Below are 72,089 nucleotides of genomic sequence, written 5' to 3'. Positions count from 1 at the left end.
ATCAAGGACACTCTCTCTAACCTTCCCCTACCAGAGCAAGATATGAATCAGCTAGATAAGGTTAGTCAGTTCTGGGACCCTTCTTCCACACAAGGATACAGACGATGGATGGAGGCCAAACAAATTCTGATGCATGGCTCTGAGCAAACTCAACTCTCTCTCTCCTCAGAATTACAAAAGCAACAAATCCTCTCCTCAGAAGGAACGAACATTCTCAGATGGGGATATGAAGAGAAAGGCACTTTCACCACAAGGGAAGCGTATAAGGTAATTATCAAGGAAAGGATAATCAAAGATACCTTATGGGATAAAATCTGGAATTCCTCTAACTGGCCGAAGGTGTCTACATTTCTGTGGCTCCTATGTCACAATAAAATTCTCACATGGGATAACCTCAGAAAAAGGAGCTTCTCTGGCCCATCTATATGTCTTAACTGCAAGCAAGCAGAGGAATCATCTTTACATCTAATGCAAACTTGTCAAATAGGACGGAAGTTGTGGGAAAAGGTTACCTTCTGATGCCAAAAGGAAGGCAGAGTGCATGGGAGTATTAAAGCTACTATTTATAATTGGAGTCAAGAGCCATATCAAAGCAAACTCTTAAACACACTTTGGCAACTTATTCCTCATCTACTGATGTGGAACATTTGGAAGGAACGAAATCGAAGAGTTTTCAAGGATCAATCAATGTCTATTGAGCAGATCTGGACTAGGTTACACCAGAACATTAAAGAAACTCTGTCCATTAAGGCCTGGTCCCAAGAAGATTTTCCATCACTACCACAGGAACAATCTGTCTGGGCCAACTGGAAAATGCATTTAAATCAAAATCCTACTCTTAAAGACAATCCTACTAAGAGTAACGAAATCCCAACAATATGGACTCCGCCACCCAGCAACATGTTTCAACTCAACTTTGACGGAGGTTCAAAGGGTAATCCAGGAAAAGTAGGTTATGGGGGAGTCTTCAGGGATCATCATGGCATTCCTTTACTAATATTTCTTGGCTCAAAAGGCTGGGACTCTAACAACTCAGCGGAACTGGAAGGATTATGGCGAGGTCTCACCCTTGCTCAGGACAAAGGTTTTTTTCCACTTATCATCGAAGGGGACTCGCAAATCATCATAAACATGGTCAAAAAACTCATGCAGGGTTCCCCCATACATAAAGTCATTAGCAGTTGGAGAATGGCTCAAAGACTCGAGCTAATAGACAAATGGCTTTCTCAACACCAAGCAATTTCTTTCAAACACACTAAGCGGGAAGGAAATAAGCTGGCTGATTTTCTTGCTAATATAGGAGTGGAAATTGGGGTAGATTTCTTTGTAGGTTCAATCTCCAGCATAGCCTCAGAGGATCAACTCTCAGATTTCCATAACATCGTGAAGAACGATATGAATCAGGAGGATGATACACACCCGGATGCGGGTGTCACTTCTGAGCATTTATGAGGATTTACTCCTCGCAGGCAGTTGTCCCTGCACCTGGCTCGCAGACGCGGATCCCACAATCCCACAACATGCAATATGAATTCGCCAGGGTACAGAATAATGGTCACGCATTTGGTATTGAATGCGCGCTCGGCTCGAGAGACTATGCGCGACGATTTATCCATGGCCTGGTCTCTGGTTTATGCAATTGCCCTCGGCTCTTTCTACCTCCACCTGCTATTCTTCCCGCACCCCTGCTTCATTCAGGCTGCTTGGAAGCTCATCTGGATTCTAAGTCTGGCCTGGTCCGCTTGCGCTCGGCCCTTCCCGTTCGGCTCTGCCAATTTCCCTTCCCTTGTCTCTCTGTTAATTCAGAAATGGTTCGTCGTCGTGGAGTCTCTCGCTGTGGAGGCACCACTGGTAATCGAGGTCGGGCCTCTCATTCTGCTCCCCAGAACATTGTCCCTCTCGCTTCTGCCTCCCCGTCCTCTCCGCCTTCTGGTCATGCTAGGCCTCTCCCGCACAACTCCTTTCAAACAACCCGCTTCAAATTCCATAGCAGGCTCAATAAGCCCGTGCTGTCAGCCAGCATCACTGTAATCCTTGCTGAGGAGGAGGATAAGCCCAACAGCTCGGCCCACACCACCATGTCTCAGTCTCAGGATGATAGTGTCCTTCAGGGGGAGATGGCTGGGGTCGTGTTCAACGACGACAACATGCAGGAAGAAGGCAATGTACCTGAAGCTCCTCAGCCTCCGGCAGACTCTAATCAGCGCGAGGTGCTTGCATGTGAGCCGGTACATCCTCCAGGCAACATTTTGAATTTGGTAATTCCTCCAGATGGTGGTGTCATGGGAGATGCAGATAATGCGGTCGTCACGTGGATTGCCTCTTCTAGCCAGGTGGACAAGGATGCTCTCGACTCTCCTAAACATGTTTAATGATTCTGGTTCAATGCCTACTGTTGACATTCTCGCCTCTGATCTGTTTCTTTTTATGTTATGCGTCTCTAGATATTGTCAACTCTATTCTTGTTTTAATTCTTGTTTTTGTATCGGTGCGAGCCAATATAGTCTTATGAGCAGTAACAAATCATGGCTCAACAAGCCTTGTTTTTTCTTTAATTTTGTATATGGCGGTTATGACAGAATGCTTATCAGCAAAGCCATAGTCGGCGATAGTACTGTAGTGTTAGACACAGAACTGGTTCACTTTCTTGTCTATCAAGGATTTAAAAATCATGTTTCAAGGTCTCTCAATCCTGGAAGGGTGGATAGAAGGATCTATATGTATCAGAATCTCTGGTTGAGGGCTGGCTTCTGCCCCCTCTGAGGTCTTGACCTCTTTGTACATATTCTTTCTCTTTTTTAATAGAAATAGTCTTTAAGCAGAAAAACAAACATAGAAATGACTCATAAATTCATGTAAGATCATGGAAGTCAAAATATTTATTTCAAGTTACCATGCAAACTTAATTTACATAAAATGTCTTAGACATTTATTCCAAATCATCCATAGGATTTGGCACACCATCAGAATCTACATCTTTAGATGAATGACTGGATTCAAATGAAGATGACCCATATTCTTCTCTTTCAAAAGTCTTCTAGATCTATGAATAGGTTCAACAGACTCCCATTTCAACGTTGTTCCTTATAGTAGCAACTTCTTCAAAATATCTATGGTATTGAAGGGAAGAGTTCCTCTCTTTGTTAAATTGAAGTCACAGACAAGTATGACAACATCCTCCAATTTTAATAGGTCTATGTGGCAACGATTTATCTTTGTACCCTTTCTTTTTCTCTTTCTGCGAATTTTTTTATCAACTACCATCTCTGGCTTGTACACGGCATTGAATGGGTGGGTATTTTTGGCATACCAATGTACCTTAACAGTTGTAATATCTTCATTTTCTTTAATGACTTTTATAACCTTCTCAAACCAAAATGGATAGCCAAGTGGATCTCCATCTGCTAATACTGCTATCATGAAACCCTCCTTAACATCCTGCATGGAACCCCTATAAAAGTCTTCCATGGCTTCACGTTGTGCACACGATCTTCTGGAACCAATATATATTTCTCTTTCCTCTTCCTATTGAGAATTAATAATGCCTTGAGATTGTTGCTGTTAAAAAATGTGTCTTTCCTCCTATTCATTTGGCATATTTTGAGGCCAAATAAATGGAGTCTTCAAAAGTGTATATTCATTTCCTGATATTGAGATAATATCACTTTGATCATTGAAAAAAGACTCCCACCAAACTGAATCAACAACATCAAAGTAGTCATATGTATCTCTAATACATTTTTTTTATTTCTTCGAGACATTTAGAATAAATTATCTCTCTCTTATGCCTTTGTGCATTATTGAGTTCAACAATTGATTGTAATAATATTATCTTTGATGAAAATATTGGATGACCTGGAATGAACTTCAAAAATGCTAAACCTGATGACGACCCCCATTCTGCAACAATTGAATACTTCTTGCCCCATATAAGTGTTTTTCCATCAATTTTTTTGATACGAAATTGATGCTGGAAGCTAATTTCATTAAGTTGTTCAATGCATTTCTCCTCACCGTGCGATCCTAAAATAAATCTTCACATGTCAATAGTTTCCTCCAGCACATGAAAAACAGGATCTAGAATATATGCTTTCTTAATACATTCAATTAACGATGGAAGGCTCCCAAAATTCTTCCTCCTTAATGTTACTGAAAATGACTAAAGATTTGATCAATATGCTCATGAGTATGCCCAACAAGAAGGAAACCAACCTTTACCTTTTTAAAAATTCCCAATTGAACAAGCATGTTTAGATATCCAAAAAGAACTTGATTTTTATTTTCATGGCTTGTGTTGTCCAATTGTAGATACAAAACTTCAGGAAGAATACCAGACTAATGAGAAAGCACATCATGGATTGTAGTTATGGTAAGATTTGCATCATTATGAATATTTGGAGCTGTGAAGTAAACCCTTGGCAACATCTTCCCATTAAAGACCATACATCCAACCAAGTGAAACTGAATAAAATTTTCTTCCTGTAAATTTTTTGGTGTGCGGACAAAATGTTGCAAAAGTGTTTTCTTTTCATCCATACCATCAATTATCAAACCCAAATATTTATTTGGATTAATATCATAACACTTTTTCTATGTTTATGCAATTTTTGTCTTTCACTTGTTTGCTGATTGCGATGCTCTTGAAGTGCTTTGACAATGGAATTTGCACATAAAATAAAAGAAATCTATTAATAAATATATTTTCATAGTTAATAACTATCCAATTTTTAAAAATAATGTTATGAATGCATACCTCTTCCGCCCTTGAAATCTATCTCTTTTTTATTTAAGAGAAGCACATGTATTGCAAATCCTCATCCTTGTCTTCTTAGGAATAAGAAAATTGTTGAATTCGTTCCTCCATATCCTTGCAAAATATGAATATGTAATAAAATTACCATCTCCTTTAGCACCTTCTGCATATTTTCTGTATAAGTTGTAGATTTCTTGTCTTGAGAAATTATCTGGAATATGTATTGTGTCTTTATTTGGCATACACTCTCCATGCTTTGAAAAGAATTCTTTCATCCCTGACATTGTAGTAATTGCTGATGGTCCAACCTCTCTTTTATAACGTACTTCTGAATAATATGTAGGGTCTTTTTCGAGTCTTTCTTGGATTCTTGACAACTGAATGCAACATTTTGAAAGCCTTTCTATAGATCAATAAATTCCCAATTGCCAGTGTAGATTGCATGCAACCCACTAAAAATTAATTTTGCATGCTTTTATTCATTGACAAATATTTCCTCCTTTGCTCCAAAGAAAACATGAAATCCATATGTTTCAAGCAATCTTTTCGACAACATTCACTTGAAATCAGATCACCGACAAAACTTCTACTTGTGAGATATTCTGTCTTATCCCTTGTATAACTGGAATATTTTGGATTGATATGAAAAGGCCTACTCCTACTCCTAGATACAATATTTTCTTGCAACGTCTCCCTCATTTCATTATTATTTGTAGAAGCATTTTCATCATTAGTAGGAGGAATATTATATTGGAAAAGATAGTTAGAAAATTCATCACCATCATTGCTTGGAAAATATTCATTACCATCCTCACATGAAGGAAATTCTTCACTACCAACATCTGCACTTTTGAAATCTTGACTCAGACGAAATTCTTCACCATCTTCATCCTTGCTTTTGAAAACCTCCCTTGGAGGACTCAATTCATCATCACCATGACTACCTTTGAAACACTCACTTAGAGAAAATGCATTATTGACATTTGTGCATTTAAAATTATCATTTGCAAGAAACTCCTCCTCCTCCCCTTCATCATCGGTGCTCGCATAATCCTTAGGATTATGACTAAGTGGAAAATATGACTCTCTATTCATAGTCAAATTATCATTTGCACGAAATTCTTCATCCTCCCCTTCATCAGTGGTGGTTTCATAATCCTTGGGATTAGGAACAAGTGGAAACTTTGAATTTCTATTTAATGAAAATTCTTCATCCTCCCCTGTGTTAGTGGTTCTCTCATAATCCTTAGGATTAGGACTAAGTGGAAACTTTGAATCTCTATTTACTAAAAACTGTTCAACCTCACCCTCCCCTTCATCAGTGGTGCTCTCATAATCCTTAGGATTAGGAATATGTGGAAACTTTGACTCTGAAAATTCTTCATCCCCCCCCTTCATTAGTGGCGCTCTCATAATCCTTAGGATTAGGAATATGTGGAAACTTTGAATCTGCAAATTCTTCATCCCCCCCTTCATCAGTGTTGCTCTCATAATACTTAGGATTAGGAATATGTGGAAACTTTGACTCTGCAAATTCTTCATCCCCCCCTTCATCAGTGGTTCTCTCATAATCGTTAGGATTAATACTATGTGGAAACTTTGACTCTGCAAATTCTTCATCCCCCCCTTTATCAGTGTTGCTCTCATAATCCTTAGGATTAGGACTATGAAGAAACTTTGAATTTGTAAATTCTTCATCCCCACCTTCATCAATGCTACTCTCATAATCCTTAGGATTAGGAGGAAGTGGAAAATTTGACTTTGAAAATTCTTTATCCCCCCCTTCATCAGTGTTGCTCTCATAATCCTTATGATTAGGAGGAAGTGGAAACTTTGACTCGAGAAATTATTCATCACCCCCTTCATCAATGTTTCTCTCATAATCCTTAGGATTAGGACTATGTGGAAACTTTGATTCTGGAAATTCTTCATCCCCCCCTTCATCAGTGGTATTCTCATAATCCTTGGGATTAGAAGGAAGTGGAAAAATTGACTCTTTATTCACAGGAATTTTTTTCGCTTACCTTCATCAATGTTGTTCTCATCATCCTTAGGATTAATACCCAGTGGAATATTTGTCTCTCTATTCATAGTGAAAGAATTCCTATTACATTCATCAAAATGAATAGAGTTGTTGCATGACGAAGATGTCAATGCTGAAGAAAGAAAAACTTCACTATCAAAAGAATCCATGACCTTCAACCAGAAGATGTCGAATGATTCAAATGCACTCTCTCCCAATGACAATATGTAACTTAGAGATTGAGAATTTCCCTCTAAAGTTTTCCCCCCAAATTTTTTTGCCGAAATTTTCCCTCCAAAGTTTGTCCCCAAAAACTTTCGCTAAAAACTTTCCCTCCAAAATTTTCATCTATAATTTACCTGAAAACATATTACTAAAATTTTGGTTTTGGAAAAGTTCACCCTAGTTTCTATTCAAAATATTGATAGAAACTCAAAATAAATTTTCTATTTAAATTATTTAACATTGACTATGTAAGTAAATTATTTTTTATAATTAATATTTTTTTAATCTCATAATGAATGAAAACTAACCTAGAGCTATAATATTAACTATAGTGTTTTTTTTTTTTTTAAGTTTAATCCCACATTCAAGGAACGATAAATCATTCCCACAATCATCGCTATAAAATAAAATTCATCGTCTCTATTCATTACATCACATCAAGTCTTCTAGGTCTTGTTAAAAAGTTTGGAGTGATTTTACGGAGGAGCTGCGAAGGAGCTGAATTGTCATAGATAGCACGTTCAATGGGAGTTTTACATTCAACGGGAGTTTTATGCATTTGAAAGGTTAGTTTTGTTTCTATCTTGACTATTTACAGATGAATTTGGGGAAATTTTGTGTTTTTATGGGAAAACCCACATAAAAAACTCTTTTTCTTTATATTTTTATACACACAAAAAGGAAAAAAAACACAAATTTGTAGAATTTTTAGGAGAAAAATTAAGTTTTTTTTTAGGCTTTTGAAATGAAAAATGGGTGTTGATTTTTTCCTTGTTTTGAATATCGTCATGTATGAGAGGTTGCACTTTTTTAGAAGAGGATAGCTTTGAAAACGCGCGGAACTAGGGTTTGTAGTAGGAATTTAGAGTTGGGCACCATGGAAGGGCGAGAAGGGGGGAGCTCCACTCCCTCCTACAGTCATGTTGTATCAAAACGCTTCAAGAAGCCCATGGAAGCGGAAATCGGGGGCACAAACGGAGGAAAGCAGGAACATAGCAGAGCACAGAGGTAGGAAAAAATGCAGGAGGAAGTCAGAAGAGAGAAGCGTACAGGAGTAGATAGTCAGAAGACTGACCCCAGTAGTAGGACAGGACCATGTAAACCTAAGGCATCCATCACACCATGAGTGGTGTTAAGTGATCGAGCGCTACAAGCACATAGGGAGCACATGACGACTTATGTAGTGATATGTAAATTCATTGGGTTTTTGCCAACGGAGAAGGCACTACATGCATGGATAAAGAACCATTGGAAACCTAAGGGAGAAATAGATCTACACCTTGGATCCAAGGGTTTCTTCACAGTTGTGTTTACGAACCTAGTGGATAAAGACACGGTGTTTGAAGGAGGACCTTACTTCTATGCGGCTACAGGCCTCTATATGAGGCCATGGGTAATGAACTTTGTTCCGAAGTGAGAAACATTTACATTGGTGCCGGTATGGGTAAGACTATATTCCCTACCTCTAGGTTACTAGCTGCCAGAATCATTAAAAGCCATAGGTAATAAACTAGGCCATTTTTTAAAAATATCATAAGCCACTCTGCAAGGAAAATATACCTCCTTTGCCAGAATATGCATGGAAATGGACCTTTTTGGGGATTTTCTGGATGAAATAGTTCTAGAAGTTTATGATGAAGACTGGGTACAGGCGGTGGACTATGAGCATGTACCCTTCAGATGTCGCAAATGCCATGAACACGGACACCTCTTTAGAGACTACCCTTTAAGTAAAATGGAGACTAGTATCAAAGCAACCTCAGGTAAAGAGATTGAAAGCTTTACCAAGGTGGGGGGTAGAGGAAAAGGAGGGTAAAAAAACAAAAAAAAAAAGCTATGAGGAAAAGCAACCTAGTCATAATAGGTTCAAGATATTAGAAGAAGAAGAGGGGGATGAAAGAACGAATTAAGTAATGAAGGACAATCCTGTTGAGAAGGAAAAGGATGAGAGCATGGAGGATAGACCTGATAAAAACCAGGAAAGGGGGGATCAGCCAAGCACTATGGAACTTGATAGGGACCAAGAGATGACCCCAAGCGAAGTGAGTATGGAGGATAATGAACTACAAGACATACTGGAAAGGGAGCATCTTGATCTAGAAAAGTTCCTGGAGGAAGGAACAACCAAAGGAGTGGATTCGCTACCTCAAGATGAATTTAACAGAGTACAACAACTCTTCCTTTGGAGAACACAGGAAAAGGATGCAAGGATCAAAAGAAACTATGATAGTCAGGATAATGGAGGGGTTAAAAATATGAAGGCAATAGGGGAACAAGCTCCCAAGAACCCAGGAAGGAAAAGACGAAGAAAAAAACAGAATGAGTTGCTGATTGAATGTGGAAAACTCATGATCAACTCAGCTAAGATGAAAGTCCTAACTAGTTACTCCTTTACAAATCTTTCTTAATGAATCTTACAACATGGAATATTATGGGTATAGGAAGCAAAAGGAAACAAAGAGATCTTAGCAATAGAATGAAAGTAGAAAAACTAGATATGATATTTATCTAGGAAACAAAATGTTCAATAGAAAAAATAAGAGAAATACACAACAAGTGGCTAATTAATTATGAATATCTAGAAGTTAAAGCAGATAAAATAGCAGGAGGAATTCTCACACTTTGGAACCCTCAGAAGTTAGGAATCCTAGATGTTGAAGCATCCATGAAATATCTTTCACTGGTCATAAAACCTTTAGGGGACAAGGAAGTTTATTTTCAATCACAAATGTTTATGGTCCAAAAAAGCCTGAAGACAAACTCGGGCTTCTTACCTCACAGGAGGAATTAAGAAACATGCATTCAGGTATCCGCTGGATTCTGGGAGGGGACTTTAACATGATCAGGTACCTATTGGAAAAAAAGGTGGAACCATATCACTAGGCAGATATTCCATAGAATTTTAGGATTTCATAAACAACATGAGGCTAGTAGACACAGAGACAAGTAATGGTATATTCACCTAGAATAATAAAAGAGGAGGAGAGTCTCAAGTGGCCTTAAAACTGGACATATTTATTATCTCGGAGGACCTCATCCTTACAGGCCTTGACTTGTCAGCTACGATACTCCCTTTTGGTGGCTCGGATCACTGGCCTATTCAACTTGAAGCGTCCTTCATAGGAACTCCAAGAAATAGACCTTTCAGGTTTGAAAACATTTGGCTTACCCATCTTGAATTTATCATCAATATTGAAAAATGGTGGACAGAGGATATGCAAGTTCAGGGCACTAAAATGTTCCTCCTACATAAAAGATTGAAACACATCAAACTCAGGCTTAAAGATTGGAATAAGAATGAGTTTGGCAACATTTTTGAAGCCAAAAAAGTAGTTGAACAGAAGCTACACGAAATTAACCAGATCCTCATCATAGATGGCTTCAATGAGGAGAGAAAGGAACAAGCTGACCTACATCAATAAGAATGGGAAGGATTATGAAAGCAAGAGGAGATATTCTGGAAACAGAAATCAAGGGTGCAATGGTTAAAACAAGGAGAAAGGAATACACGGTTTTTTCACAAATCTAATATGGATCACAAGTCTCATAACAAGATTTCAAAAATCAAATATTCTCAAGGAAATCAACTCAATACCCACAAAGAAATAGAAGCTGCTCTGGTTCAACATTTCCAAGGCATAGCTAAGGAACCTCTCTTAGACAGATCACAATTCATCAATGAATTTACAAAGCACATTCCTAGGCTTGTGAAAAGAGAAGACAATTATAATTTAAACAAACCAGTGAATGAAGAGGAGGTCAACAGAGTCATCAAAGAGATGCAGAAAGGAAAAGTTCCAAGTCCAGATAGTTTCAATGTTGACTTCTTTAAAGCATGTTTGGGAATAGTCAAGCACGATATCATCGATGTGGTGGAGGACTCAAGGAAAAACAAAACTGTTTTGAAGGCACTCAATACCTCTTTCATATCCTTGATTCCAAAGCAGGATAATGCTATGACACTAGACAGATTTAGACCAATAGCATTATGCAATGTGGTGTACAAAATTATTTCCAAAATAATTGCCAACAGGCTTAAGCCCCTTCTTCCAACTCTCATGTCTGAGGAGCAAACTGGATATGTGGAAGGTAGGCAAATTCTCAAAAATATCATCCAAGCTCATGAGGTGGTTCACTCACTTAAGAGCAATAGGCAGGTAGGAATGATTATACAACTTGACCTAGAAAAGGCTTATGTTTAGCTAAGCTAGGCTTACATCAGGGAAGTTCTAATAGCTTATGGCTTCGACCATAACTGGATAAGATGGGTAATGGCCCTTGTAACTACCTCAAGTTTTTCTATCCTATTAAATGGTTCACCATCCACAACCTCTAAACCTTCAAGAGGTCTCAGACAAGGAGATCCACTCTCACCCTTCCTCTTTATTCTCATGATGGAAGGGCTTGGAAATGCTATCAAATTTGCCAAAGTTGAAGGCCAAATTCAGGGTCTCAAACTCACCACAAATGGAGATGCTTTGACCCATCAACAATTTGTGGATGATACCATGTTGTAGGGTATACCCATGGTCAAGGAAGCACTAGTCTACAAACAAATCCTGAACGAATTTGCAATGGCTGAGGCTACAGAGGTAAGCCTTACCAAATCAAAGATTTTATTTTTTAATATTGAAATTGACATTCAAAGAAATATATCTAGAATTCTAGGCTTTCAAAGAGATATGCTACCCTCCAAATATTTGGGAGTACCTCTAATAGACAAACCTCTGAGCAAGGTAGTTTGGGAGCTTGTGACCAATAATCTCCTGGAAAAAATCCAGAAATGGACACACAGGTCTTTGAATTTAGCAGGTCGATTAGTGCTCACAAAAGCTGTCCTGCAAACTATCCCCATCTTTGTGTTTTCAGCCCTTCCAGCTCCTAAAGGAGTTATGCAACAATGTAGAAATATCCAAAGAGATTTTCTTTGGGGAAAAGGAGAAGAGAAAAAAAAAAGGGCTTTGGTAGCCTGGGAAAAGGTCTGTAAACCTAAGACACATGGAAGTTTGGGACTTGATGACCCTGAAATAATTAGCAAAGTTTTGGGGGCAAAACTATGGTGGAGATGGCTAAAAGATTCGGCTTCACCTTGGGCCAAAATTTGGAAACAAAAATATGCAAACAATTGGCAAGAAAGGGATCACATTAGAATGTATGGGCTCATCAAAGGCTCCCACATTTGGAACAAAGCATGGGAAAATAGAGCCATTGTTCAGAAACACAGTTTCTGGGAAATAAGAGATGGAAACCTTGCTTGGTTTTGGGAAGATAATTGGCAATAGGAACCTAGACTGTTAAGAGAATAATTTTCCAATCTCAAGAACAATACTGACAACAAAGGGTTATTCAGGGTAAGTGACTTCTAGGATCAGGAAAGAAACGAGGGAAAATGGAGAATATGGAGGAACCTGGTATATAATGATGACTCCCCATTGAAGGCACAGGCAGAAGCTTTAACAACCATCTTGGAACAAAGAAAGATTCTGACATCAGCAGATTCAAACCAGCTAAGATGGGGAAAAAAAAATGAAGGCAACTTTAACCTCAAAGAGGCCAAGCATATAGCCCTTGGGCTTGACTTTCCAAACCCTGATTGGGTATGGAAGGACCTATGATAGAACCAAATCTGGATAAAAATCAAACTGTTTACGTGGTTAGTGCAGCATAAAAAAAATTCCGACTTGGGAAAACCTTAGGAAAAGAGGGGTATCCGGTCCATCTAAATGCTAGCTATGTGAATTACAAGAAGAAATTATGGATCACCTACTCAACTTATGCCCATTCACATCCACCTTGTGGAACTGGGTAGCTTCAATATTCAGACAAACAGACAGGGACATGGGTAGCCTTACCAGTACTTTGAAGAAGTGGAGGAAAAAACTCTTTGATAATGAAATAATCAACAAAGCTTGGGCTTTAGTTCCAGGCTTTCTAATCTTGGATGTTTGGAAAGAATGCAACAACATAATATTCATGAACAGGAAAGGTTCTTCCTAGACCATCATGGCTCATATTTTAAGACAACTCAAGGAGATGGTAGGGACCCTCATTAAAAACCTCCCTGAGGACCAACCAAAAGATACAGATGTGCATATACTACTACATTTGGGTCTTCAGGGGCTTGTCCCACAGGGCAAAAACATGAATGTAAGTCATATAATAACTGATAAGGATTTTTGGGTACCTCCCCCTCAGGGTTTTATGAAATGCAATATAGATGGGGCCTCAAAAGGAAACCCGGGTATGGCTGGCTATGGGGAGTAATAAGAGATGAAAAGGGTTTCATAAAATCCATATTTCATAGTCATTTGGGAAAAGCCACTAACAATATGGCAGAGCTGATAGCCCTTGAGCAATGCCTAGAAATCTTGAGGGACTCAGATATACATAATACTATAATTGAAGCTGATTCTGAATTGATTATTAATTCGGTCAAGAAAATTTGCTATGGCTCAGCTCCAGATAAAGTCTCAAGACATTGGCAGCTTCTGCAAGTTTATCAATGGATACAATCCCACCTGCAGAACATGAGAACCCTTAGTTTTACTCATGTGCGCTGAACAACCAACAAATTAGCAGACATATTAGCTAATAAAGGCGTACTCTGTGCTAAGAGCAATAAGATATAGGATTGGATAGAGAACCCCCAAGGTAGAATGAGGGAAGAGTGTCTCAGATAGGCAAACGAGGACAGGGAGTTCTATTAGAGCAGGGGAAACTAGCAGGATGTAGTCTAATGGAAACAAAGGAATTTTGATCTATATGGTTAAGCAATGCATGGAAATATGCAGACAAGGTATCCGGTCTTCGGGCAAGAATATGCACCCAGAACTCTACAAACCCAAAGTTCTCGAGCGGGAGTCAAAATATAAGACAAGTCTTTCTATGAAACTGAAATTCACTAAAGAGCGCCTTTGAATTAGCTATGCCGGGAGGTTGGTTAACATGCTGGAAGATTCACAAATTTGAGGCAATCCTAGAAGTTTCACTAGGCAATTAGCAAGGCGGTTACCATGCCAAACGGACCCGAAATTAGCTCAAGCGGTAGCTTTATTAATCTTTGGGTCTGGGTGCATTGTTAATTACCATGCAAGTTTCGCAGCAAGGTTGAGATCGATGGATTTCAGGCAGATTACTTGCTCGAGGGTTAGCCTCCCAGGCGGACCCGAAATCTTTATATTGTTGTCTCTATATCTGTATCGGGTCCAATTTTAAGCTTAAAGGGTGTGCATGTTTTCTTTCCAAAATAGATCCTCGACCGTCCGATCTATGGAGGCGGATCACACGGTCTTGGCAAAAGGTTGAATTATGGAGGTCATGATGTAATATTTTGTGGGCCTTTGACTCAGCCCCCAAGGCTTTGTGTGGCTCGATAATTGTGTGGCCCACATCTCCTTTGGGTAGGGTGTACTTTATGGATTTGGTTTTTATGATATAATTAAATAGAAGGACTGACTCTTGCTTCAGCAAAAAAAAGAAATGAAAAATGGGTGTTATTTTTTTTCTATTTTTTTTTTTAAATTCCATTCGGGGAAAATTAAAATTATTGCATGGAAAAAAATAAAAAATAAAAATATTGTTCAATTAGAAAAAAAAAATACATTTTTGTTTTTTTATACATTCCTAATTTTTAAATTTTTATTTTTCTTAATTGAAATTATATTTATTAAACTATATATATATATATATTCGTTGGTTATTTTTATTTATTTTTAAATTAAATATATATGTTTGAAAATATTCGAAAATTTTAATTAAAATTTAATTTTTAAAAAAATGAGAAGTTTGTTTGTTTTTTTTTTAAATAAATTTATTTGTTATATGTTTTTTTAATTATTAAAAAATAATTTATAAAAACAAAATTATTATTATTTTTGTTTTATTATGAAATATTATAAAAAAATAGCCATTTTAATTTTATAATTATTCGTTTTGTTTTTATCTTAATTTTTTTAATTTAAAATCATAATTATAATTTGGTAATTTTTTTTTTGTCTTTATTTTAATTTGTATTTTATTTAAAATTCTAATTTTAATTTTATAATTTTTTTTGTTTTTCTTATAATTTTTTTTAATTTAAAATTATAAATATAATTTTATTATTTTTTTGGTTTTTATATTTTTAAATATAATTTTATAATTTTTTTGGTTTTTATTTTTATAATTTTATTTATTTATTTAAAGTTATAATTATAATTTTATAATTGTTTATTTTTATTTAAAATTACAATTTTATTTTTCTAATTGTTTTTTGTTTTTATTTATTTAATTATTTTATAATTTATAATTTATATTTTATTTTTTATTTTTTTTTAAATATGATTTTTAATTTAAAAAAATAAAAATAAAAAAGTTTTGGGTCAGCCCTTTGGTAGCTGGCCGGGGGCTCGGGCAGGCAGATGTGGCTGCGTGCAACTCCCCTCCGCCCACTTGGGCCACCGACCAGCGACCAAAGGGTCATAGGCCGATTCCTGTGGCCCTCTGGCTGTTGGCCGGGGGCCTGGGCGGGCAAAGGGGGTTGCGTGCAGGCTGATTCCCAAAACTGGCCTGCAACCCTTTGGCCACTGGATGGGGGCTCGGGTGGGCAGAGGGGTCTGCGTACAACACCCCTCTGCCTGCCTAGACCCCCAGCGAGCGGCCAAAGGGCTGCTGGCCGAGGGCCCGGGCGGGCGAAGGGGTGTTGCACACGGCCCCCGCCCGCCCGCCCGCCCGTACTCTCGCCCAAATCCTGACCAACAGCCGAAGGGCCCATCACCATTTTTAGTTTTTTTTTTAATATTTATGTTTAATATATATATATATATATATATATATATATATATATATATATATATATATATAGTAATAATATAATTATTATAAAATGAAAAATGAAAAAAAAAAAAACAAATTATATATAAAAATTTAATATAAATTTATTAATAATTTTTTTATAAAAAATTTAAATAATAAAAAATATTTATTTATAAAATTTAAAATTAATTTTATTAATAAATTAAAAAAAAATTATATATAAATTTTTTAATGATGATGATGATGATGATGGTGGTTAACGTCCCCTGAGACCAAACATTGGTCTATCGGGCCTAAAAACAATTTATTTAATTTGATTTAAGATTTTATTCCTATGCTCAAAAAGCTTGGAGAGAAGCCTTTCGAGCTCACTATAATTTTGACATTGTAAAAGGCTAGGAAGGTCAGTATTGTAACAAAGATTGTGAAATTGAGATCTAATGTGGTTGTATGCGGGGCACTCTAAGAGGAAGTGGTTTTCATCCTCGATGTTCCTATTCTCACATATATGGCAGATCCTTTCCATCCATGGCGTTTTAGGAACTACCCAACGACCAGTTTTACTATGGAGCTCATGAGAATTCGTTCTAATCTTTGCTATATTAATTTTCTTCTTTGAGCTAGTTAAAATAGAGAGATACTTTTGATCTTCTAGGGTGGGATTGATGACCTTCTTATAATAACTTCATTTTCTTTTAGCCGCTAAATATTTCTCATACCACATTTTTTCTTTGAACTTAGAAATAAAAATATCTTTAATGTTATTTATGTCTTGCAATGCATCATTCTCGTTGATCTCCCAATAGTTTAACCAGGCCCTTGTGTCTTTATGCCACCCCCGATGAGCCTTAGGTGGTTTTGGCTGGAATTTAAAGCTAAATTAGGAAGTCTATGATTGTCTATGTTATTGAGCTTGTGCTTGTACAACAAAAACCTAATCATAACTAGGCTCTCAATAGGGGAAAGACCTGTTTCGATAAGGAGAATAGGATAGGGTGTATTACTTTTAATTTTCAGGTTATAAGTTATAAAACGCTTCTGAATTTGCTCAATCTTTCTCCATGATTCTCTGGAGATGCTGCAACCCCAAACCTCACAGCCATATAAGATAACAGGAGTGACTAAAGTTTCAAAAGGAACTTTTTTTTTTATTAATAATTTTCTTTTATAAAAGTTAAATATAAAAAAAAAAAATTATATATATATATTATTATTGATTTTACTAATTTTAAATTGAATATATAATATTTTTTAATTTTTTATATATATAATTTTTTAATTTTAATAATTTAAAATTTAATATATAATAATTTTTTTAATGTGTTGATTTAATAATTGAAAATTTAATATATAATTTTTAAAATTTTATATATATATACTTACTTTTGTTGATTTTAATAATTTAAAATTTAATATGTAATTATATTTTTATAAAAATGTAGATATAAATAATTTAAAATTGATTTTTTTTTTTTCAAATAATAGTTTTTTTTAAATAATCTCAAAAATATATAAATAAAATTTGTGTATAATGATTTCCTTATAAATTTGTAGTTATAATTTTTATAACATTTTTTAAAAATTACATATAATTTAACTTATTTTGATATTGAAATAGCAATTATAGTGTCAAACACACCAATTCCATCATCTAAAGTTGAAGGTGGACACGCTTTGAAGACTGTCGAACATATCAGAAGTAATAGTCGATCTACTGGCCCATCAAGCGCACCAAAGATTATTTCTAAATGGATGAATTCACGAGAAATAAATAAAACAAATTTTATGGCATTAAAGACATTGAATATAATGATAGTACACATCTCTATTTATAATGTGGTATGATTGATTTGGGTGAACCATATGAGGTGATAGGTAGAGTACGAGACATATGTTTGGTGCTGAATTCAAACATTGTTTATGTTCTTGCAAAATTGCCCAAGTCACATGAAAAGGTTACATATCGTCTCTCAAAGAACAAGTATGACATAAATGAAGAATCTACACCATTGTGTGAAGAAATCTCATCCAACATTTCAAATAACATTGTAAGTATGCTTATTTATATTTATGTGAAATGTATTATTGTAATGATCATTAAATTTTTTATAAATGATTGATCCTTGACATATTGTATTTTCTTTGATGTGATTTTCCTGAGAGTTTTTTAATGATGCTGGAGGGTATTTATTATATGGAACCAAATATTATGTATGTGATAAAAAATTTCCATATAGATCCAGAACAAGAAAAGAGAATGAAGCAAAAATCAACAATCCATGACACTGCAATGGTACATGTAGGAGATCAACAAAGAATCCATACAATGGGTCAATCTAACAAAGGTAAACATGTTTCTTTTGAAGATGTGGTAGTTGTAGCTCAAGCTGAAGCTCAAAAATATGTTTTCATTATTGAGGAGGAAGTTAGAACTGTTGTTGAAAAGGAGAAAAGAAATAAAACAATGACAAGAAAAATGCCCATGGATGTTGCTCTTCCACTTGATGACGAGGAGATTATTTCTGTAGAAGAAGATATGTTAACTAGGAAGAAGAAGAAATAAAAAATTGGCGAATCTGTTAAAATCATAAGCAACAATCAAGAACAAAGTGAAAGTTCTAAAGGCATCAAAGAAATCATAACACTAGGTACTAATTTAGAGGATGTCATTATGAAAACAAAACAAAATTCCATTCAGAATCACTTGAGGAAGAATAAATTAATTAATGGTGGAAAAATATTGGATCTTAATGTCACCCAATTCTATAGGTCAGATGAAGGACAATCTCAATATCAAATTAAAAAGGCACATCACCTACATGTCCATAATTTGAAAACATTGTTTAGGTAGAATCCATATGCACATGTGGTGGCTTATGTGGTTCTTGTTGATCCAAATCAAGTTCCCAATAAGGAGGCATTTCATAGGACATAATGTTTTGACTACAGATATTATGTAATTGGAGGGAACCATTCAACAGAGGCCAAAAGACAATTGATCAAAGAATATCCTAGAAACCATATTTTTGAAATAGTGAAATGCATCATTTATGCTGGTTTAACAAAAATAGAGGCAAAGTTATTGGCATGGGATCATAATGTAGATAATGAGTATAGAATGTCTATGACTTTCATCCAAAGGGTTAGATTTATTCATAATGATTTTTTAGAAAAATGTGGTGGGGATAAGCTTAATGTCAGTTTAAGCTTTCGGAAGGAATGTTGTATGGAAACAGATTGTCAAATTGAGGATAGAATCCAATGAAAAGGTGGCAAAGTAAATTTAGAACTATTCAGAGGCATAGACAACATTTTCGAGTTGGCATTTAGAACAGGGGAGATATGGGAATTGATTGATGACATTTTCGAATTGTGGGAAAATATTGGCATAAAAAATCAAAAGGTTAAAAGCTATAGACCCATAATATGTATCAAAAGTAAGACAGGTCCTGAAATGAAGCAAATTCTAGATGATATGGCTATCACACCTTGGAGAACAATGCAAATTGTGAAAGATGAAAAACTAGTCAAATCAATATTATGTCGTGTGAAGTCAGGTGAATTGTCATTGGAGGAAATGTGCTTGGAATTTCAAAAGTAAGTTTGTTGAATTACTTTTACATTTTCTTGGATTATAATTTTGTTTTAAATATAACATATTGTCGTTGGTATTATTTGTTATACATATCACTATATTAATAAAATTTACTTTATTTATTCAGTCATAAGATTTATATGAAAATACAAGAACACATGGTTAAAATGTTGAATGAAGAGAGTTGGAATGATGTTGTACTCAACTACCCAAAATGAAGTTCTACAACAACACTTAATGATTTTTATCTTGCATTCAAAAAGGTATGTTGATTTTTACATTCATTTTATTCATATAATTTTTATTTTATTATATTACTTATACTTATATTATTTATTTCATTAAATATGTTGAAAAAGGATGTGAATGGAGTACCAAATACTTTCAAAAGTTCCATTGAAAAAATAAAGTTGGAAAGGTTGATAAAGCAGCGTCATAGTAATGTTTAACTTGATCCTACTCTTACTCATTTCATTTGGAATGGGCTGGAGACTATCCAATATCAAATAATATAAGGTGACTATGAAGACATTGCAAAACTCATACCTAAAAGGGAATATGCCCTAGTTATTGTAGGCATTCCTCATGGTTTCAATTTCCCAAACATTGAATATGATAGTGAGCCTTACACTTATCAAGATTTTAATAAACTGGCTACGGGATTTCAAGAAGTCACAACATCACCACTTTGGAGATTTGTGACATTTTATTCAGACACACAATTTGCAATGTTATTAACAAGCTTAAAGAGAAAATCAAACTCAAAGAAGCAGCTTACATGGTAAGACATTGAAATTGTATGTTTGATTAATGTAATTTTTTTTATGTACAAGTGGATTGAACATTTACTATGTCGTGTTACGGGCAAAAGTCAAATATTATTTCTTCAAGAGATCAGCCAATTACAAGTGATTGTGAGTTCATCCATGTTGAATGTTGGGCAAAAGATGATAACTATAAGTCCATTATTCTAAACCAAGTAGATGGAAAGAGTCATAGCCAAGTATTGGTTCATGATGTTGTCATAAAAAGGTTAAAACATGAGGATAAAGATGCAAAAGGAGAGATAATTAACATTTATCGAAAACCACAAACATTGATTAACTATCTTGTAGATTTATGTTCAAATGAAGGAGATTGGGTTTTAGATTTATTTTCAAGTTCAGGTAAGTTTTATTATATAAAATTGAATTTTAATATTTTTTTTTTGTTTTTACGTGTTTATACTAATTTACTTACTTATTGTTTTTGTGCTTAATGATTAGGTACAATGCTATCATGTTGCCTACAAAAAAGAAGAAATTGCATTGCAATTGAAAGAGACCCACAATAATGCAATTTTATTCAACAAAGAATTAATGCTCTTCAATTTATTCCAGATGAAATGCAAGAAGTTGGTTTGAGGAAAGGAGATTTTAATGAATCATGTGAGGCAAAAAAGGCAAAGGAACCTCAACTACCATTATATGGAATGATTGGAAAATGACACTTTGGGAGATTTGCACACATGAAAGATCCATTAGACGAGGAAAATGGGGAAACTTAAGTAGGAAAGATTGTGGAAGAAGAAAATAATGACGTTGAAGAAGATGATGAACATGGATTATATGATATTCTTGACGACATTTAAGCTATGATTGCAAATCAAACTCAATTTTGAGAGATATTCATTAGTTTTACTTGTAATGTTTTAACTTTGAGTTTTATGAGAAGAATGAACATTTGATTATTGTTGTTATATGTTCAATATTTGTATTATTTGATTTTCATTTTAATTTTTATGTGAATCATTTTTTGTTGTTGTAAAAAACCTGTGATTACTATTATTTTTTAACATAAAATTCATAAAAAATGCTATTTAAAAAAAAAAAAAAATTGTTAGGATTTTCCCATAAAAATCGTTTATTTAACATGTCATTTTTGACAAAAATTCTGAAAATGTATATTTTTTTCATTATATTTATATAGAAAATGTGTTTTTTTGGTCAAATGTTTAAAATTATTGTGTTTTAGTGACAATTATTTGATGTCCATTGAAATATTAATTAACATTACATAAACATATAGAAAATAGTAACTTTAAAATATTGACCAATTTTTTATTTTTTTAACTACGTGAAAAAAATGAAGAGTTCATTACAAACTAAATTAAAAAGAAAAATGAAAACACACAAACACAAAAAATACACTTAAAAAAATTCTTACAGGAAGAAGAAGGCATTATAAAATTTAAAGTGTCAAAAATCAACCCTCTAAAAAAGGGGTTGATGTTGCATCAACACTTTTCAAAATTAGTATGAAAATCACTAACTTCGAGAAAAATATGTTCATATTTGATACATAAGAAAATTTAAAGTGCCAAAAATATGTTCAAAAAAGTGTATTCTAGCATCACCACTTTTCAAAACTGGGTGATTTTTTGCTACCACAAAAAAACAGGTACCAGTTCATTTTCTCGTTTAATCGGTAACTATGTTTGTGGTAGCCTAGATTGAACAAAAATGACCTTATCAACCATGGAAGGATTAGGCAGGAAGATCAAACCCTCGACCTAATTGGTACAAGGCAAAATGTTTACACTACATAAACTATTGTTCGTTACAAGCATTATGGAACAAACTTTATTTAAAGTTGGTGAAACTACATTGTATTAAAAATGGCACTGGGAGAGATCGACCCCGCGATGTTGGCCTAATAGCCCAAGCCTATGTATCAATGCATCAATAGTTACAATTGGGTTGTAAGATGAAAGGTTCTATATTTAAAGTTTATTGTTACCTAATTTACCAAAATGGACCAACCTCAATTTTGACCATGTGATCCCCCCACCGATAGTCCAATGACTTAACCAAAATGCTACCAAACTACTCGAAATAACAAGTGCTGGAAATTTAGATTTGAAGTGTAAATGTTACCAAAGCCCACAAAATTACCAAGGTCAACAATTTCAACCTTGTAACCTAGTGTATATATACGAGGATTCCTTTTGCATTCCACTAAGGAGGCCGCAGGTTAAAATTTTGTTGCAAGGGTATGTTTTTATGCAGAGTTTGGAGGCCAAAGAATGAACAATAGGAAAGTTGGGATTGAACCCAAGACGTGTTATTCAACAACTTTGTGCTTTTACCAATGAAAAAGAAAGTGTGTCTTGTGGATTTTTTTTTTAACACCAAGGGTTTTTTGCTATTAATTCTCCGTGTAATTTTGAAGGAAATGGGATTTAGACCATTTTTTTAGCAACGTGAGGATGGAAAGGTTAGAAATGGTACTTGAGATATGTCCATTGTAAATTCTACAAGTTATAAATGTGTTAGGAAGTTGTTGGTTGAGAAAGTGTGCAAGGTGGGTTAGTTTTGTTCTAACACACTAAAGGCGTACAATGGAAACTAAGGAAGTTGTAAGCACTTTTCAAGTAGATCAAGAGCCATAAGATCCTGAGATAAATGCATCAATCTTCCTAGAGACGATGAAGATATTGAGTTGCGGGATTAAGTTCCATCGTGATGTAATAAAGCATATGAATTATTCACATTATTATATGGAGTGGTTGAACATTTGAGTAGGCCCAAAGATGTAGCCAAAATTGGGTGAAATCTGTGATCAAGTTGTGCCTCCTGGTCTTTCTTCTTGAAATTCATTTCTCAGTTCTACTTTTTAATTACTCATTAAGTATAAGTCCTCTCACACTTTAAGTTATTGCAAATTAGTCAATGTTATTTTCAAATCAAGTTAGGTATTAGAGAATGCTTGACAAGATTTGCAAGTGTGTTTGATAACCATGGAAAAAATGTTGAAGTGAGAAATAGTTTAGGGGTATGAAGAGATTAACTAGTAGATTTAGGAAGGGAATTATGAATTGAGAAGGTAATTTCCAATCTTAGAAGATGAGAAGAAAGAGGCATAAGATATATTATTTCTTCATAGAAAATTGGCCATGGGAATTACCCAAGAGATGCAAATTCAGTTGCAAGCAACATAAGGGACTTTAGAAAATATTCAAAGTGTTGAAGTGTTGAAGGGAAAAGGAGGGTCTACCTTTTGTAAAGAAACCACCTCCTATAATTGATATAAAATTGTAAATGAGTTATGCAATGTAAGTGATTCATCATGTTCTCTTTCTTCTCATAAAGATGTATATGCTTCTTTTAGTGCATTTGAGAAGCATACTCAGGGTTTTGGTTTTAAATTGCTAACCAAGATGGGATTTGAAGGAAACGACCTTGGAATCAATGACCAAGGTATAAATAAATTGATAAATATTATGGAAATACATCACCATGCAAGTTTGGAATACGAAAAAGGAAAACTTGAAGAATGCTCTGACTTTGCTGAAGCAAGAGATTTTTAAATAAAAGAGCCTAATCCATTATGAAAACCCCTTATCCAAAGCGATGACACATCACTTCATGAGCATGATAAAGAATGAAATAAATCTTGAAAGAGAGTTGAACACCCGAAAGGAGTGAAAATAATTTCTCCTTGGTAGACTTGCAACAAGAATTGCCATGAAAGGTATAATAAACTTGGTTATTCCAAGGTATCCTTTGACTCTGATAAGAATGGAAGTGAGATACATATTTTATGGTATAAGTATCCATGCAATTTTTGTGAATTACATAATCATTGTGTTGCCAAATAATGCAAGAGAAAGTCCCTATATAGGAATATCATGCCAATTAGGAAGAGTACAAGCCATAAATACCATCCTCCAAGTCAGGATATGGAGAATGACGAGAAGAACTTGATGTTAAAGAAATATTGCACTCATTTCAATATAAGTGGTCATTGGATTGAGAAATTCCAAAAACTCCATCCACAACTTCATCCAAAATAGGGAAAGAAAGTTGTGCAAGAACCCACAAAGGAGCTAATAGATGAAAGAGTGGAGCACACAATAAGAATCCAAGATGCAATTCATGAAAATCTCAACTAAGAAAGGAGAATCCATTAGCCTAGTTGGATAAGAAATGGGTAGCCTACTTGCATCGATAGTTGCTTCAGACTTTGTAAACCTCACATGTTGTGTATGTAACCCATAGAAGGGAAATTATATAGGTGATGACCTGTCATAACATCACTTATATGCAACATAGTGCTTTCAATTTGTGATTTTGAGAGTGTACAAATTAGAGAGACAAGTTAACCCATGTATGTAGACTTTTGGTGACCAAAAGTTTCTTTTGGGGAGAGGTTTGATCCAAGAGGATCTCTAAAACCAAGCAAAATTGATGGCCTCAATTTTTGATTTAAATGTACTCGTTTCAAAGGTCTCATTGAGATCTTTTTGGTGACACTTGAATGCAGTAAAACAAACATCATATGAGAAAGTTATGGCCTACTAAAGTCTTGACAAAACATGTAAAAATATGTATAGGTGGGACACGTGGAAGTTACCAAGAGCTTCCATGTGTATGTACGGACATTGTGTGAATGCTAACATGGAAATATGAAAGGCCGACATGTGGTAGTCCGAAGCTAAGGTGGACTGTATGGATACTAACATGACAATACCTATAGTGATGACATGACAATACAAATGTTGATTGCACTGTACAAATGTTGATTTGTCATGATAGGTGGGCCAATTAGAGTGTGACACATGGAAAGGAATGTTGTGTGGCCAACAAGTTGTAGCACTAGAACATGACATGTGGCATTGCTAATGTGGCCGAAGGCTGATATAGAAGTGATGTGGGATAAATGTGGCACTAACATGGAAAGGTGACAAAAAATTATGTGGAAGACATGTTGTATAATTGAATACTTACACATGACCCAATCATTGACTTCAATGTGGTAGCCCAAATTAAACAAAAATGGCCTTATCAAGTATGGAAGGATACGGTGGGTAGATCGAACCCCCAGCCTTTTCAGCCCAAGTCTAATGATTTGCGACTATATCAAATGGATTTTTTTACAAGCATTATGGAACAAAATTTTATTTAAATTTGGTGAAACTACATTGTAATAAAAATGGTGTCGTGCGAGATCGACCCCACGATGTTCACTCAATAGCCAAAACTACTTTAGCAATGCACCAATAGCTACGATTGGGTGATGAGTCAAAAGGTTTTATATTTAAAGTTTATTGTTATTTGATTTCCCAAACTAGACCAACTATGAATTTGACCCCACAACCTCCCTACCAACAACCCAATGACTTAACCATCACTCTAATAAAACGCTTGATATAGCAATGACTAATAATTTATATTTGAAGTGTAAATCCCGTAGAAGCCTGCAAAATAACCAAGGTTTGCGGGTTTGACCCTGTGACCTAGTGTATATAAATAAGGACTTTTATCCATTGTGGCAAGGAGGTTGCAAGTTGAAAGATTTTCTTAGGGGTATGTTTTTATGCAGAGTTTTAAGACCAAATCCAAAGCAATGGGAAGGTTGGGATCGGAACTGAGACTTTTTTTTAACAACTCTATGCTTTTACTAGCGCACCAGAGAGTGTGTTATGATGAAATGTTTTTGACACCAAAGTTTTTTGGGCTGTTAGTTCTCTGTGTAAGTTTGAAAGAATGAGGCTTTAGAAGCCATTTTTTAGCATCTCGAGGATGGAAATGTTAGGAATGGAACCTAAGATTTGTCCATTATATATTCTACAAGTTACCAATGTGCCAAAAGATTGCTAGTTGACAAGTTGGGTTAGTTTTTTCTGAGACACTTAAGCTATAGAATTAGAAAATAATGTAGTTATAAGTACTTTTCAAGTAGAACGAGAATGGGAAGTGCTTGATATCGATGCAACAATCTTCCTAGAATTGGTGAGAAAGGATATGAACAATCTTCCTAGAGTTTCTCTTACAATTATTGCACATCAATTTGTTAACATATGTTTTACACAATTGCTTAAATATGTTTTATGTAGCTATTGAAATATTCCTTTTATAAGTGGTGAAATATTCCCTACACAACAATTGAATTGTTGTGTTGAAATATAATTTGCATAGCTATTGAAATATTCCCTTCACAACTGAAATATTCTTAGCACAAATTACTTAAATATTCTCTTCACAACATTTGAAATATTCTCTGGATAACATTGATGAAATATTTTCTTCACAATTGTTGAAATAATTTCTTATAGGTGTTGAAATATTTTCAACACAAGTGTGGAATTTCTCAGTGGCATTGCATAAGTTATCTGTGGTGCTACACAAATTCTCCTCGATATTATAATATTCTTATTAGAACTACATAAGTTATTCACTAGACTATAGAATTCTTACTAGTGCTACAAAATTTCTCTAGCACTTTAACGTTTTCTCTGCAATGTTACATAAATACTCCAAAACATTGTATTGGGGGAATTTTTCCAAACCACTATAAAGTATAGATATGTTTCCTAACAATTGATGTTACTTTTTAAAACCAGAATATTATACTAATTAAATAACATTATTTAATATATATATATATATGATCACCTTAGTGAATGTCAAATCCACCATTTAATCCACCTTGGTCATCGTTGAAATAAAATTGTAACCCTTGAAATATAATTGTACCTTAATTCCTTTGTAAAGTTTTAAATTTAGTTACACTGAAATTTTACTATTTATTAAACACTAACTTTAAAAGATAAATATTAATAAAACATTAAACTTTATAACTATGTGACTTTTTTATTTTAATTATATTATTATTTTTTAAATTTAAAATAATTTTCTCAAATTTAAAAAATAAAATTAAAAATTTCCGTTACTTTTATTTCATATAAGTTTTTTTTTAAATCATTTTATTTTGATAATAAATTTATATAAACTAATATTAAAAAAAAAAATCCACAATAATACACTTTTTTACATACCATCAATTTCCATTGTTTTTTTCGTACCATCGAATTCCATTGTGTTAGGGTCCTATAATAATAGGATTCATAATTTTGAATTGACTATGTTAAGTCTTGTAATATTGTACATACCTTTGCTTTTCTGCAAATGTTTTCTCATATTAAAAAATGTAAAGAGGATATGTCCTAAAAGAATAACCAAAGCACAAAAAGAAAGAAAAAGATAAAAAAAGTAAAAAAAAAATAAACCTCACAAAAAGAGATAAAAATAGATCATGAAAGTGTACTAATTCAAATTCCACTACCTTTTAGTTTACCTTACAAAATAAGATTGTGTGCAGCTTGTAAAAAATGCCACAATCCATTATGGTCAAGTAGTTTAATCTTGATTCATTCATGCTTTAAATTTCATGTTGATAAATAGAGAATAAATATATAACCAAACTGTTTAATCTTGGCAGATCAGTAGTTAGGTAGAGAATAATATTGAGCTCATCAGTTTAATCTGAAGCATTGGAAGTTATAAGGTTAGAATTAGATAGTTTGCTTATAAAAAAAAAAATGAAATGAAGGTTCAGCAAGCTCAAACACACCCAATGAATGAAGAGAAAATGCTAGGGTAAATAAAGGATAGGTAGAAGAAGTTTTGCAAGTGCACAAGGTTGCTAAGTCAAAAAGCACATTCATCATGCTTAATTCTATATTTCATGTGCAAGAGGAATTGTGAAAGAGAAATGATATTCATTAAAGATTATTTACTAATTTCCCATCATTTCACCAGACCCTCACATACTTAACTTTACTTTTTTCCCCTCATTATCCCTTCATTACTTGTAAAAAAACTTTTCCCTTCATTTTTACCTTTTGCCCCTTGGTTTCACACATTTCCCTGGACATTACCCTTCAAAAATCATTCCCCCTTCCCAAAACCCCTTTCCCTAGTGTGAAACACATTCCCATCACAAATAATAAATTCCACCCCTTATTAATTTCCCTTTTTTTTCCTTAAAAACCCACTAAACCCCTTTATCCTAAGTTATTTCCTAAAGTCCCGCTTTATAATTCCTTGACACCCTTTAACTCAACAAACCTTGGTAAATAGTTAAAACCTCTGCCATATAACCCATGGTTCCCACCTTTTATTAACCCATTGATTATATTCCAATCATGTGATTACCTTTTAATTAATCGCATTTCATTATAATTAAACCCTGGGCCCCGCCAACCACATCACAACTCCGTCCGTGCAACTTCACCGTGTGATATCCCTTCGATCTCCCATCCCCAGATCCAACCATGCATATCAATATCATGGAATTTCACAATCTGATAGTTAACGGTCCAAGAGCACACGAAATTAGCGGTTTTGGCCGGGCACTATTTTGCTACATGGCAGCACCAGGTTATATCGCGTGCTCACGAAAAATACTGCCCCCACCCAAAATTTGTGCGATATGGCCTAAAATTGCCTCCCCGCCTAAACGAAGACTGCCCATTGTTCATTTGCCAATTCTCGCGCCAAAATGTAACCATTATTGGTTAAAAGGCTGAAAAAGCCCCATTTGGGTCTTTTCACTCATTTTCGCTACAAACCTCTGTTAACCAATCCCCAAACCTTGAACCTTTGTGCAAGCGATTTAACCACCGTTTGCAACCAAAAGACGCTACAGACACCAAATTGAAGTAGCAACTAGCCAACTGAAGCCTCAGTAACCTTTGCTGCTACCATACAACCTTGTTTGCACACCAAATTTTCATTCTCCAGGTATTCTTGAAAGAACCAGAATGGCCCTGTAAATTTTAGCTATGCACATTAAATATTAAAAGGTTAATTAATTAAATTAATTGAAAAACCTTGTTAAACTCAATAAATCCTTACTGTGCATCCAAAAACCTTGTTCTAGACACAGTAATTATGCTCCCCATTGTTCCAAAGCTTCTAAACCTTACTCTTAAAGCCACAGAAAAAGTAATTCCATTGAATAAACCAATTTATGGCATCCCAAAGCTCTTTGGATGTAAGACCCCTGCAAACCCCTCACCTGGATATTGACCACTTCCCATTAGCCGACTAAGAATTTCAAATTAATGAAATTGCTTCCCCTAGCCACCTACTGAAACTCCACTGCTGGAGTAAAGACAATTTTTTGAACCAAAATGATGACATTCACCTATGGGAGTCAACTTTTCCCAAGTACTTGTTCCCATAGGTACACCTATTCCCATAAATCATCCATTTCTGCCAAGCTTGCTATGTTCCCAGTCAAAGACCCATAGTTTCCCCTCACCAACACGTTTTATTCACCATTACTGCAGAGTCAATAAATCAAATGCTACAGATCCAACTAGGCCCAAATGAAACTCAACTTTCCATCGAAGGCTTACTTGAACTCTACACCAAGCTAGACCTTCCCAGGAAAGTTCAGATCTTTCAGAATTTCATCATTTAAGAGTCTCATACCCCGACGGATAGTCCTCCATATGCTGCCACCATTTTCGCTGAGAGAGACAAACAAATTATAACCATGCTCTCTTGCATTCTAGGGTACACCACTGATGAGGATGTGGATGAGGTTGTTCTTGCTTTCATTTCTATCTTTTTCCCAGGCAAGCGTCTTGCTACAGTTTACAACTTTGCTCAATTCATAGTAGACAAAATCCATGAACAGTTTATCAGATTACCAAATGAGAGAGTGTTCAAATATTCATCAGTATTGTTTCACATGTTCTTATACTTTCAGTCAGACAAGTTTCCAGTCAGCATCCAAAAGTTAGACACCAAGGGAAATCCAAGATCTGTCATCTTTTGGACACCATCGATCCAAAGATATTCCACTGTTTTTTTCTCATAAAGAGTTCATTGATTCATTTGTTCATCCAGTTATAAACATGCTAACCAGTAACTATCAGCCCAGGATAAATGGATGCCAACTCACTCCCTACAAGCTACCCAGGATATTTGCATTAGAGTATTTCAGGAAAATCATAAACTCTGATGAAGTTAATTTCCTCTCAGCTAGAAAGAAAACCCAGTTTAAAATAAAAAATCAATTGGACCCTTTTATTTGTAATAATAGGGAATCTGGATAAGAGGCAGACAAAATCTTACAACATATGAACTTCAAGAGCAATTTTATGTGGCAGTATGACTGATCTGAAATCACTCGTGAATGATCTCAGTTAATTAATGAAGGTATTATAGACTCATGTGCTGGGGTGTGTCTATGTTATTTTAGGCAACGGATCGATAAGATTGTGAAATACACAGACACTTGAAACAGTAAGAGAAACACAGTGAGCAAATACAAAACACAACAAATTTAATAAGGAGTTCACCCAATCCTCCTGGGCTACGTCTCCTGGTCCACCTTCAGTGGTGGCCTTTTCTATTGTGTCTTAAAGCAGAGATTTTACAATAAGGAGCTCAATTTGAGTCTCACTTAACAGATGATGATCAGTAGGGTGGTACTTGGATCCCCCAAGCCTCTAGAGTACACAGACTCCCCCTTACTGAATCTCAACCTCAACTGGTCTCAATGGTATGAGTCCACTTTTGTACTCAGTACCAATAGGTATACACAGAGGAGTTTCTTGAACCTCTCAAGCCTTCTCTGGAGTTCACAGACTCTCGAACTCTCTCTGTCTCTGTCTGCTCGATGCTGCCTTTGCTCTGCAGGTCAGCTCGGCTTCTCTGTTCTCTGCAATTCGCTTCTTTCTCTACTTTTGTTCCCCCTATTCTTTGTTTGTTCATGGCTTAAAGCCAATCTGCTCCCTGATTGTTCGTTTCCTCTTCCCAGTTCTCTGGATCGCCTACCTTTGTCCACCGGAATTCCCCTACTCTATGTCATCATTGTTGTGTAATGCTGCACAAAGAGGTGGCCACTTGTTGCCTTACGGACTAAGTGTCAGTTTTCTTTTGAACGGTCATTATTTCCGTTACTCCAGGATTTGCTCGCGAAACTAATTCTTCTACCAACTCATCAATCATGCCGGACCTCAAATCTTTATGTGCCTCAATCTATTTTCCCGTCGAATTTGGTCATCCATCGGGTTAATTCTCCGTTGTTGATCTGGAGCCTCCAAATCCTACGGTCTCCGTCTATATTGCGCGAGTAAGTTTCTCGAATGTTACTCACACGATGTAAGCAGTTTTCTCTCTCATCTACTAGACACGCGTCGCCCAGTGTATGGCATCACGCTGAACTCGCCCAAACCTGCTTACCACTTGAAGTGCACACGATATCTTGCTAGCTTTGGGCCCAGGACCCGCTTCTGACGGTTTCCGAGATTTCTGTGTGGTTCTATGCTTTTTCCCGTGACCAAGCGCTTGGGGCTTTCCTTCTTTGAGGGTTTTGTCCTGCGATACGCGATTATCGTGTATCAGAAACTGCCTCTGTTTCTGGATCTGGGCTTCCGATTGCCAATTTGTGTCCATGCGTGGTCTCCATGGGCCAATGGTAAGCGTGCTTTGACCAAGGGTCCTTGTTGTTCCGTGCAAGCCACAATTGCCATTGTCTAGAGGTCATTTATGATACTTATTATTCATAAGATTTGATTTGACATAATTTTGAAACAGTCATGAGAAATGTTTAAGGATCTAATTCGAATCAATGACCCTAATGGAGTCATAAATAAGCTAAGGCTCAAATTAAAGCTAAGTCCTTTCATACATGAGCCTAGTCCAGACATTAAAATATATGCCAACCAATTAGAGTGGTTGGAAAATACTTTAATAGATGTGGAGAATACTTTAATAGATGTGGAAAAGCAGATTGATACTAGTTCCTTTTTGCAGGTTCCAACCCTACAAGAACATATGACTATTACTCCCATCCTATAGACTCCAGCCAATGAAGAAAAAAATGTGAAAAGAACCAGGGAACAAGGTTCTAACTCTAGGATGGACACTACAGATGACAGGTTTGAAATCAGTTATAGGAAGAGGCCCAAGCTTAATCCTGTAACTGAGAAAGAAGACACCATTGAGACAGTTGAAATCACTGATACTAACACAATGGTGGGAAAAAGCAAAGGTCCAACAGTTTCAGAGGAAACTCATCAACCCTCCACCTCAAACACTCAAATAATTGAAAAACAACTTAGCATTGAAGTCTCTTCATCTAGTAAGCTAGTGGATAAAGAGAAAGATATAAAAGAGAAGTACAAGGAAATTAAGTTGAGGAATGAGACACTAAAGGCTGAGACTTATGCCCAATATTTCAAACAAACACCTGCAAATCAGAATAGGTTAATGTCAGCCTTTGACATTAAGACTGGTAAGATGCAAATGAATTTTATGCAGCATATAGTCCAGTAGCCCAGATCATCAGTAGACTACAGGAAAACAGAGTTTGAATTTTTGGCTAGGGATGTTCACCCTATTGACCAATTGAATTCCATAAGCAGGAAAGTGAGATGATTTAATCCACAATGACCAATAAAGCAATGATTGTGCACAAACTTAAAAGCTCACTAGATAACATCACAAATCAGCTTAAGCTGGGAAAGGCATCCTCATAGGCCAAGGACAATAGAATCAAGTCACTGGAAGACTTGGTGATTGAAATTGGGAATAATCCCAATGATGTCAAAGCTGCAGAAAAACTAATAAAAAAGAAAAGTGAGGATATTGTTGCTTTGAAGAAGAAACTGAAGGTGCCTCATTTAGAACATCCACAGACCAAGGAGGTCCTAGAAAGCCAAACCCAGTAGGAGGAAATGATGGATCTCATTCTTCAATTAAATGATAAATTGAAAGAGATGGAGAAGGAATTGGACAGTTTAATACAGTTGAAATAGGCTAGCCTCAAGACAGCCACTGCCACTGCTATCCCTACAGTCACTACAACAGTTCCATCAACTTTGGCAGCTTCATTTCCCCCAAGAGCTCCACTAGCTACAACACTTCCAGCTACAACAAAATATACATCAGCAACAGGATCAACAACAATAACAACTCAGCCAAGTGATGAGGCAAGTAAACTCGTCAAATCCATGGAGGACATGTCCATTCAAACCACTAAAATAAATAAACTCAAAGAATAGATAACAAGTCTAGAGGATGAGAAGAAACTGGCCCAAATTATCCACAAAAATGAAGTACAGAAGTCGTTGACTGAGAAGATGAAGAATTCGGAGAAAGAGTTAACATTGAAGGAGCCAATTTCCCAAGCTAAAGCGGATATCATTGACTTTGTCAATGATATTTGGCCATCTATACAAGTCATCTTTGAACAAAATGATTTAGTCAAAGAGGCTACTGAGGCAATTTAGAGAGTTAAGGCTGAACTTGGAGACATGCCAGAAGAAGGCTCAAGGATAATCCAATTCCTTAACTCTAAAAATAAATATGAATTGCAGGAGCTGGACATAGCTGACAGGACTGGTACTATACTAGAGGTGAAGAAATTTGTCACCAAGAGGAACTTAATGATGCAGCTGGAGGACAAATGCCAAACCATGGAGCTGGCTATAGGCAGGTTCATGATTAAGTTTGATGCTTTATAGCAGAAAGGTCTGCCAAATCCCTTTGTAAATAAATGACATATTAATGCCACATGAAGACTATAATAGGAAAATCAGAGAAGTGGCAACACATCAGGCCAATAATTCCTCTGTGAAAGGGATACCTACAGGAAAGGTTTTGTACCGAACTTTTGAAAACCTCTTTTACCTCCAGCACGAGGTAAAACACCTTTTTGTAAATAAGACCACCTTTGAAAAATACATAGAAGCAGATGGAGTTTATAGGAGAATGGTAAAATTAAATTACCAGACACAGAGACTTGGGAAAACTTAAATGACTTACTTTGAAAATGAAAAGTAAAAGTGAATACAGAGTAGTAAGAAAAGCAGTCGGTCAGCTTGGTCAAAGAGTATTAGATGAAAGAGTATCAGTTAAAAGGCAAAGTGAAAGAACAGTCAACATGGAAGACAAACAACAAAGGAGAAAAGGCGGCAAAATATCTGAAAGCAGAGGCAAATAAACAGGAACAACTTACAGTAGTGACATATCTGTCTCTATCTTCTTGCATGAAGATATTTCGTTTTCCTAGAATAATTCCCAAAATAGTTTGGGATATTTTGTAACTATTTTTATATAAATACTTCATAATTCGAAGTATAGGAGGTGGATTGCTAGGCATTTCTATAGTTGTATTGATATGTAACTTGAGGGTTCATTATACTAATTTTTCAAGTCAGCAGACAGGACCAAGTAATAAAGAAATTGCATTACAAGATTCATGTGTTGGGCCACTTCAGTGAAGTATTTTCTTTTTTTCAAATTGCTATTTTCTTAAGTGTTTCACAAACTTGCATGTTATCTAAATTGAATGAAATAATTGGAAATTTATTACAGAATTTGTTTGAGTACACTATGTCTTGAACAGTTAATCATTTTAATGTTTTCTTCTGATATCTAGACTAGGGAATCCTTCATTGCTCTGTAGTTTCGATTGACCCATACCTTATCCCTCATTATTCGGTTTGAGGAACCCTTAATTGCTTCTCGACCCCGATTAAAAACCACTTCACCATCTAGCCTAATAGATCTGAATTTACTCAGCTACCTTACCCTGTAAACATTATCTTTATAACTTGATCCAGTCTTGTTTTCTTGACACTTTACCCCATAGCCCAATGGTAAAATACATCCCTCTATCCATCTGAGTCAGTGATTCCACCACCAAATCAAAATCAAAACCCAACCAAAGCTTAAATAATTAGCCTAAAATCAATTAACTAAACAAAGTTAAATCATAAAGAGAGAGCTCTCTCTGAGCATTAGGAAGGCTAGATCCTAGTCTCAAAAGTAGGTTTGTGGTTACCTCTATCATTTCTTTCATAACAACTCTAGACAAATTTTGGAGTGATAACATATTGGCAACCATACTGGGGATTAGTCCTCAATGTAATAAAACTTTAAGGAAATCTTAAATCTCATCTTTTGCACCTTAAGGTTATTTTAGAGTTGTTAAAAAAGTTTCATTAAACAATTAAAAAATTAAAATTCTGGCTCCCAAAAGAACACACTATACTAGGGAAAATCCAGATCCAAACCCTGCTACAATAGTTGATGATCCTAATGGAATGTTAAGAAAACCAAAACAGGTAGAAACTCAAGGAAGTAGTAGTCAGTTAATTAAAGAAAATTCACTCCCTAAGGAGATATGAAGTTTAGAGGATATTCAATTTGATCTATCATTTGAGCTTTCTTTGTTTAGAACTAAATTTGAAAATTCAATTCATGATACTGTAATAGACCCCAATTTTATTCAATATATTGAATCAAAAAGGGTTCCTATACATCCTAATTTAGATCAACATGTTTTGGATACTTTTGGCAAATTAGAAGCTTTAACCTCTAATTTGATAAGGCATATACATGAGGCCTATCTTCAACAATCCATTGAATTAGTTGCCTTAATTGCTGCTACCCCTGAAATTTCTACAGAGTCTTCAAAAACTGTAAATACAGCTTCATTTACTACCACCTCACCTATAATATCCACCACAGTTCATTCCCCTAAATTAATTATTCCTCAACCTCCTTTTCAACTGAACATCTCAAGTTCATCTAGTTCATCCACAACCATATTGAGTTCTTCTTCAAGCACCACTACTTTGCCCCCTAGTCAAACCAAAATCTCAGCCATGGCAGAAAGATATGCACCTTTGGTCCTACTCGCTCAATTGCATGCCATGCTCCAAGATTATCAAAGTAAAATATTTATGTTTGATGCTACTGGTCAGTATACTGCCCAACATCATGTGAATAAAATGACTGATTATTTTGAGTTGCATGAGATTGATGAGTCTGATGTGAAAATGAGGTTATTTTCCCAAACATTAGTAGGGGATGTTAAAAAATGGTTCATATGTTTACCTGCTAATCACATTTTTGATTTAGCTACCTTCCATAGATTGTTTATTGATATATGGGAAAGAAAGAAAAACCCTTTAGAAATATTATCTGAATATGAGAACATTAGAAGAGCTCCTAGTGAATCTGTTCAGGATTATTGTACTAGGTTCAACAGTATCTATAATGCAATCCCTGCTAATATTAAACCTCCACTAGAATTAGCACTAATCAAATTTCCTGATGGTTTTGACACCGATATGTCTTACCAATTGAGGGAAAGAAACCCTGAAACATTGGAACATATGCAAAGTAATGTTGTTAGTGTAGAAGCAAATTTATTAGCTAAGAAATCTAGGATGAGAATTGAGAAAAGAGTTACCATTAAAGAGGAACCATCCACTTCAGATGGTAAGATAGATAGTTTAGCTAAGAGTGTAGAAATAATAATGGATAAATTAGAAAATATGGAAAGAAAAACTCAGTGGGAAAATAAACAAGCACCCCTGATTAGAAATCCCAACTTCAGGAAAAATCCTAATACTAGAAAAACAAGAGATGCTATACCAGATCAACAGATTAGACCACCTTTCCAGGAAAATTATGCTGAAGGTTCACAAAAACATGAAGAAGAGGAGGATACCCAGATAAATCTATTAGGAATTAGAAACAAAGATGTTGTTTTTCTTACTTAGGAAGAACAAGAATTATACATGTTACAACAATTGCAATTAGAATCTGGGGAGTCCTTTGACTACAAACAAAGGTATGAATCTTCTATCTATGAAGTTCACAAACAGTATAGCCTTAGAAGCAAAAAGAATACTGAAGTCCCCACCAAGAAATCAGTCCAAACCCAAACTAAAAAAATAGCAGAAGCTAAAGTGACCAAAGTTCTACAAATTCTCCCTAGAGGAACTCAAGAGATTTCCAGCCCAAAAATTGTACATATAACTTCAATTGAAACTCGAACTTCAATTGTTAATCAAACTATTCCAAATAAGAAAATTCAAAACAAAAATGCTAGTACATAAACTGAGTTGCCCAGTGATGATAAAGAAGATAAAAGTACACAAACCACAATTGCTAAGGAAGGTCTCATACAATCAGGAAAAACTCAATTGTCATTCAACATTAAGACTGAGATAGCCAAGTTGAAAATATCAGTTCCTTTGATAGAGCTAGTGAAAAATGAATCATAAAAAGCACAAATCAATGAAACACTAAACATAGGTGAAGGAAAAGATGTTGTAAACCTTAATGATGATCAACCTGAGTTAATATTTCATCTTGAAGTAAGTGGCAAGCATCATCAAGGGGGTATCCCTCCATTCTACATTAGCTTAAATGTTCATGATAAAATCTTACATAATGCTATGCTAGATTCAGGGGCATCTCATAACCTAATGCCTAAAGCAATCATGGAGAGATTAAACTTAGATATTACCAGATCCTACAAGGACCTCTTTTCCTTTGATTCGATCCAAGTCAAATGCCTCAGCCTGCTTAAAGATTTGTGTGTGACTCTAGTCCAGTGCCCAGCCAAGAGTATTGTTATGGACATAGTAGTTGTTGATATCCCACCCAAGTATGGAATGCTATTATCTCTCTCATGGGGAGAAAAATTACAAGGATCTCTACAGTTAGACATGTCTTATGCTACCATCTCTTTATTTGGTCAGCAAAGAAATCTTTACAGAGAAACATTGATGAAATACATGGTGAGTAGTTCAGAAAAACCATATAATTACCCTATATACTCCATGCATTATGATATGGACTCATTTATCTTGTATAATTCAGACAATGGCAAAAATGAGATCACAACTGTAGAAGAAAAATACAAAGCACTTAATAGTGAAAACATATTTCATGAGTCTCTATGGCATTTAAATTTTGATGGCTCTGTAAATAGATTAGCAGCAGGTGCAGGAGTTTGGATTCACAACATGGAAAATAATCATTCTGAAGGTCATGCCTTTAGGTTAAACTTTAAATGCACAAACAACATGGAAAAATATGAAGCTTTAATCTTAGGACTGCAAATTGTGATAAAACTTGGAGCCAAGAGAGTTTCTATCATGGGAGACTCTGAATTGATTACAAAACAAATTAAAGGAGAATACTTTGTTAATAGTCCCAGTCTTAATACAGAGAGATTGTTCTATATCTGATTAAGGACCTTCTTGAAACTAATTTTGTTTCTATTCCTAGGAAACAGAACATGCAAGCTCACAGTTTGGCTACTTTTGCTAGCACTTGTAGATTACCTTTTCAGCGCAACCACTAGTATACTATAGAAGTAAGACACATATTGGTTATACTTGACAATTTGAAATATTGGCAGATTTTTTCACAAGATTCTCAAATCTATGATTTCATGAATGCTGAGGGAGAGTTTCAAAACTGTAACATAGATACTGATTGTACAATAGATAACATCATAAATAGTGAGATAGATATAAATTCTTTAGATGTAGATAAACCCACTAAATTCACTAAAGTAGAAATAGATAACTTAGAAAAAGTAGAAATAGAAGAAATAATCAATGATGATTTTGAGATTTTAAAGCTTAAAAATAACTTTTTTCTTAAGGGATTAATCCCATTAGATTTTTTTTTTTGATTCAAATGATGTAGCCAAGAAACCAAAAATGGAGCCTTTAAGAGCAGACATAAAAGAATGTAACATAAGAACAGAATAAAAACCCAAGCTTATCAAAATATTCAAAGCATTACCTCTAGATGAAAAGCTGAAATACATAAATCTGTTCAAAGAGTTTCAAGATGTCTTTGCCTGGAGTTATGAAGACCTCAAGTATTATGATACTAACATTATTCAACATAAGATACCCCTCAAAGAAGATCAGAAACCCTTTAAACAAAAGCTTAGGAGAATTAATCTCGTTCTTATGCCATTAATTGAAAAAGAAGTAAAAAAGATGTATAATGCACAAATCATAACACCAATTAGATATTCAGATTGGGTCTCTAATCTAGTCACTACTAGAAAGAAAATAGGAGAAATCAGACTGTGTTGATTTCAGAAACTTAAGAAAAGTGTCATTAAAAGATAACTCTCCCCTCCCTAAAATGGAACACATTCTCCGGAGGGTAGTAGGGTCATCCAGAATTTCATTGTTTGATGGATTCTCTGGATACAACCAAATCTTAGTTCAACCGGAGGATTAATCAAAGATTGCATTTACCACTCCCTGGGGTACTTTCATGTATTTAAAGATGCCCTTTGGATTAATGAATGTTGGGGCAACATTCCAAAGAGCAATGGACATAGATTTTGCAAAAGAAATCCATGACTTTCTTGTTGTTTACCAAGATGACATCACAATGTTTTCCAAATCAGTTAATGAACATCTAGATCACCTAAGAAGAGTTTTTATCAAATGTAGAAAATTTGGTATTTACTTGAGTCCCAAAAAGACACTCTTTGTTCTAGAATAAGGTAAAATTTTGGGACACATAATATCAAAAGATGGAATTAGAATAGATCCAGCTAGAATAGAGGCAATCCTAAACATCACTCATCCTAGAAACATCAAAGAACTACAATCATTCTTAGGCAAAATAAATTTTCTTAGGAGATTCATTTCTAACTTGGCAGAACTAATCAAAGAATTAAATAACATGTTAAAGAAAGATTCAACACTTAAGTTGATAGTAGAGGCTAAACAGTATTTTGAGGCAATCAAAGAAGCCCTTACTAAAACACCACTCCTTATAAGTCCTGATTTCAAAAAAGAATTTATAATTTTTTCTTTTGCTTCAAAACATTCTATTACAGCAGTATTGTTGCAAAAGAATGATCAAGGTTATGAGCAACCTATTGCATTTTTCAGCAAATCTTTGAGAGATGCTACACTAAAGTACAAAATAATGGAAAAGCACGCACTTGCTTTACTCAAAGCTAGTAAAGATTTCAGAGTGTACATCTTGTAGTCACACATCATTGCTTATGTTCCAAATTCAGTAGTAAAGGACATTTTGACACAATGGGCCTAAAGGAAAGAGAGGCAGATGAATTTCCAATATTTTGGAATATGACATAGAAATAAATCCTACAAAACTTATCAAAGGCCAAGGTTTAGCTAAACTCATGGCTGAATCAAACTATCGGGCCTTAGATATAAATTTCATTGGTGCCCTAGATGATCAGGAAGAGATGGCGACTCCACAGATCAGTGAAGCTTTCATAGATTCACCTTGGTATGTAGATATCATATTTGTTTTACTAAACCTACAAGCTCCTCCTAGTTTATCTAGAACTAAAGGTAGATTTTTGAAAATGAAATCAATGAAATATTGTATTATAGACAATGCTTTATTTTGGAAAGATAATGGTGACATTTTATTGAATTGTTTATTAAAAGATGAAGCTGACAAAGTTATGCAAGAATTTCATGCAGGAGATTGTGGAGGACACCTATATTGGAAAACAACTGTTGATAAGATTTTAAGGGTAGGTTTTTACTGGCCCACCCTTTTTGCAGATGTCAAGAAATATGTGACCTCCTGTCACAAGTGTCAAATATTTGAGAGCAAAAGGAAGCTCTTACCATTACCTCTCAAACCCATCTCCACAGAAATGCCTTTTCAACAATGGGGTTTGGACTTCATTGAGGAAATTCACCTATCCTCCTAAGCCCAACATAGATGGATTTTGATAGCAAGTGACTACTTTACTAAACGGATAGAATCCATCACTTTTAAACAAGCCACAGACTCTGTCATCATTTCATTCCTTGAGAACAATATCCTTTCTAGATTTGGATGCCCCCAAAAGCTCATTACTGATAATGCAACTGCTTTCAAATACAAGAAAATAGTAGACTTTTGTAATAGATATCACATTACCCTTATCCATTCCACTGCCTATTACCCTCAAGGTAATGGAATTGCAGAATCCTCAAACAAAAGCCTTGTTAATATCATCAAGAAACTGCTGGAAGACAATAAGAAGACCTGTAACAAAAAATTGGTTAATCCCTTATGGGAAGGCAGACTAACTACCAAAAAGTCCATTGGTGCATCTCCTTACTAGCTAGTATATGGAATGGATGTTGTTTCTCCATCCTCTTTAGGAGTACCAGTGATGAAAATGATTCAAGAGTTGCAAGTGGAACCAAATGATATCCAAAGGAGGATAAATCAGACAATACATTTGCAGCAAACCAGAGAAGAAGTCTATGTCAAATCACGAGTGATCCAGGATAAAATCAGAAATATTTTTGACAAGAAAGCCAAGGTTGATGATTTTTACATAGGTGATAAAGTACTCAAATGGGATTCTAGAAGAGAAGAAAAGGGTAAGCATGGTAAATTTGATTTCCTATAGCAAGGCCCTTATATCATTTATGGTTACAGAGGTAACAATGCATTTTTCTTGAGACAACTAGATGGAACAGATCTATGAGGAGGACCAGTCAATGGTAGAATGCTAAAGCATTACTTGTCCACAGATCAATAGTAGTTCATTTGTTTACTTTTCTCATTGTATATAACATTGCAAAGTTTAGATTTGATTGGATGGTAATCTTTTGAGGTTGAAACTTGGAGAGAAGGCCTTGAGCTTTGAAAGGTATACCATCATATGAATGAATAAAGCAGATCACAGAGGAACAGTTACAAGGAAACCACAGTCAAAGTTTCAAAGGCTACTGATCTTAAAATTCTTGACATTTCACCAGGAAATGTCATCCCCATGTGGAGCCACTGTTAGGGTCCTATAATAATAGGATTCATAATTTTGAATTGACTATGTTAAGTCTTGTAATATTGTACATACCTTTGTTTTTTTGCAAATGTTTTCCCATATTAAAAAATGTAAAGAGGGTATGTCCTAAAAGAATAAACAGAGGACAAAAATAAAGAAAAAGATAAAAAAAAATATGAAACCCACAAAAAGAGATAAAAATAGATCATGAAAGTGTGCTAATTCAAATGCAACTACCTTTTACTTTACTTTGCAAAATAAGATTGTGTGCAGCTTGTCAAAAATGCCACAATCCATGATGGTCAAATAGTTTAATATTGATTCATTCATGGTTTAAATTTCCTGTTGATAGATAGACAATAAAGATCTATCCAAACTGTTTAATCTTGGCAGATCGGTAGTTAGGTAGAGAATAATAATGAGCTTTTCAGTTTAATCTGAGCTATTGGAAGTTATAAGGTTAGAATTAGATAGTTTTCTTATCAAAAGAAAGAGAAATGAGGGGTCAGCAAGCTCAAATGCACCCAATGAATGAAGAGAAAATGCTAGGGTAAATAAAGGGTAGGTAGAAGAAGTTTTGCAAGTGCATAAGGTTGCTAAGTCAAAAAGCACATTCATCATGCTTAATCCTATGTTTCATGTGCAGGAGGAATTGTGGAAGAGAAAGGATATTCAATAAAGCTTATTTACTAATTTCCCATCATTTCACTAGACCCTCACATACTTAAGTTTGCTCATTTCCCCTCATTATACCTTCATTACTTGTAAAAAACCCTTTTCCCTTCATTTTGACCTTTTTCCCCTTGGTTTCACACATTTCCTTAGACATTACCCTTCAAAAATCATTTCCCCTTTCCAAATCCCCTTTCCCTAGTGTGAAACACATTCCCATCACAAATAATACATTCCCCCCTTATTAATTTCCTTTTTTTTTCCCTTAAAATCCCACTAAAATCCTTTATCCTAAGTTATTTGTTAAAGTCTCGCTTTATAATTCCCCACATTATAATTCCCCAACACCCTTTAACTCACCAAACCTTGGTAAATAGTTAAAACCTCTGCCATATAACCCATGGTCCCCACCTTCTATTAACCCATTGATTATATTCAAATCTCGTGATTACCTTTTAATTAATCATATTTCATTATAATTCAACCTCCGGCCCCGCCAACCACATCCCAACTCCATCCGTGAAACTTCACTATGTGATATCCCTATGATCTCCCACCCCCAGATCCAACGACGCATATCAATATCGCGCAGTTTCACAATTTGACAGTTAACGGTCCAAGAGCATGCGAGATTCGCAGTTTTGGCCGGGCACTATTTTGCTACGTGGTGGCACCAGGGTATATTGCGTGCTCATGAAAAATACCGCCCCCAAAAGTGGTGCGATATAGCCTAAAATTGTCTCCCACCTAAACAAAAGTTGTCCACTATTCATTCACCAATTCTCGTGCCAAAATGTAACCATTATTGGTTAAAAGGCTGAAAAAGCCCCATTTTGCTCTTTTCACTCATTTTTGCTGCAAACCTCTATAAACCAATCCCCAAACCTTAAACCTCTGTGCAACAAGTTTAACCACCTTTTGCAACCAGAAGACGCTACAGACACCAAGTTGAAGGAGCAAACAACCAACTGAAGCCTCAGTAACCTGTGTTGCTACCACAAAACCTTGTTTGTGCACCAAATCGTCATTCTCCAGGTATTCTTGAAAGAACTAGAATGACCTTGTAAATTTGAGCTATGCACATTAAATATTAAAAGGTTAATTAATTAAATTAATTGAAAAAACTTTGTTAAACTCATGAAAGCCTTACTGTGCGTCCAAAAACCTTGTTCTACACACTGTAATTACCCTCCCCACTATTCCAGGGCTTCTAAACCTTACTCCTAATGCCACAGAAAAAGTAATTCCATTGAATAAACCAAATTATGGCCTCCCAAAGCTCTTTGGATGTAAGACCCCTGCAAACCCCTTACTTTGATATTGACCACCTCCCATTAGTCGACAGAGAATTTCAAATTGAGGACACTGCTTCCCCTAGCCACCTACTGAAACTTCACTGTTGGAGTAAAGACAAGTTTTTGAACCAGAATGATGAAATTCACCTATGGGAGTCAAATTTGTCCAAGTACTTGTTCCCACAGGTACAACTATTCCCAGAAATCATCCACTTCTGCCAAGCTTGCTATGTTCCCAGTCAAAGAGCCATAGTTTCCCTTGACCAACATGTTTTATTCACCATTATTGCATAGTCAATAAATCAAATGCTGCAGATCCAGCCAAACCCAAATGAAACCCCACTTTCCATCGAAGGCTTACTTGAACTCTACATTGAGCTAAACCTTCCCAAGAAACCTCAGATTTTTCAGACTTTCATTATTAAAGATTCTCATACCCCAACAGATAGTCCTGTCACTCCTCCATATGATGCCACCATTTTCTCTGAGAGAAGCAAACAAATTATAACCATGCTCTGTTGCATTCTATGGTACACAATTTGTACAACTCTCATTATATCAATCTATACTCTAATGACATGACATGTGTACTATAATATAAACATTATATAAAAAAATTTCCATCATTTAATATTAAGTAAATAATTATTAACTTGTTATCATTCTCTTCAATTTCAATATATATATATATATATATTTATTTATTTATATAACCTTTATCTACCAAAAAAATATTTAATTATGTTAAAAAAATTATTAAAAAAGTTAAACAAACATTCATATAACTTATTTTATAATTTTATTATTGTTTCGAATACATACAACATATCATGACATTAAAATATTTTATTAAACTAAGTGGCAGGGAATATTAGCTATACAACCTTGTTATGTAATGATTGTATTTCACTATTAAATTATAATTCAGTATCTAAAGGTTTAAATGAAGTGTAAAAAAAACATGACTAAAACCACTAAAATCCGGCAGGTTCGGACAGTTTGATATTTGCGATGATACATAATTTACTTCATGTTGAGGAGCGTGCCCAATGCATATAACCGCGTGCACAGCAAGTCAGTTTCTTATCATAAATTTATATGATGTTTCTTTGTATAAACAAATTTAATTGAGGGTTAAAAAATAATTATTTTTTCCTAAAATTTTGTTTTTGCCTAGGGTGTTGTACTCTCTATGTGTCTCTATATATAGAGACATAGACGGATCGATCGATCATTGATTACAAGGTATTATTTCCATCAATCCATGATTGCATACATAACATCGAGAATGGCACTAGTTTCATCCGCCCAAGCAGCCAACATTGCAGCTCCCATTCTTGCGCATCACCCTGCAGCTACCAGATCCTCATCTTTGACTCGCTCATTTCTCTCTGTTTTCAAGGTTTGTTTTTTCATCATTTTTTTTATCATTTTCTAATACAGTTTGAGTAGTTGAATGACTAAGAGTATGTGTTTCTTCTTTAAAAAATCACAGATTTAAAAAAATTAGATAGGTAAAGTATGCATGTCTTAGTAAACTTAGTAGTCAAATATCTCCACGGAGGTGAGTCCGTTGTCTCACAAATAAAAAAAATTATACACCAATTGAATGTCTGGTTTGATTATCACTTTAAAATTAAATAATAATAATAATAACACTCTTGTGTTCACTGCATAGCGCTGAAATATCAGAGTTTGTGGGGCTGAAGTCAACATCTAGTTGTATCACATATGGAAGACATGTACGGGAGAACAACCTCAGCCTCTTTGATGCGGTTGCTTCACAGGTTGTACCTAAGGTGAGTTAATGCTACTCCTAATTGTATCCACTCATCACAGCTCGCACCACCAATATTTGTTGATGCATTTTATTTGGTAACTAAAATAATTAGGCTGGAAATTCAAGAGCTGTAAGACGAGAAACCATCGAAAATATGAAAGTTGCTATCAACGGATTAGGACACATAGGTCGCAATTTTATGTGTTCTTGGCATGGCCACAAGTGCTCGCCTCTTGAAATCATCGCCATTAATGATATTACTGGTGTTGGAAATGTATGTTATAATAGGGGAGGGGAGGACTTTCATATATACATTCTCGATGTTTATATGGCCTTTCTTTTCCATATTTATGAAACGTGTATAGTTTTACTTTGAATTGTGAATGCATGTTGCTCACCTTCTGAAATATGACTCAATTCTGGCTAAATTTGATGCTGATGTGGAGGGCATATTTAAACCTGATGTCAATGGATACAGAAGCATGCACGTGGGTGGGAAATAAATCTATGTTCTTTCTAAGAAAGACCCCTTGCAATTTCCATGGGTGAACCTCGTTTTTGACCTTGTCATTGAGGTAGGGGCTTATATATTTTGAAATACATATATGCTTCGAATACGTAGTAACTATAGTTGACATAGATATGGTTGAGCATGAATTAATGCAATCTAATGATGCAGACAACTGGAAAGTTTACAGAGAGAACCCAAGTTGAGAAGCACATTGGAGCGAGGGCTAAAATGGTGATCATTACAGCACCTGGGAGGGTGTTATGAATAATTTGATATCTATGGATAAATACTAATTCCATAGAAAATAGCTATATCTAGAACAATTGTTTAAATCACTTTAACCTTTCTCTATAAACAATAGATAAGACAAAGAGAATGAGAGGACGTACTTGTACTTTCACTTTCCTCTTGTCTCCTTTGTATCGATCTTGTCGCTCCTTCCAGTACTTAACACACTTGAGAAGTACCTGTAAAAATCAACAGAAGAAAAAGAACCAATCAAAGGAAAAGATCTATTGATTACAAGTAAATGGAATCAGATACATTCACACATATAAGCATCACATGTCAAGATAAGCATATGGAAAAAAGGTGCAAATACTTTATTGAATAGAAGGAAGAATTACAACCATGAAGCCTGATTTGAAGTCACTCCTCCAGCTTTGGTTCCATCCACATCACATCATAAGCATGACAATCTGGCAACATAATGACACTTACAATAGTCTCAATTCTCAAACTAACATTATCTGCTTACAATCATCAAAGTCGAGCCCTTTTATCACTTAGATGAGTGCTCAATTTATAGGAAGATGGAGGAGGTTTTGTCATCAATGAAGGTATTGAATGGCCTTCCATACTTAGAATTAGTTCCATGGAGGAAGGGATGAGAGGATAGGGTGTATCTTAACTCATTCCTCTTCCATTTTTGAGCTCATAGGAGATGATCAGTGTGGGAATAATCTAGAAGGCTCCAGAAGATAAGAATATTCCCCAAACCCTATGTGAATTTTGCTCAAACTCACCGAGCACTGATTTGGATGATGGAAGTGATGTGCCCAAATGGATCTGTAATAGCTTCCCCCTAAAGCATGAAGTTGAAATATAATGTCGAGTGAAATTCTTTACGATGTAATGAGAAGTTTCCAAAGTTGTTGGTGACATGAATCGATTACAATACAATATCATGATATTTTTATTTTTTTCTCATGAATCGTTGAGGGAAGGCATACCCATGTTCAACATATAAACTTTCATTACAAGTACATAGATAGTCATCTACAAATATAGACCCATGATTGGAATGACCATAAATGTAAAGTGATGCAGCAAAGTTGCAACTTTTCACACTATTCTTGGACCTGTAAATCTAGCCATAGGTTACACAAAAAGAATAAAAGATAATACCAAAACATCTGCACATAAACTCTAAAAATAATTCATTAATAAAATATTTACATAGAAATTATTCTTCTCCCCTCCTTCACTCACACACCTCTACATATTTTATTGATCTTAGGCTTATAGGAATAATTAGAAGATTATGGATGATTCTAGATCCATGATCTTCTCCATATATTTCTCAACTAAATCCTAAAAATCCTCTAACTCCACAATTTACTCAACTAATCCTATATTCTAGGATCCCCTAATCCCTAATATCTCTATGAGATTTTTACATGTCTATCATCACGCATATTCTCTCATAATTGAGAATATTTACAACTAAAACCTCACACACAAATTTTCCACTCAATTCATTAAAAAATATACAAATAAATTAAAACATAACACTCCCTAATCAACCCAATATACAATGATTTCCTGAAGCAGGATGATCTTGCATCAGACTCCTGATGTAGAAAAGAAAAATTCATAGACTCCTCTCTATGAGGTCTGTCACTCTTTTGTAGTAATGTGACAGCTACAAGTCTCAATCACTTGCTACCTCCAGGATTCCAAACTCTATTTTGCTGCTGATTCTTCAGTCTTTTTCCTTCATGATGTTATGTTGTCATATTTCTTTCCTTCGTCTTCACATCAACAATAGATGGGTTTCCTGCACCTATAACAAAATCTTTATACAAATTATCAAAATTTAAAATATAATGATTTCTCGAATCATTTGATGTTTCAGGCATCAAATCTCTTCCAGCATCTTCTCCAAATATTCTTCCCTATTTCGGTTCAAATACGTAATCAGTTTTTACTTTTGCTTCCTTATCTGAAATCTCAATTTCGTGGAATTAAGAATAAACATTTACTTCAGGCTCACAAAGAACTTCTTCCTTCTCTTCCTCTGTTGCGGATTATTTGCAGCCTTCATCAAGATTTTTCTTCCCTGCTGGTGCTTTCAACCATTCCTCCAGCAGCTGCAATTCTTTTTCCCATTCATTGATCCTTTGATCTGAGTTTGGTTTAGCAACAAACTCCTCATTTGATACCATGCCTGCATACATAAACAAGTTATCAGTTTGAACAATACAAGACTTTTCGGTCACATTTGATGCTTCAAGCACCAATCCTTCACAATGGACTTTCTGGGTTTCAACAAATCCTCTTTGCTGTGACTCAATTCCTTTGAGTCTCTCTTTCTCCAAAAAAGAAATATGTCTTTGTTCAAGTTCTCTGAACTCGTTTATCAGCTTGGCATTCCATCTCTTTTGCAACAGGTTCCATTTGATGCATTTTCTTATTCTCCATCCATATCTTTGGTCTTCATTCATTCTCTCTTGTAGCCATTTCATTAGTACATCCAACTGTACTTTTATCACTGCAACCTCATGCTCACGCTTCTCATTACTCATCTTACCTTTAGAACCTTTTCTATGGTCCTCCATGATTTTATCCACGCTTCCACTACGCCTCTAATTTTAAAATCTGATCCTTACTTTCTGCACTTCTCTGCATAACAAATCAACGATTCTTACAAGGTAGAATGAGCTCTACCTCTCATATGAAGTATAAAGTGAAATTCTATTTGGAGTCTCCAAGTGAGAAGAAACTCCACCACTCAGAATCCTTCCATTTGAATTCGACGAAAAATACACTAATCAAACAAGATATATCGATAACATATCTTAAGACATTCATAGTAATGGGCACACCATTAAAATCCCAGTTTGAAAATATGGAAAATTAGCAGGTTTTTTTTTGTTTTTGTTTTCATTTTTTTTTAATAAGCGCATCCCTTCTTGTTTCCCTGAGCCATTCTCCATGAAGACAATGCAAGAGACTCTCAAAATGAACAATGATAATGGTTTTTTTGTACAGACTTATCTGATTGTGTTTCTCGGTTACCCACTCGTCACAGTAGGCATGAGCCTAATGGAGCTTCGATAATTAAGGCACCAACAACAAATTGGCATTATTGGCCTTGTTAGTGTCCTACTCGGTGCCTGCCAATATTAAAACCAACTCTGATCGATTTCAATGGGGCTGAACCAATTTATTTATGGAACAATATCAACAAAGGATCTCCACCTACATTGAAAATACTCCAAACCCCCAAGAATCTATAATCAGATTGGCCATATTGAGGAACCCTCTTGATCTTCAAAGGCACATACCATTGGATTCGTGGTTTATATACAAGAGATCCATCAGTTCACCCATGCACATATTATTTTCCACGTAGCATCGAACATATGTGCTCAATACTTTTATTTTCACACAAACAACACTTAGCATCAATACCCTTTCTTTCTACCAGTGTACGTTCTTTGCAAACAATGCCAATTCAGTGCTCACTTAAAAAAAAAATAAAAAATCCTCACACTGTGCTCTATTTCTTCACACAACTTCTCGATGCATAATTCATGCAGTAGCCATGACTCTAATGCACCAAGCACTACGCCTTCACACTAAGGTTCTACCAAACTACCAATTTTTCTCCACGCTTTTAAAAAAATAGCTATTGTCTGGCTCTGATACCACTTTGATGCAGAAAGCTGCAACTTTTCACACTATTCTTGTACTTGTAAATCTAGCCATAGGTTACACAAAAGGAATAAAAGATAATACCAAAACATCTGCACATAAACTCTAAAAATAACTCATTAATAAAATATTTACATAGAAATTATTCTTCTCCCCTCCTTCACTCACACACCTCTACATCTTTTATTGATATTAGGCTTATAGGAATAATTAGAAGATTATGGATCATTCTAGATCCATGATCTTCTCCATAGATTTCTCAACTAAATCCTAAAATTCCTCTAACTCCACAATTTAATCAACTAATCCTCTATTCTAGGTTCCTCTAATCCCTAAGATCTCTATGAGATCTTTACAAGTCTATCATCACTCATAATCTCTCATAATTGAGAATATTTACAATTAAAACCTCACACACAAATTTTCCACTCAATTTATTAAAAAATATACAAACAAATTAAAACATCACACCCCCTAATCAACCCAATATAAAATGATTTTCTGAAGCAGGATGCTCTTGCATCATAAAGCCATTGTATAGATGATTTGGTACATTTCCTGAAATCGCAACCCAGATGGATGAAACTAGATCCAGGGTCTTCTATCTTGTTCAATCGTTTGCTCAAGTACAATTCTAACCATGTGAGTATGTGATCTGAAGTCGAACATGCGAAGACACCGTCCGATTACCAACCAATGATGTGAGCTGTTAACAGATACGAGATAAATCACCGATAATGATAATGATCCTCAAGGTATTGCAGTATATTCTACATGGTGTGAATGTATGATTTGATGTCGAACACCATACAAAGTCTTTCGGTCGAAGTCCATTGATTTCAACCTATCGCTGGAAGCGAGAAACTTTCCATTGATGTATGCAAGCCTCAAGGTACTGGAAGGCTGTTTCTAAGTCAACTTGTTGGATAATGAGATGATGTCGACAAGAAGCGACTCATTGCAGGAGGGCCTTGATGTATCCCACATCAACGACACGAAACGAGTGTAATGATTTTGGATACGGAATTTGACTAACGACACAAGGCTCAGGAATGGCGGTCATGAAAATGAAGGTTTATGGTATTGCAAAGGATGAATTTTGACTGAATGACTTCTATTGAACATGTCGACGACACTGAAATGAATTGGTAGCATTGACCCAAAAAAAAGTGATGGATGGTATGATAGGCCAACAGTATGATAACCATCAAGCTGATATTTTCGAATTAGTCACCGGAGAATCCACAGTAAGAACCATTTTCTACCAACGTTTCAAATCCCAACCGGGATCCATCATCACGACAACTTGAATGCTTGATAGAAGAAGAGTAGATTTTAGGGTTTAAATAGAAATGAGGAGAGAAAAAGAGATGAATGTCGGCTCTCAAATTTTGAGAAGTCGGTTGTCTCTGATTTAATTATTTTTTTTTTAATAATAATAGTTAGTATTATAATAATTAATTCTAGAAAATTGAATTAATATTTAATATTTATAAATGATTGATCATTAATATTTATTATTATTAAAATTAATTGAAATAATTATTATTATTTTAATTATTATTATTAATATAATAATTAGTAATTAGTAATAATAATTATAATGATCAAAATTAATGATGAAAAAATTAAACTTGTTATATTGAATTAGTTTTTATTTATTATAATATATGATGGTATAATTTTTATTTATTTATTTATTTATTTTTAGAATAGGTTATAGCTTTAGAAAGGAAATTGATAAAGAAATAATTGCTAATAGAAAATATTATTGTTATTAATAATTATTATTTATTAGTCTAATAAATAATAATAATAATTAGAATTAATAATATTAAATAATTTAGAATTGATTAAATAAATCCTAGAATTTTGTATTAAGAATAATATTGAAAATATTAATCCTAGCATATTGAATTCAGTATTTAATATTTAATATTTATTATTATTATTATTTTTATTTATTTATTTAATTATAAATAATAAGTCTGTTAGTACCATGATATTTATATTCTTAATTAGAATTATTATCATATATTGGGATAATATTAAATTGGTTAAATTTTATTATTATTTAAAATAATAACAATTATTATTATATTAAAATAGATATTTTTAATATTAAAGCTGATAACCCAACCCAAATACTCACGGTGATGAGGTGAAAGTGTCATGTTCAAGAGTGACCTGCTACCAAAATTGGTTTACCCCTTTTTCCATTTTCCCCAGTCATTGCTGACCAGTACCTCTTTATTTTTATCAAGCTTGAGGAGGATAACATATGCATGTTGTATAATTCCACCCTTCGAGTGAATCCATCGCTATGTAATGTTTTAACGAGTCTAGGGAAGGTGAAACTCGGTCTTGTCATGATGGACAAGTTTGTTGCTATTTGATGTTTTAATGAGTCTAACGATAATGATAACTTGGTCCTTTTCATGTTTAGAGAATTTGAAAAGGGACAAAAAGAAAACTCCACAAGTTCTTTTTTGTAGATTTGTCTCTCAAGTCTAAAAATGCGTAAAATAATATGAGAGAGAACCTATTGACCATGTTCGATCAACATATTGCTTTTTCATAAATAATCTATCTCAGTCTGGAAAAGGGTTAAACTTATACTGAGTAGATGTCATTTCCAATCCGTTAACGAGCTGAAAAGGACAAGCGCTCGACAATCTTTTCATATTTCGAGAGTTTGAAAAGAGCTTAAATAGGACTCCACTTTGAGGAACGAGTGGTGTCTAGGATAGCAACTAGTTCCGGTGATGTTGGAACTTCTCAAAACATGTTGATTTATGTGAAGACGCTGGCTAATAAGACCACTCATTGCAACTGTTCCCCAAAAAGGGTAAAACAACCAAGTGAAAGCATATGATCAGCGACGCAGATAGTGATAATGGAAGGAGAAAAACCAAGGCTCATTTTACGAAAAAGGCTGATAGAATCGAAATCATGGGGGTTAAAATGGAAATGGGTTCATTTTTACACAATCTTGAAACAAAAAACTATGCTTGGATTCAGTTTCATTTTTACACAAGCTTGAAACGAAGAACTATGCTTGAATTTAGTTTCATTTTTACACAAGCTTGAATCATGAAAAACTATGCTTGAGATTGGTTTATATGCCCCCAACATGATGACTCGATTCTAGGCGCATGCCCCCCAAGCTTCATTACATTCACCTAAGTAGACTACTCGTGGCTATGAGGTGGATGGAATGAAGGTTCATTTACGAGATCAAGTGAAAGACTCAACTAGGATTTTACAAGATCTAATCGAAGACTCAAATTGGAACTTTGCTCTAGGGGACCTTGTTTCACTTTTTAATGAGCTTGACACAAGACAAGGAACTCTACTGAGATTCCTTGTTTCATTTTTTAATGAGCTTGACACAAGAGAAGGAACTCTGCTCAGATTCCTTGTTTCATTTTTTAATGAGCTTGACACAAGACAAGGAACTATGCTCTGGGACCTGTTTCATTTTTTTAAAGTGGTTTACCCCTTTTTCCATTTCCCCAGTCATTGCTGACCAATACCTCTATATTTTTATCAAGCTTGAAGAGGATAACATATGCTTGTTTTATAATTCCACCCTTTGGGTGAATCCATCACTATGTGATGTTTTAACGAGTCTAGCAAAGGTGAAACTTAGTCTTGTCATGATGGACAAGTTTGTTGCTATTTGATGTTTTAACGAGTCTAACGACAATGATAACTTGGTCATTTTCATGTTTAGAGAGTTTGAAAAGGGACAAAAAGAAAACTCCACAAGTTATTTTTCGTAGATTTGTCTCTCAAGTCCAAAAAAGCGTAAAACAATACGAGAGAGAACCTATCCCCAGTGGAGTCGCCAATTTTTTATGAAGAATTCGGTATCTATGGATAAATACTAATTCCCTAGACAATAGCTATATCTAGAACAAAAATTTAAAGCACTTTAACCTTTCTCTATAAACAATAGATAAGACAAAGAGAATGAGAGGACCTACTTGTACTTTTTCTTTCCTCTTGTCTCCTTTGTATCGATCCTATCACTCCTTCCCATACTTAACACACTTGAGAAGTACCTGTAAACATCAATAGAAGACAAAGAACCAATCGAAGAAAAAGTTTTATTGATTACAGGTAAATGGAATCAGATACATTCACACATATAAGCATCACATATCAAGATAAGCATATGGAAAAAAGGTGCAAATACTTTATTGAATAGAAGGAAGAATTACAACCATGAAGCCTGATTCGAAGTCACTCCTCTAGCTTTGGTTCCATCCACATCACATCATAAGAATGACAATCCGACAGCATAACGACACTTACAATAGTCTCAATTCTCAAACTAACATTATCTCCTTACGATCATCAAAGTCCATCCCTTTGATCACTTAGATGAGTGCTCACTTTATAGGAAGGTGGAGGAGGTTTTGTCATCAATGACGGTATTGAATGGCCTTCCATACTTAGAATTAGTTCCATGGAGGAAGGGATGAGAGGATAGGGTGTATTCTAACTCATTCCTCATACATTTTTGAGCTCATAGGAGATGATAAGTGTGGGAATCATCTAGAAGGCTCCAGAAGATAAGAATATTCCCCAAACCCTATGTGAATTTTGCTCAAACTTGCCCAGCGCAGGTCCAAGAGGGCCTAAGTTCTCTATAGAGCACCCTGGCATGGACTCAACTACTCTGCAGCACACCGTTGCATGGGCCTAACTGCGCTGGTCCCTCTAGAGGTCATTTCAGGATGTCTTCAGGCCATGAAACTGTCTGGGAAGGAGGAATTCAAAAGGTTGACTTGTTTAGAGCATGTAGCAACTAAAATTAGGGTTTGATGAGCCCTAAAACACTGATCTGAATGATGGGTGTGATGTGCCCAAATGGATCTGTAACAGAGGTGTGACAATATTCCCACATATGTTGTGGGAATCAATGACAACGAATACTCTCATGACGAGCACAACATCATTAGGTTAAAAAACATCATTTCATTCCTTTGTCAGAGTCATGTCACTTTCACCAATCTTTATAATCTTTTGACCATTGAGTTTTACCTGGGAAGAATGGAGAAATATCTACAGGTGGCCCAAATGTGTTCCAATAATATTTGTCATAGATAGTTCCGATTCAAATTTTAGTGGTGTAGAATTATTTTGTGTGTGTGTTAAAGAAGATATTTGATTTTTGGTTTCTCACCAAAGTCTTTTTCTCTTTTCTAATCTTTACAAATAGAAAATGATAATAATATCAATCCTTACTTAATTTTGACATAACATAACTTACGTTTTGCAGTAATGGCTCTGGCATAGTAAATTGTCTTGCTCCATTAATCAAAATACTAAATGACGAGTTCGATGGTAAGAAATTGTTTCCCAATTTATGGTATTTTTTTTAGGAGATTAATTCTGTTAAGGGTGGCTACAAATATTTCAGTGAGGGCATAATAGTGTTGAAAATAGCAACAGGAAATGCTAAATATAGAAGTGCTAAATTTAGTACTTCTATAAATAACATTTCGGGATACCTTCCTATTTTAGTTAGTCCTTGAACTAAAATAGAGAAGTAAAAATTCAAATTTGATCTTAACAGTTGTTTGTAAAATAATTAATTAATTCATCACAATTTAATTAGTTGTAGAAAATCAAACATGAAGTCTCTGTGAGGACATGCAACAATTTCTCCATTAATTGAGGAATTTATCCATCAGTTAAAGAGATAAGGTTGAGTTGTAATTAGTTGGCTAAGTTAACAGAGTCAAGTCCAGTTAGATTAATTCAAATAGTTTGTTGAATTAATTGTGAGTTCAGTTTGTTAATGCATGCATGCATGTAATTGCTACATTTCAGATAACTGAATATTGTCTCATAAATAACTCATGCATGTCAGTTCAGACAGAGACCTAGTTGAGATTAGATGGAGGGGTGGTGTACTATCAGTTGTAGGAATATTCCATTGTGAATATCTCTTGCATGCAGAAGGAATTCTTTCCTTGAGGATTTCGTAGTTACTTCTTTAGTTTTAGTGATCGTGATGAGGTTAATTCACACATGTGACATCATTGGACCCCAAGAAAAACTGCACAGGGAAATAGGAGGCTTGGAGAGTTGAGGAAAGATATATCTAGTGTCTACTCACTCTGTGGGATGTATTGTTTTTTATTGCAGAGAGAGCAGGATAGATTGAGAGCTGATTCTTTTTGTAACTTGAACATATTTCCACTTGTATGATAATACAGAGATTGGGATTTTAGGCTCAGGCTTTCCCGGGGTTATTTCTTTTGTGTTATGTGTGATTGGTTTCTCATTCTCAGTTATATGTCTTCTCATTGATCTTGCTCATATTCGATTAAGCTTCCACAAAGTTTGTTGTAGAAGTAGATCCTGTATTTTTCTTTAGTATATTGCATAATCTGTTGATCTACAGTGGGAATTTCTACATGGTATCAGAGCAAAGATGATGAAAGCAAAGAAAAATATACAAGAAGGGAGAAGTTCAAAGTTTCAAGTTCCTGAATATAGAAATCGAGTTCTTATCACATCTCAATTTCACCATTGGAGTTCAACGGTTTAAGACTCGAGTATGCCCTTGATGACAGCTCAAATTATATAGCTTAGAAGGATCACATGGAAGCAGTATTAGAGGATAACGGTCTAAAGGACTTCATTGATCAAGAAATCCCCAAGTCGACTGATGCTATAGAATTGGTGGAATGGAAGAAATGTGTGGCTAGAGCAAGGAGACTCCTCCTCGAGGGAGTTGGAGACCACATTGTCTCGAGCCTCCATGGGAAGGATACACTGTTTTTGATGTGGAAAAAATTGAAAGATCTATAGCAGAACAACAGTGATCAGAGAAAGTTGGTGCTGAATGACAAGCTTTGGAAAATCAAGTGTGAAAAGGGTGACATGATCTCTACATATTTGAACAAGCTCACCACCTGCAGGGATGAGCTTGGAAGTGTAGGGATCACGACCGCTGATGATGACATGGTGAGTCTTGCACTCCTCAATCTTCCTAAGAGCTAGCATAGTTACCAAGACTCGGTTAATGGAAGAGAAAAACTACCAGATTGGGAACGACTTTGGTCGGATCTAATGCAGGAAGAAATAAGAAGAAGCACCAGAGATGGATCCTGATTGAAGCAAGATGATGAGGAAAATCTAGCCTTAGAAAGTAAGGCGAGGAAAGGGAAAGGGAAGGCATCCCATCCCAAATTTGGTTCTTCCCATGGTGGGAAGAATTTTGACAACTCGAAAGTGTGATGCATTCATTTTCATGAAGTGGGCCATTATGCTACGAATTGTCCATAGAAGAAATCAAAGAAGGGATCCTCAAAGGCATCTGATGGTGAGGCACTGGCCTCATAGTTTGAACTGGATTTCTCTCTTATTGCATGCATGGTTTCATCCATGGTGGGATGTGTGTGGTACCTAGATAGTGGAGCTTCATTCCACACATCGGGTGACAAGAATCTTTTCAGTACCTTGGAGGAGAAGGATCTCCAGATGCGGATCGAGATGGGTGATGATGGAAAGTACCGTGTTTTAGGTGAAGGTACAGTTGTGTTTCAGGGGGAGCAAGGAGCTCCCCTCACCCTGAATAACGTAAAGTATGTACTAGGTCTGAAGAATGATCTTGTGTCTGTCACTATGCTAGAAGATAAAGGCTATGATGTAGTCTTTAGTAAAGGAAAGGTATTCCAGAGGCATATCGGTATTGGACAAACCAAGCGAATTAGGATTCGAGTAAAGAATCTATACAAGCTGGAGGTAGAAGACTATGCTGCATTGAGGTTCAAAGTTGAGATGGTGCAGAGCCAAGATGTTGGCGAGCTATGGCATAGAAGACTGGGCCACTTGCACCATGGAGCCCTGAAGATCATGCAACAGATTTCTACCGGACTACCCAAGGGAAAACTAGAGCAGAGGAATACATGCAAAGGTTGTACCTTGGGTAAGTATGTGAAATATTCATTTCCAGATCGAGACAGTAGGGCTGGAGCAATCCTAGAGCGAGTTCACTCAAATGTTTGTAGACCATTCTCTACAGCCTCCATCGCTAAACAAAGGTATGTTATTTTTATTGATGATTTTTCTCGTAGATGCTGGATATACTTTATGCAAAATAAGGATCAGACATTGTTGAGTTTTTGTGAGTTTAAAGCCTTGGCAGAGAAAGAATCTGAAAATAAAATAAAAGCCTTGCGTAGTGACAATGGTGGAGAGTATGTCTCCCAACAGTTTAAAGACTTCTGCACTACAAAAGGAATTAAATGGGAGTTGACGGCACCCCATAACCCACAATAGAATGGGGTGGCCGAAAGGAAGAACAGATCGATTGTGGGAGAAGCTCAAGCGATGTTGCATGACCAAAGCCTACCACTGCATTTGCTGGCTGAGGCATGCAATACATCAGTATACTTGCAGAACAAAAGCTTGCATCGTATATTGGGAATGAAGACACCTATGGAGGCGTTTTCCGAGAAGCGACCAGACGTGAGTCACTTCCAAATATTTGGATCATCATTTTATTGTCATGTGACCAAAGAAGCCCGGAAGAAGTTGGATCCAACAGCTGAGTTTAGAATACTTGTGGGGTACACTAATACACCCCACAACTATCGAGTGTACCTGCCTACCAGTCAAAGGACAGTGGTACGTAGGGATCTGAAGTTCGACGAGCAAAAAGCCATGTAATTATCACTTGAGAGGGAGCTCAAGTTGCATGTAGAGGAAGAACTTTCAGTTCCTAAGGAGGAGGAGCCTCAGATTGATACAAAGCAGCCATATGCAAAGGATTTGGGAGTGGAGACATCCACTCATGCTGTATGCATGGGAGAATGTGGGACAACCATGTTCTCAACGTAGACAAAGGAGGTCGCCCAAGCGATGCACTGGGTACATGGCCCTGGTAGGGGATTGTGTAGATACCGAACCTTCTTCATTCAAGGAGGCAGTGTAACAACTAGTCTGGGTTGATGCAATGGTAGAGGAGTATGGCTCTATCATTCGGAACAGTGTGTGGGATGATGTCCCATGACCTCAGGGCAAGTCAGTGGTGAGTTCCAAATGGCTTTAGAAGGTAAAGCAGACAGCTAATGGCAGTGTTAAGAAACATAAGGCAAGGTTTGTTGCCCTCTCACAGGTCGAGGGGATCGACTACGATGAGACCTTTGCTCCTGTAGCAAGGTACTCATCTATCATATCGATGTTGGAACTATCAACTTAGATGGGTTGGAAGATCCATCAGATGGACGTGAAGACAACATTCCTCAATGGGAAGATTGAGGAGGAGGTGTACATTGAGCAGCTAGAGGGTTTCGAGACCTTCGATCGTGAGTCGCATGTGTGCTGACTCAAAAGGGCTTTGTATGGGCTGAAGCAAGCACCCTATGCTTGGTACACCAGGATCGACAACTATTTCACCGGGTTGGGCTTCACCAAGAGTGAAGCAGATGCGAAAATTTACCACATCATGGTAGAAGGTAAACCATTGATCATTGTTCTTTATGTCGATGATCTAATTTTGACAGGAGATGATCAGCTGATCCAGTCTTGCAAGGAGGACCTTGTAAAAGAGTTCGAAATGAAAGACATAGGTCTTATGCACTACTTTCTAGGCATGGACGTGTGGCAGAAAGATGGTGAAGTATTTGTGTCTCAAGGAAAGTATGCCAATGAGATACTCAGGCACTTTCACATGGACAAGTGCAATCCCGTGCAGATTCCTCTAGCTAGGAACTGGAGGAAGGAGGATGCTACTTCAAGTGAGATAGTAGCTACTACTGTTTATCGGCAGCTGGTGGGTTCACTTATGTATCTGGTGAACACACGACCCGACTTATGCTTTGCGGTGAACCAGCTGAGTCAAGCTATGGTTCATCCTACCAAGCTATGCAGCGAAGCATGTGCTAAGATACCTCAGAGGCACATCTCAGTTCAGATTGTGGTATAGATGAACAGAGGGAGTGAAGCTTTAGGGCTTCATAGATGCGGATTAGGTAGGGAGTCAATTAGTCCTGAAGAGCACTTCTGGAGGAATCTTCAACCTTGGTTTAGCTGCAGTTTCCTGGTACAACAGGAAACAGAGGTCAGTTGCACTTAGCTCAGCAGAGGATGAATACATGGCTGCTAGTCAAGCTGCATGTGAGGCCATTTGGATGCGGAAGATTCTAGTGGGATTGTTTGGTCAGAGGATGGATCCAACCATGATCTACTGTGTAATTAGAGTTGTATCAAACTCTCTGAGAATCCATTTTTTCATGATAGGTCCAAGAATATTCATATCCGGTATCACCATCTTTGACACTGTGTCGTCAAGAGGATGATGTTGTTTTTGTATGTTTCGACTGAGGAACATGATGCAAATATTTTGACGAATGCATTATCAAAATGCGAGTTCGAGTTCCATAGAGACAGGATTTGGGTTACTGATAATCCCTTTCTTGTTGAGAGGAAGTGTTGAAAATAGCAACAAGAAATGATAAATATAGAAGTGATAAATTTAGTACTGCTATAAATAGCATTTCGGGATACCTTCCTATTTTAGTTAGTCCCTGAACTAAAATAGAGAAGTAAAAATTCGAATTTGATCTTAGCAGCTGTTTTTAAAATAATTAATTAATTCACCATGAGTTAATTAGTTGTAGAGAATCAAACATGAAGTCTATGTGAGGACATGCAACAGTTTCTCCATTAATTGAGGAATTTATCCATCAGTTAAAGAGATAAGGATGAGTTGTAATATTGAGTTGTAATTAATTGGCTCAGTTAACTGAGTCAAGTCCAGTTAGATTAATTCAAATAGTTTGTTGAATTAATTGTGAGTTCAGTTAGTTAATTCATGCATGCACGTAACTGATGCACTTCAGATAACTGAATATTCTCTCATAAATAACTCATGCATGTCAATTCAGACAGAGACCTAGTTGAGATTAGATGGAGGGGCGGTGTACTATCAGTTGTAGGAATATTCCATTGTGAATATCTCTTGCATGCAGAAGGAATTCTTTCCTTGAGGATTGCGTATTAACTTCTTCAGTTTTAGTGAGTGTGATGAGGCCAATTCACACATGTGACATCATTAGACCCAAAGAAAAACTGCGCAAGGAAATAGGAGGCTTGGAGGGCTGAGGAAAGATATATCTAGTGTCTACTCAGTTTGTGAGTTGTATTGTTTTTATTGCAGAGAGAGCGGGATAGCTTGAGAGCTGATTCTTTTTGTAACTTGAACATATTTCCACTTGTATGATAATACAGAGATTGGGGTTTTAGGCTGAGGCTTTCCTTGGGTTATTTCTTCTGTGTTATGTGTGATTGATTTCTCATTCTCAGTTATATGTGTTCTCATTGATCTTACTCATATTCAATTAAGCTTCCACAAAGTTTGTTGTAGAAGTATATCTTGTATTTTTCTTTAGTATATTGCATAATCTATTGATCTATAGTGGGAATTTCTACAAATAGATCTGTCTAAGTGCTTAATTGAATAAAACAAGAAAAAATTGTGACTAAGCTATATTGCAGGTATCCATGGAAATTTTGTATGGTTATAATTGTATGTCATGGAAATCGGTCGAAGTGACCAATATAACATAAGAATTGTATCATGTCGATGTCGCAGGTATAGCGAAATGGAGTGCGACTACAACACTTTCATACACCGACGATTAGGTGATTGGATCGTGTAAAACTTTTTGGAAGAAAACTAGTGGGGAATTTTGAATAGATGGATTTAACAGAGACTCTGAAGACTCTATGAAAAGAGCTCGACAGACACAGTGAAGACTTTATCAAAGATATTGTTTGTTGCATTACAAATCACATACATTTATACAAAATTTAGCTGGTAAATCTACAGAGTGATCATCAACTTTCGATCTAATTCCATTGACTATCGCAGACTCCCATCAATTGTCGTTAAACTTGCTGACATGGGAACAGTGGGCTGCACCGTTGGCCCCGTCATGATTAATGTTATAACACCTCCACTTTATCACGACGACCTAAACTTTAACTGGCCTGCTGGTCTAACTCTCAGCTAGGCTTACAACAAAACGTTTCATTTTTGTCTTCTTGCTAAATGGTCCATGCTTGTTCATTTGCTCGTGCAGTTTCATCTTCACCTTTCTGGCTTTCCTTATGAACTTAATGTGCTCCTTGCGTACGTACTTAACATCAGCAACCTTTTCCAGATTGGGATGCAAGGTAACATCTTGAATAGTGAAAACAAGATAATCCAATCCATGCTCTCCCCACCTTCCATGGGGAGCCACTAAAATGCACTAATCTTCGAACATGAGCGGCCTCCTAACAACATCCATGGTAGTATCCCCCGTTATCGTAGCCATCTTAGAAGCGGACCCAATCACATTACTAGCAATTGGGTTCAGGGACAAGAAAGTTTTGCTCTCATGTGGAATGGACTCTAGCTCTAGATATTGGTCATCAATAAAATCATTTTGTTCATCTAATAATTCTTGCGACTCAAAAATACTACCTGAATAAAAAAATATTACCAGGCCCAAAAATACTTCCAAATAAGCTCTCTAAAAATACATCATTAAAAAGATCAGTATCCAACATTATTCCACTCATTGTCCTCCAATCAGACTAGTGACCTTATACCTGACTCTCCACACACGGTGGCTACCACAACTAGTGTCACACATGGTTCTCACTAACAACACTTTTTGTAGATTGAACAGTGCATTCAATTGGCCTTCCACACTCAGTAACACTTCGCAAACCAGGCCATCATAGATATTGACACTAACCAAACAAGGATCCACCTTGAACAAGACCAACCTACACCATCCAACTTCAGGAATCAGCCCTACCTGTAACACTCAATAAATGAAATAGTCTTTAGCAGCTTCGCTACCATGGTCACCAACAACGACTTGATGACTTCTCTCAACAGCTCTTGCCACAGCCTTGCAGCCACTCCTCAAGCCTCCTTGGCCACTGCATGAGCCTCAGTCCCACGCAGCCAATTCTCATAGATGACAACAGCTCCTTAGACACAATTTCTTAAACACAATCAGATCTCTAAGGCAGATCTAGAAAGACTGAACCACAGGAAAATTCCTCAACCATTGCAGCAACAACAGGCCGCCACCAATCTTCAGTTCGGAAAACATCTAAACATTAACTCAATGCTGCTCAACAATTCCACACAATTCATAACTCTTCTGGAAGTCACTACCGTGCCCTAAAGTCTTCACAACAAGGTCATATTCACTCCTCGACACTCTTTAGCGGCTCTCCTAGGCCCTCTGGGCTCCTTCAGGCTTGACAGTGTGCTATCACAATAAAACTCCACGTTTTGGGAAACAAATTTACAAACAATAGCATTAAACCAACAAATTTACACAACACGCCGCAATTTTTACTTCAAAATCAAAGGTTCTCTCCACTAAATGGGCCTCTGCCTCGACTACAATTAAACACAGAGATTACATTGTTGGATATACTTACTCTGCTTCCAGCCTCACAACCCTCACAAATCTCGGCCCTCTGGATGCTCACAAGCCTCAACGAGCAGCTCAACAACTCCTACTTACCACTCAATCACACAACACCACTGGCCCCAACAGCCACACATGCACCCGCAACAATGCTACATGCTCTATCAGCCTCTCGCCACCAAATTTAGCGAAAAAATTGATCCAGGAGGATCTCATCATATCAGTTGCACAGGTTCATTATCAGTGTGAAGTGTCGTCTTCAGCATTCAGTTTAGTGTCATCAGTTTCGACAATGTTGTTTATGGTTCAGGTTGTTCAGGTGATGTCTATGGTTTTTCATGGTGTTCAATTGATATGGACTGTACCTGGCTGTCGACATGTGTTTTTCATCAGTTCCGCCACGATTTGGGCTGTCGACATTAGGTTGTCTTCCACTTTGCAGGAGTTGGTGTTGACGTGGGTTTTTTCGTCCATTTACAAGGTTTGGTTGTCATCACCATGTGGGTGAATGTCACTTTGTGACAAATGATTGTAAACGGGTTTGACAAACTCTATGTATTAAAACCCTAAGTCTACATCTAATCCAAACCCAATCCTAAAACCCTAACCTATCAAATCCATGCATAAAAATATATAAAATCTAAGTCTAAAGACCTAAAACCTAAATCCATACACTAAATTCCTAAAACTAGTCCTAAACCTATTGGACATGGTATATTACAAATCTATGTATTAAAATAATACATAAAAACCCATAAAACCAAAGATTAACAACTCCCGGGCTATATAAAACCATTGCAAATTAAAACAACAGTCACATAACCATGGGCCTAAACCGCATGGGGACCATGTCTATGTGAGTAGGTAAGTGGGTATGTTAACAAACGGGTTTGGAAACCGCAGAGTTAACCGCAGTGGGGAATGTTATCCATGTGAATAGTGTTAAAAACAGTGGAGGTTACAAGTAACAGTGGCGGAGAAAACTACGGAGGATAACCAATGGGGGTTGTGTTATGTGAACACACCGTAACCACAAACTGGAACCGTTGGAGCACCATCAACGAAGACTGTTGGGGCAAGCACAGAGGTGGTAGACTATGGCTAGTCACATATAACCGTCAACCTCCTCCGCCAGGTCAACAGGCCACTAGTGGCTATGGTTTAATACAAAGTCTTTTTATGGGTTTTGTTAAGTTTTTTTTGCTATTATTAATATAATCACCATGCAACCCTATCCTAAGGAGTCAATACATGAATGGATTGAGGCCCAAGAACCCTAAATTAGACCAAATGCATTCCTAAACCCATTGGAGGAAGTTCGAATGCACCTGGTGGGTTTTAAAGCGCAGTTTTGTTCATTGAAGTGGGAGGAGAGTGATTTTGGTTTTTGTATGTAGATTCTGGAGGTTAGAGGTTGTTTTCATTTTCAGTGTAACAAGAGCATCCTAAGTCGGAATTGGGAACCGTGATAGGCATTGGAAAGCTGGTTCAAAGAGCTATCCTTTGACAGTGACCAGAAGTTATTGCATGCACATTCATTTTGGTCAAATATCTGTGTAATCGACCTCTTATGTTTCAATCATAATAAAGCAGTTGCCCATCTTGAAAGCAGACACGGAGACGTAGTCCATCAGGGACGAACTCTGTAATCAATATTGTTGTTTGGTATTGCTATTTTTTAGTTGTTTTCACTTCTGTTTTGCATCTTACATATGTTTTATCAATTGTCATAAAGTCTTTCTTCTCAAACAGTTCTCTCGGTTTCCGAATTTTCAATTAACATTCAATTTTTTAATGGCTAATCAATTATACATCAGTTTTAGCTTATGATCATTTCAGATTATATAATTTGGTATCAACATAGGTTTTGTTTGTAGAATTTTCCATTGAATGTTAACCAGGTCAAAGTCGCCATGTGGAGAAGGAATCCTTGAGCAGATTGATCCAGAGATTGGAAAGCAACGAGTCGTTCATAAGTCGACAATGACAGGATCTGATGCAAGTGAAAATACTAAAACTAAGATGATTGATGAATAGTTTCAGCAAGCATTCTTAACTATGCGGTAGATGTTGGGAGAACTGTACGAAGAAAAGAAGGTGAGAGATGCAGCTTCTTCCTCAAAGACATCGAAGAAGGAAAAAGGTAAAGGCAAGGCTGATAAACCACCTTCACCTCCATCATCTCCATCATCTCCATCATCCCCTTCTTCTTCTTCTTCTTCTACTTCTAGTACAAAATCTAAAATAGAAAAGAAACCTGAGAAAATATTTCTTTTGAAACTTGATGTGAAATTTGAGTTACCTATTTATGATGGTGAAATGAATCCTGAAAAGTTAGATAACTGGATTAAGCAGTTAGAGGTGTATTGTCATATTCAGAAAATTTCTGATGATAAAACGAAAATTCAGCTAGCTACACATAGAATGGGGGGAACAAATTTAATCTGGTGTGAAAGTAAAACTCAGATAGATGTAAAGTGAAAAGGAAAAGTCATCTCTCATGGTCTAAGTTTTTAAAAGCTCTTAGGAAACAATTCTATCCTTTAGGATACATGCAACAAGTTGTTATTGATTGGTAGCATTTGAGGCAAGGTAAAGGGAATAGTGTTCAGGAGTTCACTCAGGAATTCAAAAAGAAAGCATTGGCACTTGGTATTTCATTAGATACAGGTGAAACTCTACTAAAATACATCGACAATTTACATTCATATTTGTAGCATACATTATTGATGTTTAATCCTAATGATTTTCATGAAGTGTGTGTTTAGGCCATACATATAGAATCAGGTAGCATACCATTCAAGTTTTCATCACAGTCATCCAAAGAGTTGGAAATCAAAGATTCCAATGACAGTAAAGGGAAGAACAATTCGAAGAGAAAGAAATTAGCGATAGCTTAGAAGGAAAGACCTACTTGTTCTCATTGCCAGATAATCATTCATGATGAATTGAAGTGTTGGAAGCTTCATCCAGAACTTAAGCCCAAAAAGTTCCTTAAGGAGAAGGATGAAAAGAATGCAATTGCAGCAGTCCAACAAGATCTAGGTTCAGATTCAGGTGATGAAAGGAGGATAACTGCTATGGTTACGACATGTAAAACTTCTTACACTGGTTCATGTTTGAAAACTATTGCATCTTCATCAAACATAAATCCTTCAAATGAGGATAAAAGAGTTGAATTTTTTAACATAAGGATAACCTCTAAACATACAAAGATAGATATAATGTTTAAGAGTGGATCATAGGAAAATTAAATCTCTAAATATTTAGTTAAATTTTTGGGTTTGGAAACACGGAATCATCCAAGACCTTACCCATTAGGATGGCTAAATAAATCAACTCAGATAAAAGTCACCAAACAGTGTCGATTAAGATTTTCAATTATAGCTAATTACATTGATGAAGTGGAATTAGATGTGGTTCCAGTAGACATATGTGGAGTTGTCTTAGGAAGTCCTTATCTTTATGATCGTGATGCAATATTTTACAGAAGAGATCATAAATATCACCTTTAAAAAGATGGGGTTGAATTTTTTGTCAGGGCACATCAAAACAAAATCACTTGAATTTAGTTAATGCTAATCAGATGAAGTGATTAATAAGTTTAAATAAAATATTTGTAATAATATGTGTAAAGGAACAACATAACAATCGACATGATGTTTGTTCAGGTTATGAGACTCAGCTTAAAGATAGTTTGATCAAAGAGATAGAAACTATTCCAGTTCTATGTAAAACCAAACATCTTACTCATAAGCAAGGAATACCACATGAATTACAGTTTGTGCCTAAAGCTCCTCTTCCTAATTTCAGAATGAATCAATTTAGCCCAAGTTTGGAAATTAACAGTTAATGGGATACAGGTCAGTATTGGGGAAAGTTAGTGTTCAATTTCTCTTATATTGTGTCACCAATTCATGTTTCAAATAGTTTGGAAGCCTCTTTTCAAGTGGACAGGAAACCTATTTATTTTCACATCAAAGCCTTTTCTAAAGCAGTGTCAAAGTATTTTAGGGAAACTTATGCATAAGGGGAAAGTGCTAATCAATGGAAACATCATTTAATGAATAAGGAAAAAGTGATTCAAACAAATCAACAACTAATTCAATACTTTCAAAGACAAACTAAGCTACAACAATTTTCACCTTGCATTTTGATGGGTTCATTGCAGCAAGTTCACTTAGTAATCAAGAATAAGGAAAGTATGTCAAGTCAAGTAGTTGGTTTGATGTCGAAAGTATCTTTGATTGTCTCTATTATTCCACAAAATAGATTGTTAATACATGTTAATGGTATTGAACAATATCCGGTAGAGATTGTTTTCAAAGATGATTATGAATCACTAACTCATGGTAATTCATGGAAAGAAATCAATTTCCATGTTAATAATAGGTTGTTTAACCATCGTCGTAAGTTGTACATGTTGCAGATGGAGGGAACAGGTCACCGACTCAAAATGTACCATGGTCAACATCATCAGGGTCATCACTTGCAGGTGATTGATTGAATGTATTGGTACATCATCAATTCAAGGTAGAAAGTGAGGGAGCTCTACCCTCATCAACTATTTGTTTTGTCAAACTTTTGTGGTCCAAAAGCTTTCAAGTGGAGAGGATTGATCCAGGAGGATCTTGTCAGATCAGTTTCACAGGTTCATCGTCAGTGTGCAGTGTCGTCATCAACATTCAGTTCAGTGTCGTCAGTTTCGACAATGTTGTTTATGGTTCAGGTTGTTCAGGTGATGCCTATGTTTTTTCATGGTGTTCAATTGATATGGTTCTATACTTGGCTGTCGACATGTGTTTGTCATCAGTTTTGCCAGGCTTTGGGTTGTCGCCATGAGGTTGTCATCCACTTTGCAGGAGTTGGTGTCGACGTGGGTTTTGTCGTCCATTTACAAGGTTTGGTTGTCGTCACCATGTGGGTGAATTTCACTTTGTGACAAATGATTGTAAATGGGTTTGATGAACTCTATGTATTAAAACCCTAAGTCTACATCTAATCCAAACCTAATCCTAAAACCCTAACCTATCAAATCCATGCATCGAAATATATAAAACCTAAGTATAAAGACCTAAAACCTAAATCCATACAGTAAATACCTAAAAACTAGTCCTAAACCTATCGGACATGGTATATTACAAATCTATGTATTAAAATAATACATAAAAACCCATAAAAACAAAGATTAACAAATCCTGGGCTATATAAAACCATTACAAATTAAAACAACAGTCACATAATTGCAGGCCTAAACCGCGAGGGGACCATGTAAATGTGAGAAGGTAAGCGGGTATGTTAACAGACGAGTATGGAAACCACAGAGTTAACCGCAATGGGGAATGTTATCCATGTGAACGGTGTTAACAACGACAAAGGTTACAAGTAACAGTTGGGAAGCAAACTGTGGAGGATAACAGTCGGAGGTTGTGTTATGTGAACACACAGTAACCACAAACCAGAACTGCTGAAGCACTGTCAGTCGAGGCAGTCGAGGCAAGCATGGAGGTGGCATCCTGTGGCTAGTCACATGTAACCATCAGCCTCCTCCGCTCGGTCAATAAGCCGCCACCGGCTATGGTTTAATACAAATTATATTTATGGGTTTTGTTAAGTTTTTTTTGCTATTATTAACATAACCACCATGCAACCCTATCCTAAGGAGTCAAGACATGAATGGACCGAGGCCCAAGAACCCTAAATTAGACCAAATGCATTCCTAAACCCATTGGAGGAAGTTTGAATGCACTTGGTAGGTTTTAAAATGCAGTTTTGTTCATTAAAGTGGGAGGAGAGTGATTTTGGTTTCTGCATGCAGATTTTGGAGGTTAGAGGTTGTTTTTGTTTTCAGTGTAACATGAGCATCCGGAGTCAGAATTGGGAACCATGATAGGCGTTGGAAAGCTAGTTTAGAGAGCTATCCTTTGAAAATTACCAAAAGTGTCTACATGAACACTCAGTTTGGTCAAATCTATGTGTAATTGACGTATTCTTTTTCAATCCTGATAAAGCAGTCACCCATCTTAAAAGCAGACCCGGAGACGTAGTCCATCAGGGACAAACTCCGTAATAAATATTTTTGTCTGGTACTGCTGTGTTTTAGCTATTTTCACTTCTGTTTTGCATCTTACTTATGTTTTATCAGCTATCGTAAGGTCTTTTTTCTCAAGCAGTTCTCTTGGTTTCCGCATTTTCACTTAACATTCAATTCATTAATTGCTAATCAATTCTAGATCAATTTTAACTTATGATCATTTCAGATAAAAAACGCTCAGAACTCTGGCCAAAAAACAAATCATGGGAAACTATCACTAGTTCAACACACCCTCAACAACAGTCGTCCTCCACACAGTAAGGGATCATTCTACCTCCTTGCCAGCACTATGCCTTGAAGCTTTTAGAACTTGTAACTAACAATCCTCCAAAAGCAATGGGCTCTCTTTGTTACCCAAATACAAGAAACCGAGTATGAACAACACATCTCACCGCTCCAAAGCTTAACTTCAAGCTTTCCACACAACTCAAAGCCAAACTGCACAATACCTCTGGAACTACGGTATCTAGGACTGCACTTAGATAGCATGCAAGCACTCAATCTCTTGTTTTAATGCCATATACTCACCAAGCAATGGTGATTTAACGCACCATTACCACACGCCTAGCCACTTCATACGATCAACTCTCCACGCACAACAGATATTGTAGCACTTCTGTGTGGCAAACATAGCATCACACCACAAGGCTAGCACAACTCCAACAACAAGAAATCAGAACCTCCAGTTGCATGTTTGATCCATGCATCCATTGCATGCTCTCACGTGGTTCAAAACAACGCAACAAGGCAAAGCTTAATGCCTCCTCAGGCCAATGCTCCTCATATAATCAGCACCTAAAGCCTCTCCGACAACTTACCTGAGCTCTGATACCATAACAGAAACTCTGAAGACTCTATGAAAAAAGCTTGACAGACACACTGAAGACTCTATCAAAGAGTTTGTTTATTGCATCACAAAGCACATACATTTATACAAAATTCAGCTAGTAAATCTACAGTGTGATCATTAAATTTTTATCTAATTCTATCGACTATCGCAAACTCCCGTTGATTAACATTAAACTTTTTGACATGGGAACAATGGGCTACTTTGTTGGTGTCATCGTGATTAATGTTCTAATAAGATTCCACAGTTCTTCATAATATTTTAATAAATCTAGTTCCACTAAATGTTATTAACGTTAATAAATAATTCGAATGAGACAATTCTTATTGTTTCATATAATTAGATGAATGGTTATGGAATGAATTCATTTAAATTTGGGTGACTCAATGCAGAGTCTCTTGAATGCAATACATTGTGACAAGAGAAGAGAAAGGGGGGCATCGCTAAACATAGTTCCAACAAACATCGATATATCCATTAATACACTCTCTCGAGTACTACCCAACACTGTCAATCTCAACGACAAGGTCAACAGCATTGTTATGCATGTGCCAACCCCCAACATTTATGTCGTGGACTTGGTGGTCAACGTGGGGAATAAGGGTTTCACCATAGATGATGTGAAGAAAGCCTTCAAGAAGGTTGCTTACAAGGTATTTTTGCAGTGTGTGACAATCCCTTGGTATCCATGGACTTTCTCGGTTCCCACGCTTCGGCCACTGTAGATACTACACTCACCATGGTCATGGGAAAGGACATGATCAAAGTGGTTGCTTGGTTTGACAATGAATGGGCTTACATGTATTCATCTCATAACACAAATATTATGGATTTAGCGGCAGTGTATTAAACAACTATTTATAGGCCAAGAATTAAACCATTTGATATATACACAAACATATAGATGATCTGTTGATGCATTGCCTTCTCAATCTATATTTTTTATTTACCCAACTTTTAGATAAATGGTTATTTAAATTTGATTATTTGTTTGGTTTTGATTGTAATAAACAACCAAAGAGTTGTAAAGTTTGCACACACTGTGCATGAAAAATATACGACATTTAATTCTAACGTTGGCTACTCCCTCTTTCAACCCTCCCCTTCCCTCATCTTTTAGTCACAATGCAAAATAAAAAAGAAAGAGGAAGAAAATAAAATTAATTTATGTTTTCGTGTTGTTTTGGTGTGATGTTAAAGCTATGTGTAATACTCCTTTCCATTGTTGTCAATGGTCCCTCGTCTTTGTAGTCACTCTGCGAAAGTAGAAATAAGTGCATGTGGGAGGAAGGAAAAAACTGGTGATGCAGCCTAAGCCGCATATACCCACAGTATGCATGTAAAATTGCATGTCATATAAATGTGTCCCAGGAATTCCAAAATTCCATACTTAGGAAACCTTCCATAAGTCAAGGTTTAAGGCTCCTTAAATAAACTCTATGCGGAAACATTCATTTAACTATCCCACAGGTTTCGACTTTGGGTTATTTCCACCTCTAGTGCTTATCAACCATACCCTGGTCTTTAGACTTTGGTTAAAACTCAAACTTAACCCATAATACATTAATCCCGCTTATTTCTATTATAATTTCCATATAATAGGAATATTTCATAACCCACACTTAAAACCTTACCTTTCTGCCATTCTTCAAACCTTTGCACATATATCGATGCTCTCCTTAGCACATTAAATCTCTGTCG

General features: G+C 35.9%; 1 pseudogene; it reads left to right on the top strand.

Annotated features, from left to right (window-relative positions):
* The first annotated feature begins 45,039 nt into the window (after positions 1-45,039).
* On the top strand, positions 45,040-71,508 carry LOC149143252 (glyceraldehyde-3-phosphate dehydrogenase A, chloroplastic-like; annotated as a pseudogene).
* Positions 71,509-72,089: the final 581 nt, after the last annotated feature.

The sequence above is a fragment of the Pinus tabuliformis genome, chromosome X (assembly GCF_031772625.1).
Source record: "Pinus tabuliformis cultivar Carrire ecotype Pingquan chromosome X, CPIR1, whole genome shotgun sequence".
Classification (NCBI taxonomy): Eukaryota; Viridiplantae; Streptophyta; class Pinopsida; order Pinales; family Pinaceae; genus Pinus; species Pinus tabuliformis.
The sequence above is the reverse complement of the archived record's forward strand: the minus strand, read 5'-3'. Positions and strand labels throughout refer to the sequence as shown.